We start from the raw sequence: 56,773 nt of genomic DNA, 5'->3' as shown, positions 1-56,773 counted from the left end.
CTCCACCGTTCCATCCCTATCTATTAAACTCCACCGTTCCATCCCTATCTATTAAACTCCACCGTTCCATCCCTATCTATTAAACTCCACCGTTCCATCCCTATCTATTAAACTCCACCGTTCCATCCCTATCTATTAAACTCCACCTTTCCATCCCTATCTATTAAACTCCACCGTTCCATCCCTATCTATTAAACTCCACGGTTCCATCCCTATCTATTAAACTCCACCGTTCCATCCCTATCTATTAAACTCCACCTTTCCATCCCTATCTATTAAACTCCACCGTTCCATCCCTATCTATTAAACTCCACTTTTCCATCCCTATTTATTAAACTCCACCTTTCCATCCCTACCTATCAAACTCGCCCCATCATTCCCCATCAATCAATCTTCAAATATCAGTCTCCATCTTTCGATCTCAGTCTGTTAACATAAATATAAAACATGCACATGTTGTATTGAAAGCGATATTCGCCTAGTACCCGATGCATACTCCGATGCATCTAGCATCTCACACTCAGTCGACCCGTATCCAGATTGCAGCCACCTTATCAAAAGTCAGTAATGAGTTATACTCAAGCAAAATATATATTTATGGAAAGAGCCCTTTGCATTTTTGTAATTTTTAGAAGAAATATTTCTCATTGATTTATATTCACTATATAATTATGAGGACTTATGCAACTATTTTCGTTAGTTAGTAATCACGGTACTTTCTATTCTAGTCACGTGATTCTATTTCAAGTCGCGAGAACTATTGTGTGGTACAGAGAATGGATCGGGAGCAGCATGTACATAAGGTGATTGTTTTATCCCGTTCAGTTGTGACACAATCATATATAGTGATATTGGTATTTTTTAGTGGGACATCCCCTTGTTTTCTTAAAATTATTACATTTGTTATCAAGATGATTAAGACCGCATCTGTGGTCTAGCAGTAGAGCCTCTGCCCGGAGAGCGGAATGTCCGGGTTTGATCCCCGGCCGCGTTATACCAACAGACGTTAAAAGCTGGTACTTGTTGTTACCCTGTCTGGCGCTCGGCATTAAGGGGCTAAAACAAGGACTGGTCGGCTCGGAGTCAGTATACTGTGTCTGAGTGGGGTATTCATGTTACACTGCGGCATGGTATCTCAGTGTGCTGGCACTATAAAAATGGCATTAGTCCGGACTAGTACCAGCAGCCACACACACACACACACACACACACACACACACACACACACACACACACACGTATGTGCATGCACGTCGCTATATAAGTGCAGTAATCTTGGACTCGACGTTAAGCTTCATATCAACTCACCGCCTCACAAACAAGTTGATTTGCGAAAACGTAATTCTGTGTGACGTTACGTCCAATCTATGGCCCTTAAATAGCTGGAATATTGCTGTTTGTGGCGTTAAACAACAAACAAACGTCCAACCTCTGAGTATTGATAAATTGCTTCCTTTAATAACGGCATGCATTAGATCCACAACACTAGAACCCCTCACCATCCACCCTTACCCCACCCTCCCCCAACCACACCCTTCACCCCAAAACCCACTCCCGCACACAAGAGTTTTTATGTTTTCAGCAATTAAGTAACTTCCGCATTATAGGAGGAAAACACATGAGTTCTGAAACAGGCAAATCGTTATCAGAGTGTTATCTTCAACACTTTTCCTCCTCCTGTGCATTTGTGTACTGTTATATTTCCGACGATCACACCTCAGTATCTATAACACTGTTTAATGTATGATGCCCATCAACCATCCGGGCGAAGTAAAGGCGCATTTAATATGTGAGGTGAAATGGGATTTAACGTCATGTCCACGATTACTATTCACCTATATAGCGACGTGCATGTGTTAGGCTGCTTGTACAGTTCAGACTAATGCTGATTTTATAATGCTAGCCCACTGGTATACCATGCTGCAGTGTAAGATGCATACCTGAGATTCTGAGCCGACCAGTCATTGTTGTAACCCCTTAATGCCGACCAGTCCTTGTTGTAACCCCTTAATGCCGACCAGTCCTTGTTGTAACCCCTTAATGCCGACCAGTCCTTGTTGTAACCCCTTAATGCCGACCAGTCCTTGTTGTAACCCCTTAATGCCGACCAGTCATTGTTGTAACCCCTTAATACCGACCAGTCCTTGTTGTAACCCCTTAATGCCGACCAGTCATTGTTGTAACCCCTTAATGCCGACCAGTCCTTGTTGTAACCCCTTAATGCCGACCAGTCCTTGTTGTAACCCCTTAATGCCGACCAGTCCTTGTTGTAACCCCTTAATGCCGACCAGTCCTTGTTGTAACCCCTTAATGCCGACCAGTCCTTGTTGTAACCCCTTAATGCCGACCAGTCATTGTTGTAACCCCTTAATACCGACCAGTCATTGTTGTAACCCCTTAATGCCGACCAGTCCTTGTTGTAACCCCTTAATGCCGAGCGCCAGGCAGGGTGACATCCTAAAACATCTGTTGGTATGACGTGGCCGGGGATCGAACCCCGGACCTTCCACTATCCAGGCGGATGCTCTACCATTAGACCTCGGAGGCGGTTCAATTAATATGCAACACGACGGGTATCCTTTGTCAAAACTATTCCATTACGATTCAATCATCAAACACTTAGGGGTTCTCTATGTTTTGTTCACAGGGATGTCACGGTATCGCAGCTCTGAATGTATTAATTGTATAGTCATACAATATTGCGTTTATGTTTACTTCACAACAGATATGAAACATCAACGCCAGAGTAACAAGTGTCATTTATCCGATGAAACGGCAAAAAGCAAAATATATGTTAAAAGTATGTGAATGAATCGCGGAAAACGAGTGATGACACCAGGTGTTCGTGTCAAGGGTAAACATGCCCCGCTCTGCTGGTACCACCGCCACTCACACAATTTGATTTTAAAAAGTATATGTGAGCTGCCTGATACTACCCAGCAGCTACAGCGGCATGTAACCAAACACGACAAAACAAGACACGAAAGGTTCACGACAATCATCAACATATTTATTAATGATAGACTAAAAAAAATTCTGCGTTTATATCTAGCTAATGTGACTCATTAATACATTTGTTCTGACCTGAATGATATATTTACCTTGAACATACGCTTCTTGTAATGCAGGACGCTAATGTAATGTAATATGATTATCGATTGACATCAAAACCTTGAAATGGAGAAAAATAACGTATGGTATCGAACGATGGAGGTTTCCTACAGCTGCACTATTACTTCCTTAGATCACTAGTATACTTGAGTGGTATGTCAATACATCATTTTCCATCAAACAATCTCCATTCATCATTCTTCATTTATTTATATTCATCGATCAGTTTCAAACAAATGATCTACCCCTATCAAAAAATATAAGCGACGAAACCCTTTCCCTATCCATAAGAATGAATCCAACCACATCATGACCGTGTGTGTGTGTGTGTGTGTGTGTGTGTGTGTGTGTGTGTGTGTGTGTGTGTGTGTGTGTGTGTGTGTGTGTGTGTGTGTGTGTGTGTGTGTGTGTGTGTGTGTGTGTGTGTGTGTGTGTGTGTATCACTATCAAATAGTTATGATACCAGGTTTTCGCGAAAAGATCCGAGCGTATCCTGCCACATCGGTGGCACCCGTCACAAACACATGCAAAGGCAAATCAGCTGTTCACCTGCAAAAAAGACACGGTAACATTGTACAAGTCAAAATAGGTAATCACTGCGTATATCATAGTGTCACCATTGCGTCAAATTTTGAAATGTCCTCCGCCTGCTTACCATAAAACGTTTTGGAAAGCTTTCCCGAGGCCTTGAATATTGTAACCTTGATAATTGTCTGAGCAAGAGTCGTATAACACTCGTTGAAATCTTGATAGAAAGAGCATGCTCGGTTGTACCTCAAAAGTTGTGAAAAGTAAACATCAACGGTTGGAGCTTCTGGGATATTGAGGGAAAGTTAAATTTCTTATCGGAAAGTTGAAGCCATCCCTCTTGCCACACTGTCTTGTGGAGTGTTTTTTCACTCTGAATATTTATGCATATGTGTACATGCGGCACAGTTGAGGCGGTCTCGCTGGTTCAGGTAGGTAAATCAGTGGATGATCTATTTGATTGTTATTGATCGATAACAGATCATCTATATACTTGAAGATACCTTGCCTTTCTTTGCCAATCCGAGCAGGAATTCCGATTAATCGCGTATAACAATCTCCATATATTCATCTTACCACCAATTCCAATCAATTCCATCTGTCAATCTTCAACTTCAAATTTCCACCTATCAATCTCAATCTGATTTATCGACTTTCAATTTCGATCTCGTAATCTCCATTCATCGCTTTTCAAACGTAATTCTCCGTCCATCAACCTCACTCCAAACATTTGGTCCGTAAATGCTGCTCCTGGAGTTTGCAAAATAACATTGCAAAACTGGTCCAATCAGTATCAAGAAATAATATGTGAGCATCAAGCACGGCGCTATATACACTGTATATTACATGAAGCTTAGACTGTTTCACATAGTTAACCTATCTGAACATTGCGTACATCAATGGTCCTGAAATCTCCTAATTGTGAAATTATATTGGTTTTTTTATTCGATGTCTTCAGTAGAATCAAATGTGGCGGTGATGTATTCGTCTGTGTCTTTCAGGACACCTGTAATGACAAGTTATTCCACAGATTATATTAATGTAACATTACTTGCAAATATTTTAACTTTCCTTTCCTAACCCTTGACACGTTATTTAACTATTTTTTATTTCCAATTTTAAAATGACTGAGGTGACTATACATATGTGACATAAGATTTTGAATGAAATGCAGTTACCACCTACAACATTATATGTGACAGTGGTGATACACATTACAAGTTACATTTCCAGTGTTTGTGCCTACCATGACAAACTGCTAGACATATAACATACAAATGTTATAAGTGTTCAAAAACATAATCAGCCCTACTGCTTTCAGATTTCTGTTAATGTTGTCACATGATACAACTGCCCCCAAGGGGATGTACAGTGACTGTATTCGTATAATTATGTGTTAAATAGACAAGCTGGGCTCTCTTACATACCGTCAGTGACGACACAGCCGGGTACTGGTTCTGTGTACGGGTTGGCTTCGGTAATCCCATCTGCACTGGTATATTCGTTCTTCACATCTGACCCATTGGCTTCAGTTATCACATCTGTGATGGTATATACGACACAGCCGGGTACTGGTTCTGTGTACGGGTTGGCTTCGGTAATCCCATCTGCACTGGTATATTCGTTCTTCACATCTGACCCAGTGGCGTCGGTTATCACATCTGTGATGGTATATACGACACAGCCGGGTACTGGTTCTGTGTACGGGTTGGCTTCGGTAATCCCATCTGTACTGGTATATTCGTTCTTCACATCTGACCCAGTGTCTTCGGTGATTCCATTTGCACTGGTATATTCATTCTGCACATCTGACCCAGTGGCTTCGGTTATCCCATGTGTACTTGTATATTCGTTCTTCACATCTGACCCAGTGGTTTCGGCGATTCCATCTGTACTGGTATATTCTTTCTTCACATCTGACACAGTGGCTTCGATGATCACATCTGTACTGGTATATTCATTCTCCACATCTGACCCAGTGTCTTCGGTGATTCCATTTGCACTGGTATATTCATTCTCCACATCTGACCCAGTGTCTTCGGTGATTCCATTTGCACTGGTATATTCATTCTTCACATCTGACCCAGTGACTTCGGTGATCCCATGTGTACTGGTATATCCGTTCTTCACATCCGACCCAGTGGTTTCGGTGATCACATCTGTACTTGTATATTCGTTCTTCACATCTGACCCAGTGGTTTCGGCGATTCCATCTGTACTGGTATATTCTTTCTTCACATCTGACACAGTGGCTTCGATGATCACATCTGTACTGGTATATTCATTCTCCACATCTGACCCAGTGTCTTCGGTGATTCCATTTGCACTGGTATATTCATTCTGCACATCTGACCCAGTGGCTTCGCCGATCAAATCGATTGTGGTATATCCGTTCTTCACATCTGGCCATGGGATTTCGGTGACCATATCGATAGTCGTATATTCGTTCTTCACATCCGATCCAGTGGTTTCTGTGATCACATCTGTACTGGTATATTCGTTGTTCACATGTGACCCCCTGTTCTTGGGAATCAAACCTGAAGCATACAATAACAATAGCACAACGTTGTCTCAAAGTCGTACGACTGGTTACTGAAACGTTCTGAGCTATGTTGGACTGCCTTGATGCAGCGGCCTTTAGGACTGTTAATAAATTGCGCATACTTGATAAAAGAGACCCCAAAATGGTTCTGGTATCAACGTTACTCCATAAAAAGGAAGCACTCATTGCGAGAATTGCTGGAAACCAACCCGATGTATTTAGCTACGCTGTCTCATGAGCATATGACTGGCTTTCATCAAACTCTTAAGCAAATATTATTCAGGGTCAGTCAAGGGGGAAATCGGATTCTTTAGAACAGAGTGCCAAAAATACATCAATTGAAGTGTAGTTATCTTAAAACAATAGGCACGTGGTATCGAGGCATGTCGAAGGAATAACGTGACTGCCTTTGAAACAAGATGCCATGTGTGTTTTTGCGTGTGTGTGTGCGCACTTTCCCGTGAGTGTGTGTGTTTGTGTGTGTGTGTATGTGCGCGCTTTCACGTGAGTGTGTGTGTATGTGTGCGCGTGCCCGTGAGTGTGTGTGTTTGTGTGTGTGTGTATGTGCGCGCGTTCCTGTGAGTGTGTGTGTTTGTGTGTGTATGTGCGCGCTTTCCCGTGAGTGTATGTGTTTGTGTGTGTGTGTATGTGCGCACTTTCCAGTGAGTGTGTGTGTTTGTGTGTGTGTATGTGCGCACTTTACAGTGAGTGTGTGTGTTTGTGTGTGTGTGTATGTGCACGCGTGCCCGTGAGTGTGTGTTTGTGTGTGTGTGTGTGTGCGCGTGCCCGTGAGTGTGTGTGTTTAAGTGTGTGTATGTGCGCGCTTTCACGTGAGTGTGTGTGTTTGTGTGTGTGTATGTGCGCGCGTTCCCATGAGTGTGTGTGTTTGTGTGTGTGTGTACATGTATGTGCGCGCTTTCCCGTGAGTGTGTGTGTTTGTGTGTGTGTGTGTGTATGTGCGCGCCTTCCCGTGAGTGTGTGTTTGAGTGTGTGTGTGTATGTGCACGCGTTCCCGTGAGTGTGTGTGTTTGTGTGTGTATGTGCGCGCTTTCAAGTGAGTGTGTGTGTTTGTATATGTGACTGTGTGCGCGCGCTTTCCCGTGAGTGATTGTGTTTGTGTTGTTTTGCGCGCGTGCCCGTGATTGTGTGTGTTTGTGTATGTGCGCGCCTTCCTGTGAGTGTGTGTTTGAGTGTGTGTGTGTGTGCGCGCGTTCCCGTGAGTGTGTGCGTTTGTGTGTGTATGTGCGCGCTTTCCCGTGAGTGTGTGTGTTTGTGTATGTGAGTGTGTGCGCACGCTTTCCCCTGAGTGTGTGCGTTTGTGTTGTTTTGCACGCGTGCCCGTGAGTGTGTGTGTTTGTGTGTGTGTGTGTGTATGTATGTGCGCGCTTTCCCGTGACTTTCCCTTGAGTGTGTGTGTTTGTGTGTGTGTGTGTGCGCGCGTGTGCCCGTGCCCGTGAGTGTGTGTGTGTGTGTTTGTGTGTGTATATGTGCGCGCTTTCCCGTGCGTGTGTGTGTTTGTGTGTGTGTGTGTGTGTGCGCGTTCCAGTGAATGTGTGTGCTTGTGTGTGTCTGTGTTTGTGTGTGAGTGCGCGCGTGGCCGTGAGTTTGTGTTTGTGTATGTGCGCGCTTTCCCTTGAGTGTGTTTGTTTGTGTGTGTGTGTGTATGTGCGCGCGTTCCCGTGAGTGTGTGTGTTTGTGTGTGTGTTTGTATGTGTACGTGTTCCAATGAGTGTGTGTTTGTGTGTGTATGTGTGCACGTTCCCGTGAGTGTGTGTGTTTGTGTATGTGAGTGTGTGTGCGCGCTTTCCCGTGATTGTGTGTGTTTGTGTTGTTTTGCGCGCGTGCCCGTGAGTGTGTGTGTTTGTGTGTGTGTGCCCGCGTGACCGTGAGTGTGTGCGTTTGTGTGTGTGTGCGTTTGTGTGTGCGTGTTTGTGTGTGCGTGTGTGTGTGTGTATGTGTGCGCGTTCCCGTGAGTGTGTGTGTTTGTGTGTGTGTGTATGTGCGCTCGTTCCTGTGAATGTGTGTTTGTGTGTGTGTGTCTGTGTGTGTGTGCGCGCGCGTGGCTGTGAGTTTGTGTTTGTGTGTGTATGTGCGCGCGTTCCCGTGAGTGTGTGTGTTTGTGTGTGTGTGTTTGTGTGTGTGTGTTTGTGTGTGTGTCTGTGTGTGTCTGTGTGTGTGTGTGTGTGTGTGTGTGTGTGTGTGTGTGTGTGTGTGTGTGTGTGTGTGTGTGTGTGTGTGTGTGTGTGTGTGTGTGTGTGTGTGTGTGTGTGTCTGTGTGTGTCTGTGTGTGTCTGTGTGTGTGTGTGTGTGTCTGTGTGTGTCTGTGTGTTTGGTTGAATGGCGCTTTAAATAGTATATTGAGCATTGAGCAGAAGTGTCTTTTGTTAATAGCATATAATTTTTAGGACAAATTATTCAACACAAAATCATAATCTTCTACATCTCATCCTTCACTACTCCTGATGATCCTACCATGCCAATCTTAAAGCTGCACCTGCCCTTGAAGGATAATGTTACTACCTGATACACTGCCTAGTTGTGCTGCCCTCTCTGAAGTTGTGTTACTTTCATCCACTTCAAGGCCAACATATCCAGCGTTGTCGATCATCGCTGAAGGAAACAAGCATTTGCAATTAACACCAAGCATTTATCTCAAAGACTATCTATAAGCATGGGGCAAATGTATTTTTTGTATGCTCGAAGCGTAATATGCTTAATGTGATGAAGCATGACATAAGTTATAGAGGTTTGACTTGCTTTTACAATTTACAATTACTCAAAAGTGAGCAGCCTGTGATTTTATGAAAATAAATCCAATAAATACCAATGTGGTTTCCAGTTTCTTCAGTTTTATTATGACCTTTCACTCTGCAATAAAGGAAAGATATAAATTAATAAGAGGAAATAATACTGTAAAAGGATGATTAGTCGTCAGCATATATATATATCTTCTATAACAAATATGTGTACTCACAACCCTGTGTCTTTATTTCTGCCCACTGAAACAAATCATGAGATATGTTTCACTAAACATTTACCAGTGAACAAACAAACGCCAGTGAAAGTTACAATACTATGTGTATATCTCTTCAGGCAAGGATAACCTGCATTATACGCTAGGAAGGGTACCGTATCTAAGATATTGGCTCAACATAACTTTTCAAATATGTTTCGGACTTGAAGTAAACCTTCTATTCAACTACGTTATCTGGTGTTCATGTAACTTGCCTTCTTCAAGCTCAAAAGCAGATACTGTTTAAAGAATGTAATGAAAGGAAAATCATTGTGCCCCTTCAATGGAATCCCAAGGTGTCACGTGAATCAGAGAATCACCTATTCATGAATCATTTAAGGGGCAAATTTAACCTAGTAGTTCAACATGTCAAACACACACTAAGAAATGTATAGTTATCTTAAAAGTGTATATCAATGCATGTAGAACAAACAACGTGACTGCCTAAATGTAATTGGTTTTGAAGCAGAATGACCGGTGTCTGTCACTCCAAATTATAAAAACTTTTGCAAACTTGGAATATAATGACTGAAAGTATTTGGTTTAATGGTGCTTTACACAATAATGAAAATATTAGACTGCAAATTTAGAGAATGTTGTGTTCAACCGCGTTTTAAGGACTATGTGTATACTATAGTGGTGTGTCAGTTTCTTCAGTCAGTCAGAGGAAATCCAAAATAAATGCAGATCTTAGACGTTAATTCCTTCCGAGTGAGTGAGTGAGCAGTGAGTGAGTTAAGATTTAACGTCACATGGGCAGTATTTCAGCCATATCGTGACGAGAACTTCATTAATAAGACATATATTGAAACGAAATATAAACCTATCAACGATGGACAAAACAATAACTAGTATATCACAGATTTTATTTAAAACTAGTTGAGAATATTAAAAGTTAGTAAGTAGTAGAGGACAACACAAATGGGCTAGAGATCGTCAGTCACTGAAGGGTGATCACCATACTAGGGACCATGGGGACTTAATTCCTTCCGAGAAGCCAACAAATACAGGCATGGTGTTGTCAAAGAAATACATATATATATTCGGAGCGAACTGTGGCATGCCTAATGGGCGCAAATCTGCATAGTGAATTGTTTCATCTTAGACTGGGACCCCCGTTTCTGATGCCATGTTGTTATTATCATTTCTGCAATACGTCATCAATTCATACACTTTCGAAGTATTCCACTTACCTGCAATATGTTTAAAACAGACAACAGCAACTACGACGAGGACCATTACGATGACTATACCTCCACTGGACCCAGCTATAACGTAGACATTTGAGATACCAGAAGATGATTTATCTGAAACATGCAGAATTCGAAGCACCAGTTGTGAAACATGAACATGAAGCAAACGTACTCCGCAATATAATATTTCTCAATGTTTCAATTGAATGTCTAAATATTTGAAATATAAACTATTTAACGTCATTTAAGAATTGTAATGGAAAATGCTTGAGTCATTAAAAAGGGTTATTCAAATATAAATTTGACAAACATGGACACCTATTAAAGTAGAGCCATGGCGTGCAGCAGTGGTGACCAACGTGTTTTCAGGTGTTTGTCCATTCGCAGATGTTGCAACTGAAAATACAACGTGCGATAATCTCCAGTGATAATCGTCAATGATAATCTTTAGGCATCTGCTACGGTTACAACACCACGTTACGCTGTATTAGTACTGTGTCCAATATATTCAGTATTGAAATACTGAGCAGTTTAGAATATATAAGTAGAACATTGTGATGTCATCAGCTACAACGATGTCACAATCAAATGACATCACTAACTGCCGTGAAACTGAAGCTGGTTAGCTATACTTTTTACACCAAGGGCGCTGGTGTTTACTGTTTACAAAGTGAAACAGTTGGAATTATAAGTTTTAATGATAAATGAAATATGTATTTTTGACATCAAATATACTCTTGAAAAGGTAATGGGTGCTCAGACATAACTTAAAGTGTCCTAACGTTAAGACATATAAGTTTATAGTAATTATATAATGATAATGAACGAATTGGAAACACATTACAACCGGTCGTAATGTATGGCGGTAGATGGTATGACTGCCAACGATCTTGAAGGGTAATAGGGGCAAGATTGGAAACTTCGAAGTTGATGTTTTTCGAACGGAAGTTCGTAGTTCCGTCAAGGTTTGTTAAACAGTCATTCTGCCACGACGAGGCATGCAGCTTATGGGTCTCCCCGTGCCGACTTGAGGGATTCTGCCCCACTCCTCCAGCGTTCGTTCAGCCAACGTGGTCGGCGACCTATGACGTTGACACACACGTCTCCCAGTCATGTCTCTGACGTGTTCAATGGGGGAAAAAGTCAGGGCTCATTGCTGGCCATGGTATTCTATAGCTGTTGTGCTGCTGGAGGTGAGCATTGGCAATTCGTGCACAGCGATACTTATGAACAGTTATAGTTCATGATTCCCTACTTGTGTTAAGAGTATATTTCAACTGTCGTCGATCAACGTTAATAACTCGTATAGCATCGGTGTATTAAACTTGTATCGTTGTGTGTCAAAAGACACTGCGTATATACAACTTGACACTACACGTGAATCTTCTTTTTATGTAGGGAACGGGGCTATTGCTGGAGATAATTACCACCTTTTCATATCGCCAACATGATATTGTTTCTGAGATTAATGTGTATTACTATGTCCGCTGTTGTTATCCGAGGGTCAGTTCGTCTAATTCATAGAAGGGTCATTTATATCTTGGGCAGGGCTCCAACACACAATGATTTACATTCTACTTAAGTGTAAAGTCACTCCGTTGTACATACCTGTTGTGGGTATGAAGACTTCAACAGTCAGGTTGTTGCTGCAGTAGACGTCCACGCCACATCTCCACACAGACCCGTCATCCAGGCTAGCGTTAATCTGTAGCATCACCGTGTGTGTTTTTTTGTTGGTGGTCACACTGATACGTCCTGAGACTTCATCATATTCCGTGGTGTTTGTGGTATTTATACTTCCCTGAAGTGTTTGAAACAGCGACTCTGTGTTTCTATACCATATTACCGCTAGTAACGGTGCGAGATCGGTTGTTCTGCTGCATGAAAGTGTTAGCAAGCCTCCCTCTGCTACAGGAATAGGATCTCCAGTCAGGTTAAGGTCAGTTGAGGTCTCTGGGAGAAACAAACCTAAATTGAATGTCAGTATATATATACAACATTAACATAGTAACAATACATAGTTTACGTTGTATTAGTAGCTAAATAAAGGCAAGGAGTTCGTTCCAGCACCCGTTCAGCATTCATTGTTAACACTATTCCTCATCACATACAACAATATCTTTTAATGTAATATTTTACAACCAACCTGATAGGATCAGTACATGGCACAAAGTAAACCATGTTGCCACGTTACGACACACAGTCATGGTCTTGATTCTGTGGAATACTTCACTTCATCCCATTGCTCTGTCACAAGCTGTATTCTAAGGAAAAAAGTGATCCTTGTCCTGTCCTAAAAGGGAACACTGAAATCTTAGAAATGACGACTAGACATATCCATAGAATGCACAACACTATTGTCTTAGGGTATGATTAACATAAGCAGATCTCCATAATATGGGTTATGAAAAGCATATATATATTGCACGATTTATCCAGCTTACCTGCCTGCTCAGAGCACGGTTTGTGTTGATATCACGGAGATAAATTATGATATAACATCCTAAGTCAAGTCAATGGCTGAGGAAAAAGAAGCAATTTTCAATGTTATCATTTACTTCCGAGGTAGATGAGTGCACTTGTGAATCATCACATTATGTAGGAATGTATATGTCCTGTTCTGTTCGCTGCATAACAAGAATATACTCAAATCTATTTACGTTGTATATCAGTTGTATATAAGTAACTATTTATCAGGGCAACTAAAGCCGTGATAAAACCATGCTCTCTCACTCACCCACTACTCAGTGTTAGGAAAAGTAATGTCACGAATTTGTGTCTGCAGTGTGTTTGTCAGTTTTTGACGCATTGCTAACATTAAACATATTTCTATACAGTTGATTTCTAATCGCTAACAGTGTGCTCGGCGAACACGTGACGTATCACCGTTAACATGGCGACGCTTCCAGTCGGACGCCAGTAGTGTCTAGAGCGTAGAAATTGGGGAAATCGCTGATGATTTCCTGTAATCTTTTTGGAAAGTCGTTGATGAATCTGAAAGCGTCCAAAGATACATCATGCGAACGCCACGTGACAGATTTCGGGTTGGGTCTGTAATGACCTTTACCACATACAGTATGTTTTGGACATGATCGATAGACGTATACGCCGACGGCAAAGGCCACCCACTACGTTAGCCAACTGGGCAGCTGCTACAAGAGGAGTGGACAAGAATCCCTAAAAATGCAAGATTGATTCACACCATGCCATGCCATGTATGTATGACCGATCGTGGAAGCATGACTTCCATTAATAATCTCAAACGTTAAATTCTGGACTACACGGCATGTTATTTTTCGTGGTTGTTAGTCTTGCTTGCCTTTCGTGCCTTTGTCTTCTAAAATAAGTCTTCCATCGTTTTTATTTTTGAGAACAGTAATAACCAGAGTTTTAAGTGTAAACAGTACAGTTTGCTGGATCCCGAGCCATATGAGATGATGATGTAATTTCAAAGTGACATCGTGATATCGCATGGCGTCACAATGGTCTGCAAAGCGTTATCATGCTATTTCGCTGAAGCAATGTCGGTAACTAGCGTTATATTATTAACATCCTGTTTAACTAATAAAACACCAGCTGCCCCCGGCTCTATTCTACACAATAAATCATGTCAGTGATTAGAATTCTGAGTAATCAACTGAAGAAGTAGTATAGGTAATGGGGGTTCTGGACCACTTCCACTGGAGCGGGATTCATATACTTATACCACCACTACAGGAGGAATTTTTTATGCCAAAATGACTATGCGATTCAACGATAGTCATGAGATTAAACTAAATTGACCACCACCTGGAGTCTATGATATCAATTTTTATAGGTAATAGGGGTTCTGGACCACTTCCACTGGAGCTGGATTCATATACCTATACTGCTACTACAGGGGGAATTTTTTATGCCAAAATGATTATGCGATTCAACGATAGTCATAACTCCAGCTCACCAATACCTGGGTCCAATCATTGCTTTAGATGAGTCTAAATGGTAATAAAAATATTCTTCATTATTTTTATCGATAAAGCGATATTCAACATTTTTATTAAGTTCTTCCTTCATTTTACTACGAGACCAGACTATATAACTACACTCTTTTTGTAAATTGATAAGAAACAATTGATTACCGTATTTGGTTGGTTTGACATCACTGATATAATAAAAACCTTGTGGTAATTCTCTCCATTTAATAGTTTTTTCCATTATTATATATTTATGTAAGCATTTGTCTAAATGTAATCACACGATATTTTTAATCTCCAACCAGTTCTTTGGTTTTGGCACGGAATAATTGATACGCTTGTTGCCTCCCTTGTTCTGTAAACTTTTTGTTATCGTCTTCGCTAATACCATTGGTCTTACGAGAATTTGATCGAATCTCCTGCTTCATTTCATTGTATTTGGTGAGTTCCGACAGCACTAAACGAAACTCCTCCTCGGATATCTTACAATCGGCCACTGCTGTCGAAATATGATCCTCGATGCTGTTCAACTTTGCATCGGCGAGTATCCGAATACTATCGTGTTTTAATGCTTTCTTTTGCAACCTAATAGAAATGAATTTTATCGCTATTCCTGCCAGTCCCGAGGCTCCAGCCGCTATTTCCATGCCGAGCACGATAGGCACGGCGATTATAGTTGATAGTAAACCGACACCGGCTACACCGAGTCCCATGCCAGCCACTACAAGAGCGGTGTCAACTCCGTCCAGAGCATTCACGGCTCTGCGATACTTTTTATACAATCCAAGTCTCAACTCCCTATCCTTTTCTATTCGATGTTTTATGTCGTTTATTTGATGTAATCGAAATCCATCAACAGTTTCCATCATTTCATCGAGCGCTGGATATAAACTCATAGTGTATATTACGAATATATAATAGTCTTTAATTGGTCTTGCTTAAATGTTTTGAGAGTATACATCAAGCTTATCAAATGTATATTATACGGCAAGAATATCTTAGAAAGAGAAATACTACCACTTTTAATAATTTGAACCCCCTCGAGGGATGTAACGGGTGATGCACCGACATGAATAATACTGCAACGTTGACGCTCGTGTTTCTTGAGCCATTTAATCGATAGACCTGGTAATATTTCGAAGGCATCTACCGGTGCATCTCCGAACAAGACTTCAATAATAAGCGTAGAAATATTAGGTATTGCACTCAAGTTCTGTTTAATATCATCGAATTCTGTAACCAAATTTAAACTAACATTTTGGATTGCCGGACGACTATATAACATATGACCTGGTTTTTCTGGCAGGGGAGTGACTAACACACTTTTTCGTTTTGACGGGATATAGGCCGCGAGTACGATACCACTATTTATTATCTTAGTTAAATTATGTCCCTTACCCATCATCGCATAAGGTGGGGTAATGACGATATTCAGTAGCCACTTGATGTTTGCCTCGACCATAGTCCATTTATTCTCACTGTTGTAAATAATATTGTACGGAGTGGTTTTAAGGAGTCTACTAACGTCGACATCGCTTAAATCTTCCAGATTACCTGTGAATGTGACTTCTTTCCGCTTGTATACATTATCGTGTAAGTGTAAAGCGTATAACTTACCATTGGTACCGGGTTTACCGAATCCTTCCGTGTCTCCGAGATCGGAAAGCGCAATTGTATTACATTGTCTGAGCGTTCCAGGGCCTGATGCATCAACCATTATTTATAATATGGAGTGTTACACTTAAGTATCCTATATGTACAGGTTGGTGTTTTACATCTAATACAGAAATTTTGAGGTCTGAAATAATACCACGCTTTAATTTTTTATATTGTAATGACGAGAAAGATTCCGTTCTACTGCTATTGTATTTTTCATTTTTCACTGGAACACTTCTGAGTAGAGTTGAAGGGCTTTCTTGTTGAATATTATCCGTTGTACTGATTTGATCAAGATGGATGAACAACTCTTTATAGGGAACTAAATCGGGTAATTTACCCCCCTGATCTGATGCCTCGATTACTGTTACTTGTCCTCTCCATCCAAGTGTAAATCCTAAGTACATTGAAATCATTACACCCTTTTTTCCAGCGCTTAATTTTATTTTCCCATTCGCCTCATTTTGTGTGAGACTAGCTCCATTAGGCTTAAAAAATTCATCATTGAGTGAGCATACACTGTAATACCCATCAGGTATAGTAATGGATTTGTCAACAACATTGTCGTCGTTTTCATCTAATATAAACATCTCATTATTTCTTCTCGTAGCATTTATATTGGTCCACCGCGGGTAATACGTTACATCGCATAGAGCTACTTCGAGTTGTCCATTCGAGTTATCGATAGTATGAAGCAGTTCAATAGACTGACCATTTGTTATTCCAGGTAGTGTAACATACATATTAAATATACAATGATACTATATCATAACTTAAATATGAAATCAACTTACATTACTAATCAATCGATTATAGTAACTGCCTCTGGTGCTGAATTTTTAGTTAAATTCCCCGATATCTTTGAAAAATACAGGGTCACGGCAACTAGCGATAAAATGGTGCACGATTGGTTTCACAATCCGATGCAATTTTGGCAGAATCAGTTAAACTTTGCCATATGGTGTGCCACAACGGGATGTGGCGTATCTCTTTACGCTCCAGGATTTGAACTGAATAAGTCTGTTATGTCATTTCACGTGTACTATCAGATTAGACGTATACTTAAAGAAATTAGTGCTCCATTACCGCAGGATCGAGCGTGGAATTCCACAAATAATAATTATGATAGGTCCGCGTATGAGCGTATTTGTCAGGAATTTAATGTTTCTACGAGTAAAGATTGGCGTATTAAAGGAGCAAACCATGGTCTAGGTGTTCCTTACACAGAGGAAAATAAATCCGTCAAAGAAGAAAGCGATTATGTATATAGAGAACTTAATAAACCTCCAGTTAATTTTGGTAAGTTGTATAGTACCAGCAAACTTTACGCAAGAATATATGATCATTGGCATAAAACCGGTGATTGGTATAAAGGCTTGGATTTTTATAGTAACGATTGGAGAGGGGATATTATGAGTTTTAAGAGTGGGTTAATTTATATTGTTAAAAAATTTATACAAATGAACGATACCGCAGGCGCTTGGAATGAATTTCTTAATGATAAAACGGAAAACAATTTTACTAATCCAGGATTTGTAAGAGTTAATGAATCGATAAGAACTTATGTATGGGCAATTCTCGGTGCGCAATCTCAAACACGAACGTCCATTATCGGTTCTGGGACGGCGCTCGATGCGCAAAAACAGTTTGTCTCAAACGTGGAGGACGCCATTAATTCGCCAGTTGACATACCATCGTCTATAAAGCGTTTTCAAGATGCATTACAGTACGCTCAATCCAAAGTGGACTTCGTTTATGCGCCGGGACTATACATGTCTCCGAGTAATATGGAACTTAAGATCGGTCAAGTGATCGGTTATAATAATAAAATTGTTATCGCTACCGATCAACAAAAACCAGGTATAAATTCAGATATGAACGTCGAATTAATAACGCAAACGATCACGGGTGAAAAGGGAATAGTCAAGCCGCAAACATCTTTTAATGCACAACCATCTACTGATGCACAAGTGTCACCGCATATTGCGGCTAAAAATCAACAACATATCGATGAAAAAACAGCGCTTGTAGTGGGTGGAGTCTCGGTTGGCTTACTCATGATTTGGTTAAATAGTTCTTAGCGAATACGTACAACAACCCTGCAATTGCTACGATCAACCCCCACAAGTTTTGACTAAGCCAAGTGGTGGTCTTAGCTAATAAATTCAATAGCCAGGAAACAACACTCCCTATTATACCGGGAAGTGCAGCCGCGGCTTTCTCGGCTAGCTTTCCCAGTGCTGAACCTAATGCTTTTAAATGCTTTTTTATCCACTCTCTTATACCGTTTTTATCGTTAGGCGGTGATCCGCCTCCACCACCTGTTAACGAGAGAGTCAAAGTCGATATGATAAATCCCAACGTGGTTAAAATACTGACAATTGTTATTCCCTGTTCTCTGAACAATGTTTTAATTTTATCGGCCAGTGTAGTATCATCGTTGAGGACTTGATCGATAGTTTCTCGAATACGACTGATTTGCGAACGAAGTGCCTTTCTATTACTGGAAGCCGCTTCGAGGCGGGCCAATCTTTCCTCTTCTAGGTTACGCAATCTTTCAGCAACGCGACGTCTACTGAATTCATCGCCCGCCTGTTCGAGTTTTGTTTTCTCTTGAGCTATGTGCTTGTCGATTTCGGATAGCTTGGCTGTATTATTGATGAGTTCTCCCCGCATAGTTTGCATTGCCTTGTCAAGACCTCGTAATTCCCTAATACTGAACTCTGAATATGGTGGTACCTGTAACGTGGAATTATCGTAATAGGTATCTAAGATTTCTCCGAGTCCGTTCGAGGCCACCATCGAGGCTGCTTCCAAATCATCTGTATTAACGAGTTCTTTCCTCATAGTCTGAAGAGCCTTAGTAGTCTTCGCGGGAAGTCGTCCGTATTCTACAAAACCTAATTTATCACGAACAAACTGGCGGCTATATCTGCCGGCTATAGTAGACAAGGCTAGGGGCTTACGAGTATTATAATGCATAAGATCAATATGCGGAGAGTCACGTACTCGCAATGTTCCTTTACTATCTAGCATAAACTTTGAATAGTCACGACCTATTGGGATAACATAATTTTTATCATCTTTTAATGCATCGTAATAATCATCAACGGCTGATTGTAAAAGTTCATCATTTACGGTTGGGATCATAAAGCTTGTTTCATCAGTACCCTCTTCGATGGTACTAGTATCAGTTATGTTATCTAGATCAAAGTCATTATGTTCAAAATTAGTCATTTTTATATTAAACATAGGGTACATGTTTTCAATATAACAATGTCTTCGCAATACGGACGCAAGTTAAACCCACAACGTAGACTTCGAGATCCATTAGGGGTCAAAGCAATTCGTCAGTCTGTAACTATAACTAATAACCCTATTACCATCGATCAGAATCAAACGCTTCTGGTTCGCTTTCCTAATCTCGGCGCACACGATGTGTTAGTTCCGGGAACTGTCCGACTATCATTTACGATTGTTTTGAATTCTACCGACGTTAACAGGGAGCCGGTTCAGAACTTAGGTCGTGCTATCGTTAAGAAAATCGCTATTAAAATTAGCGGTAATGAGGTTTTGAGTATCGACGATAGCGATGTATACTATTGTTACATAGATCTCTGGAGAACGGATAAAGAGCGGGAAAACTTACAGTACCAAGGTATTTGTAATAAGAACACATTGAGACTGCGCGTAGATGCTTCTAGTGGTGATGGTACCATCGTAAAAGATCAGGCCGTTGCCGACGCATTAGGTAACAGATTCTATATTCCCCTAGACTTTGAATTACTAGATTCCCACATGCCATTTTATCAAGCATCCCTAGGCGATAGGTTAGAATATGAACTCACTTTTAACGACTACGGTAGAGTAATCAGATCCGCTAATGTAGATGCTAGCTATTCCATTGACAATATCTCGCTCGAGTACGATATGATAACGGATCCCGAATTAGCCAGACAAATTCGTAACCAGTATTCGGGAAGTTTAGCCATTTTGTACGATCGCGTGCTGCGACATCGAAAGATCACGAGGGACAAAAAAGATACGTTGTGGAATATCAATCTAAACGTTCCCACGAGGTCGTTGAAGGGTATTTTAATGTTGTTCGAGGACCCCTCCGATGCGTTTAAAAGAAATACCGAGAAGTTCTACAATCCCAAGATTACGAAAGTAGAATTGACTATCGAGGGCGTGCCTAATCAACTATGTAGCCAAGGAATGCTATCGCATCACCAGTGGGATGAGATTAAAAAACTTCCTTCTATAAAACGCTCTCCGGAAGTTAACGCGGTCGTGAAAGATCTGTCTCTCGGGAGTGTATCGATGGGTGAATACCTCACCTCGAAGTACGCGCTATGGCTCGACATGCGAACAACGGACGATGACCAATTACACGGCAGTGGGAGGAGAATAGAAAATGCTAGCGAGGGTGTCACCATACAGATATCGAAGCTCCTCGAAGCGGCTGGTAAATTAAACATATATTTGTACGTGATTATGGATGCGCAACTTAATATACAAAATGGGAGATTCGTGCAAGCGATCTATTGATAATCTTTTACCTAAAGATCCGCACTGCGCTATCATATGCGGGCAAACGGGCTGCGGAAAAACAGCCTTTATTCTAGATATTTTAGAAAGTCATTATCGGGACGTTTTCGATCATATTATTATTCTGTGCCCGACTATAAGCGTTAATAAAACATACTTATCGAGAGATTGGGTAATGAATGACGACGGAATACACAGAGTCGATCCGGGCGATCGTTTACAAGACTGTCTCCGAGTATGTCACGAAAAATACAAAGGAGAATCAACCCTTTTCGTAATAGATGACTGCAGCGCGAGTAAAGAATTAACAAAAAAGAAAGATATGCTTTCGTATTTAGCATTCTCCGGAAGGCATACTCAACATAGCGTTTGGGTACTTACTCAAAAATACAACTCTGTCCTGAAAGATCTCAGAGAGCAGACCAAATGGGAAGCGCTGTTTCATTGCAAAGATCGAGATTCATTCGAGGAATGTTTACGCGAAAATGACGTCATTTATACCAAGAATGAACGTGACAAAGTCAGAAAAGTGTTAGCTGCAACGAAGCACTGTAAACTCGTATTAAAAACCGATCAACCAGCTGCTTACGCAATTGCTTAGCAAAATGTAGCAAAATTATAGCAAATTATAGCAAAATTATAGCAAATATAGCAAAATTGTAGCAAAATGTAGCAAAATGTAGCAAATTGAACATTAGCGGTTAATATTACATAAAATGTGGTTCGAAATCATCATTCTTTCGCAACAGTTCATTATTACGGGATGTATTGGATACGTCATATTATATTATGTTAGACTTAAATATCTCCTTAGGTATTACATTATGGAATGCGACGAACTCATCGAACAAATGCTCAAAGAATCTGATCAAAATGTAGATACACATCAACATGCAGATAAACATAGAGAAAGACTCGCGGCTTTGGTAGCCGGTGGAAAATGTTCCCAATATTTGGGAGAAAATTATACCATCGAAAAAATTGATAACATGACCGACGAAGAGATTAAAAAACTGTACGCGCGTTACGAGTCTAGACTGGGAGCTACCATGACTAAAACGATAGGGTCTTCTATATTACAACTATACACAGTCGTAGCTAGTACGTTTCTCCCCATCCCGGCAGAACATCGCCCGTATTTATGCGAATCTCTAGAGAAAGACCCATTCATCGAACACGCTATAAGCTCAGTGAGCTGTGAGTTTTATCATAGATTCGGAATGTTCTTAGCTCCGTTCACCACAGCTTTAATAACGGCTAGGTATTGTCAATTTAAACATACGTGCCCACTTAATAATATAAAGAACGAAGTTCAAATAAATAATGGAGACACAACAGGTGACACCACAACAGATTGCGCAACCACAACAGATTGCGGAAACGCAACAACAGATTGCGGAACAAGTGAATGAGGATGTGAATGAGGAACCACCAGTGAATGAGAAAATACTAAAACCCAGAGTTACTAAGAACCCCCAAAAAATAGCTGCAGGAAGAAAGGGAGGGCTGGCGCGCAAAGCAAAATTAATAAATAATTCAAATCCGATTAAAACATGGGCACTAGTAGGAGTTGCTGGTATAGCGGCTGTATGGTTCTTTTATAAGACCAAAGAAGAGAAAACGTCACCCCCGCCGCAACAACAAGTTCAATTAGAGGTTAGTCCTCATATAATGCTATAAGAAGCATGACTACTCCAGTTACAGACGGTAAAATGTTGGTAAACGCGACGTATCATTCAGCGGTGGTCACCGGCTTGGCCATTGGCTATGCCCGTATGGCTAAAATGCTTACTAAAGCCACACCTCCCAAGCTAGATTTTAATGGATTTGATATAGGTATGATGGTTCTGGATATTGGATTAGCAATGGCAACGAAGGATATGCTCATCAAACAAGGACTTATCCCGGAAGACATAATGAAGTAATTAAACATTTGAATATTTTATATTATTGAACATTTGAATATTTTATATGGCATCAATTGCGATGATGGTCGGTGGAGCTGTTGTTAATGCTCTAGCTTTTTCGGGGAGTAATTATTTATTTTCCAGTATGAGGGAATCAAACGCTAAAGAAGTTGAAGAGGAGCGTAAACGACATAATAAAGCATTAGAACAATACCAAGCAGCTCAGTTACAATATACGCGGCAGAGAATGAAGAGATTAGACTTTATTCATGAAAAACTGATTAAGGAAGGACATTCAATTCAAACGTTTAAGGATGTCGAATCTGCCATGCACGAATACTACCTCGTTTATGGGAAAAAACTCGACCCAATACCGAGACCAACAATGAGTCAGTTTTATACACCGTCAGAGGCTCAGAAAGACCGAGAGGTTGCATTTGTTATTATTGGGTTATCCGCAGTATTGATTTTCAGCTATACACTAGTGTAGATGTGATTTGCATTTAGACAAATGATATGATAGATGTATATACCATGAATAACTGCAAGTTTACACTCATGGGGAAGACGACTCTATGTAACCGCCGCTGTGTTGATGTTTACTGCGGTATACACAATTATTACATCAAGCATGGACACATAAACTATAAGTGTTCTGAATGCGGGATAGGGGTCAAAGGTCGTTATTGTTTATGTAAGAAACATGGTGCTGATAGGGTCAGGAATCAGATTATTTATGCTAGGAAGAGAGATTACATCAATGAGAGGAATAGGTTGGGGAGGATACGTATTTAGATATATGAAAACAACCAATTAGACAAATGAATCATTTTGCATATACCATTCAACCACAATGGTTTTTGTCAGAGAGTTGAAGGCTATGGCAAAGCAACGTGGTCTACGTGGATATTCTCGTATGAGAAAAGCTGAATTGATTACCTTACTCGGTTTGGAACCACCCCAGACTGTTAGAGAACTCAGAGTTCGAGCGAGAAACAGTGGGCTGAGAGGTTATTCTCGAATGAGAAGAGCTAAATTGATTGCTTTACTAGATAATAATCAACAAGACGAGGATGATATTCAACATAATAATGATGATAATCAACAACAACAAGAATTAATATTTGTACCCACATCCGCCGGCGTTGGTAAATATCTAAGAGGTTGGAAGATGGATATTAATTCCAACATGGATGTTAACGATATTAAGCCCATCATATCGAGTAAAATTAACGAGGAATTAGATGATTTACAAAGTATAAAATACCAGCTGACGATTAAAATGACATTGAGTAAAAGTAACGCAGACGATAGCGTTGAATATACCGAACCATATTTCCGTAGCAATCAAGAAGTTATAACCGAATGCGATACTATAAACGCATCATTAGATACATCAATTCAGAGGATACAGGAAACTTTAGAACGCTGGACTAATAGAGGTTCGGGTTGGGGTGTGGATAAAATCGATAGTTTATATTTAGATATAGCGAATTATATGCCTTTCAAAGGTGGATCTTATATAGATTTACCCCCGTATTATAAGAAGAAAAAAGCCATAATTAACGTAAATAATAAATCCGATGATTGTTTAAGAATGATGATAAGATCTGCATTGTTCCCCGTAGACAAGCATCCGGATAGACCTTCTAGCTATCCCCAAAACGATGGACTCAACTTCGATGGTATAGACGAACCTACACCAATATCGCAAATTGATAAGGTGGAAAAGCAAAATAATTTAGCTATAAATGTTTTCGGACATTCTAAAGGAATTGTTGTACACAGAATAAGCTCCGCTCCGGAACATATTCCCAGAATCAATTCATTTCTGATCGAAAAAGATGGTAAATATCATCATACGTGGATAAAGAGTTTAAACAGGGTGCTATACGATCAAACAAAACATAAGGGAAAGAAATATTTCTGCGAAAGATGCCTGCATGGGTACAGCAGACAAGATCTATTAGAATCGCATAAAGAAGACTGTAGAGGTGTTGGACAGACAGCTATCAGGATCGATATGCCTAAAGAGGGAAAAAATATATTAAAATTTGAACATTATTGTAATCAAATGCCAGTACCGTACGTAATTTATGCCGACTTCGAAGCGCTTATCAAGCCCATAGAAAATACCAACCATAATAATCAAGAGAGTAGTTTTACGTACAAAACTCAAGAACATATTCCTTGTGGGTTTGGATATATAGTTGTAAGGTATGATGGGAAAACAAACACTCCCGTGATTTACAGAGGTCCCGATGCAGCTGGAAAGTTCCTAGAATATCTACAAAATGAAGAGAGAATAATAAGGGAAGAATTATCGTGTAAGAAACCCATGCGTATGTCGATAGATGATTGGAGGGCCCACAAGAAGTCAACGAGTTGTCACGTTTGTAATAAACCTCTGGATGGGGATTCCGTAAGAGATCATTGTCACGTCAAGGGTAATTATCGGGGAGCCGCTCATAACGAGTGTAACTTGAAACTAAAAATGAATGCTCAAACAATACCCATCCCCGTTGTGTTTCATAACCTTAGAGGATACGATTCACATCTCATTATGCAAGCTATCTCAAAGACCGACGGCGGTTTAACGTGCATTCCTAACAATATGGAAAAATACATATCGTTCTCGTTGACTAAACCTATACATTATAGGGACAAGGATGGGAAATCTAGAATAAAGCAAAGTAATGGGCTTAGATTCATAGACTCCGTACAGTTTCTGTTATCTTCCCTGGACAATTTAGCTAAAGCGAACAATCCCGATGACTTCGCTATAACAAATCAATATACCGATAAGATAACTCGTCATTTGCTGCTGAGAAAAGGTGTATATCCTTACGAATATATGGATGATTGGTCTAGATTCGAAGAAACTGAATTACCACCCCTCGAATCATTCTATAGTAACTTAACGGAATCTAAAATAACAGATGCCGATTATGAACACGCTCTGACGGTCTGGGATAAATTAGGTTGTAAGAATTTAGGCGATTATCACGATCTGTACTTAAAAACCGATGTACTGTTACTCGCCGATATATTCGAGATATTTAGAAAGACGTGTTTAAAACAATACGGCTTGGACCCGGCATGGTACTATTCCAGTCCCGGACTATCGTGGGATGCATTGTTGAAGAAGACCGGCGTAGAACTAAAACTACTCACAGATTACGATATGCACTTGTTTATCGAGAAAGGATTAAGAGGTGGTATATCGATGGCAGCGAAAAGGTATTCCAAGGCTAATAATAAATTAGTGGAAGGATACGATCCGAGTAAACCCGACACGCATATATTATATCTCGACGCTAACAATTTGTACGGATGGGCTATGAGTCAACCTTTACCCACGGGTGATTTTGAGTGGGTCAATGATATCAATAATAATGATGAGAATAAAGGGTACATACTAGAAGTTGACCTAGAATATCCGAGTTCGTTACATAAAGATCATAACAGTTACCCGCTAGCTCCCGAAAGATTAATGGTTAACAAAGACTGGATGTCGGAATATCAACGTTCATTGATGGGTAATAATAGGTTAGCTAACGTAGAAAAACTCGTACCAAATTTGATGGATAAGACAAAATATATAGTTCACTACAGAAATCTCCAGTTGTATCTATCGTTAGGTATGAAACTTAAGAAAATACACAGAGTTCTTAAGTTTGATCAAAGCCCTTGGATGGAGCCCTATATAAGGCTGAACACAGATTTAAGAAAGATAGCCACCAGCGATTTCGAAAAGAATCTATATAAGCTCATGAATAACTCGGTATTTGGTAAAACTATGGAGAATCTAAGGAAGCGTGTTGATGTTAAATTAGTCAGATCTAATGAGGAAGAAAGACTCAGGAAACTCATAGCCAGTCCGGCTTTTAACAGAAGCAAGATATTCGATAACGACTTAGCCGCGTTGCATATGCAGAAAAGTAATATAAAATTCAACAGACCGGTGTACGTCGGTATGAGTATTCTCGACTTGTCAAAACACTTAATGTATGACTTTTATTACAACGAACTTAAGAAGCAACACGGCGATAGATGCGAGGTGTTATATACCGACACAGATTCTTTGTTGATGGAAATACAAACCGAGGATGTGTATAAAGATATGGCAGAAAAAATAGATATGTATGACACGAGCGATTACCCTAAAGATAATCCACTGCACAGCGTAGTAAATAAAAAGGTATTAGGTAAGATGAAGGATGAATGTGCTGGGACTCCTATAGCGGAGTATGTAGGATTAAGACCTAAGATGTATTCTATAAAAAAGTCCGATAATGGAGAGATAAGAAAAGCCAAGGGTGTTAAGAAGTATGTTGTAAAAAAGCATATCAAACACGAACAGTATAAAGAATCATTATTCAATGGTAAAACGTTCAAACACGAGATGAACTCTTTAAGAAGTTACGATCATAGGATATATGGATTAAGAATGAACAAGACATCATTATCCCCCTTAGATACAAAGAGATGGATTGATAATGATGGTGTAACTACCTATGCTTATGGTTATGGTGGTAATACCGTACCGTCGGGAACTATGAACAATTCTTCTCGTACAAATGCCCTACACGGTCCATCTTGAAGATAATAAAGAATAGGCCCTCCTTCTTTCGTAACCAATCGACTAATGTTATACGTCTTAAGGGACCATATGGGATCGGTTGCGCGACGTAGGCCTCCTTCGAGTTCACCGGGCTGGTATAAATATCTTACCCTTACTCTATCCGGAAGTTTTTGTTCTTTGCCTCTCCTCGGTGCTGAAGATTCGGAAGTCACGGATTTCATTTTAATCGCATCGGATGGTTTCTTACCTATTAATCTCGTTACTTCATTATTCAGCGCTGATACAACGGCTGATAATCGTGTCACCCATTCGGTTGATCTCAATCGCTCGGATTTCATTTCGATCCCATACTGATAGCCAAACAAACGTTCCGCTAGAGTCCTGTTAAATCTTTCGACGATAGCTTGACTACGGTGGGCCTCTCTTTCACCACAGACGATTTTGACGTTGTGCTTTGTTAACAGTTTAGTTACCGATCCCATAAACTCTCGACCGGGATCTACTTGAAATAGCTTAGGCCATTTTAGTGGTCCGCGTTTATATATGCGACTCAGTGCATTAGCTACTTCTGTTGAATCTTTCGAGGTTAATGGCTCAGCCTCTTTGTATCGACTAGCCACATCCACTACTGTTAAAGCGTATTTATACGTTTTGCGTTTTACCTTATCGTGAGGAAGAAACAAGAGGTCAGCCTGATGAACTTCATTCGTCGTAGAAATATCAAACTTCTTCCTCGGTATATAACGCGGTGCCGGTAAATATATTTGCCCCATCGCTTGTTTCTTTAACCAATCCTTGGCCACATCTTTAGATACCTTAGCAGCGGTGGCTAATTTTTTTATTGCTCCTACACCTTTCCAATATCCTCGTGGGCTATAGTAAATTTTATTCATTATTAATTAATATTGATATTTCGTTTAATACAAATCATGACTATCGTTGAATCGCATAGTCATTTACACATAAAAAATTCCCCCTGTAGTAGCAGTATAGGTATATGAATCCAGCTCCAGTGGAAGTGGTCCAGAACCCCTATTACCTATAAAAATTTATATCATAGACTCCAGGTATTGGTGAGCTAGAGTCAATTTAGCTGAATCTCATGACTATCGTTGAATCGCATAATCATTTACACATAAAAAATGCTACCTGTAGTAGCAGTATAGGTATATGAATCCGGCTCCAGTGGAAGTGGTCCAGAACCCCCATTACCTATACTACTGAAGACTTCTTGAGTGTTGTTACTGACGTGATATAAGTTGTGGACACGGTAATCAAAATTAATGGACGAGCGACAGCAACAATATATTAACAAAGACACAGGCAGACCGGCCGTCGGTCCGATCGTTGAAATTGCTTAGCGTTTCCATCAGTGGCGGATTTGTTCGTTTCGGGGAAGGATTTTGCCTGTTGTTTTTTTCTCGTCTCTGTTTTTGCGCTATTTCTTTTTTTTAAAAATAATTTTGGTCAAACATTTGTGATTAAGTATGCCCTAAAATATTACAATCTGCCAAGTTTCTATGTTGACTTCACCTGAAACTTTAAGTTGTTTATTTGATTTTGCTGGGTCGATTCAATCAAGAACATTTGTAAACAAAGTAATTACATTGTACCATTAGTCCAGCCTTTGAATATCAATAAAAAAAACTTATTCTAAAACTGCATTTCACTGATCAACCACACCGTAAAACCTCTATCAAATCCAGTTGGCACCTGCCAATTGAAGATGCGAATTAGGCTCAAACTGACTATCACATCGAAAAGCCAGCTCATCTCGGTCATTTAACGTTATTCCCTCTGTCCAGTAATGATATGTTCATATGTATTGACTGAAGTTTCAAGTTCCTGTGAATATTGTTCTCTATGATTATGTCACTTCCTCATTATAGAAGGAAACCACATGAGTTCCGAAACACAACTATTGATGATATTGTTATCTTAAACACTTTTCCTACTTTTGCATTGTGTACAAAGCGGCTATTTCCGATGATTACATCACAGTTCATATACCTGTATGTGATACCTATGACATCAACGAAAACTCAACCCAAAAGGAAATCAATCCTGACGAATTGAAATGTTTATTACAACCGCACAAAATGAATGTGTGAAAAGGTGACACTATCTAAGGTTATAATATCATGTCAAAACAAATCCATTACATTTGATCAACACCAATAATTCGGGATTCTCTAAGGTTCACAATGGTGTCACGGTGCCTCCCCTCTGAATGTATTCATTTTATATTCATGAAAGAGTGCTCTATTGTGTAGGTAACATTTAACACAGTGATTTTCAACAGTCGTCAATAAAGTATTGTCTAATGATAGGCTGTCGAACTCTATTTCATACTTTTCCCAGCATAAAATAGTTGTTCACTTGGGACATGAGATGCAGGGCAGAAAGCTTATGTAAAAAAATATAATTGTCTACTGACACACAAAAACATTGAACTGTTCAAAACTAAAATATAATATCAAATGATGAGGGAATCTATAATCTATATTTGCACCATCACTTCACAAGACAAGTGAGAATTGAACTGAAGGCCAAAAGAACTTTACCACTTACAAAAACGAAATTGCCAAAAATTAAAAACACTTGATGAATGTTAAATGCAAAACAAATTGTCCAAACACAACAATCCTTTGTAATACACGTCCACGCCACGATGTTTTAATGGAGTTGTCACATTAAACATTTAAGCGAAAATAGGAGTAAAATCTCCCGCGCAAAAGTGGAAAATGGTGTTTTCAAAAACTGTTATTGATCCTTACAATCAACTTCCTTATTTTCTTTATTGATTCCTTTTATATATTCCCTTTAAGGAGGGGTTGGGTTTGGGGTGTTTGGTCGTGCAGTGTATTAACAAAAGGCGAATATAAACTGAAGGCCAAAAGAAATTTTACCACATTAAAAACGAAATTGGATTAATTCAAAAACACAAAGTCATACCAAATCAATGCAAAACACATCGTCCAAACACAGCAATGCTCTATGCAGAAAGTGACACATGTCAATGTCAAGATACATTTAATGAAAACGGGAGAAAGTGAATAACAAGTGCCGCTCGGTCAGGCGAAAGTACACGTGAAATAAGGGAATATACATGATATGTCAGACACTCCTAACATAACATCATTCTGATAACATAAATCACCACAGAAATGTCACGACTGAGACCCGATCACCACGAGCGGGCCCTTGGTACGCTACAGATAGGATGGGATCTTTTGGTTGCCCTCGTCTTGCTGTAACTAACCTGATGCAATGTTACAGACAGACCGGGTAAACATCTGACAGGTTAGGAACAGGCAGATTCAGGGAAACTTCGTCCAATGGTATTTGCTTTCTTTGGATCTCTGGAATCGATTCCTGACAGTGTCTCGGGATATATGGTTAGACGACAGACAATGGCCAGGCGACTGAGGTCTTAATAAACAGAGGACAGTTATTGACAACGCAACATCGTCGTCAGCGATTGAGATGGGCCCGGACTGTACGTCGTTGGCAGCGACGTGACTGGCAGAGCGTCGTCTTCACTGATGAAAGCCAGTTCTGTCTGTTAAGAGCAGATGGATGACAGCGTGGTTACCACCGAAGGGGAGAACGAACGGCGGCATGTTGCATTCAGATGGGCGTGTCGTTTGGTTGGGAGGGGGTAATGGTGTTGGGAGGAATTTGTTGGCCGTAGAGAGCACCACGTGTCATCGTTAACGGAAATTCGACAGCTCAGCGTTACATGGATGACATTCTTCGCGCTACTGTCTTACCATTTGTACAAGAGCTTGCACGTGGGGTCCTTTATCAGCATGACAACGCCAGACCAAATACAGCCCGTACTTCTAACGTCTTTGCAGCTAACAACGTCAACGTTATTCTGTAGCCTGTACGCTCCCAAACCATGTCCAGAAGACCTCTTGGATGTCATGGATCGTCGTGTTCAACGGCGGCCACACGATCACGCCAACCGACAAAAAATAATCAAGGCCCTTCAAGAAGAATGGCGATGTATCACTCGTGACGTCATCAGGCGACTGACTTTTCCTTTGCGCCGGAGAGTTTTTGCGTGACTTGTAGCAGGGGGTGTTCATATACGCTATTATTGTGATGTGTCAATGAACTTGAGCGATTGTCGATGTGTGTACCGTTTGGACAATACCTTGAAAGCTTGTTCTTGCTATCAACCCACAATTCGGACAACTGTCATGCCAATATCGGATGCTGCATGACTTTCTCTTTCAATGTTGATTTCGTTGAGATTTTCATCTTTTCAATACATTTTACCTCATGTAGCTATTTTTGGTGGTCTTAGCATTCTAGAACTACCAATGCCCATCTATCATTCTGCTTTTATCGATAGAAATCAATCACTCTCCAAATACCAATCTCAAGTGACAATCCTTTTCATCTGTCAATCTCTATTCACCAAAGTCTTTGATTCAGAGTTGACAATGATCCTGGACTACTTGTCACCGATAAGAAAGCACCAGTAATCTTATTGTTGTGGATCCATGAGAGTTCAGTTTAATGTTCACGGCGCTATATAGTATGCTGTAAGTTGAGTTAAGCTTGAACTATTTCAGTTCAGTTAATCTTCCTGAACATTAAGTCAGTGTTCCTGTACACGTCTCGTTTTGAAATTATATTACTGGTTGTTTATTCGATGTGTTTGGTGGAATCAAATGTTGCGGTGATGTATTGATCTGTATCTGTCAGACACCTGTAATGACAAGTTATAAAATGGAGTATATTTTTGTAACGTAAATTGGAACGATCTTAATTTTCCTTTTTCTTATGCCCTGACTGTTTACACACACACATATATAGTGTTTGACTGTTCATATATATATATATATAAACAATCAAACACTATCCCAGGTACGACATAGCCGAAAATGATAAATAAATACAGATTACGGAGGGACCACGTTTTTACTTCGAGACAACCACAAGTTCGACACATAAAAATATGCGTTGCTAAAAATGCTAGAAATTAGTTACAGGTGGTCATTGTCATTTAATGTGTTGATCACCTGCATTGCCTGTCCTCTTTCGATGGAACATCTGCAGTGGAATATTCGTTGTTCACATCTGACCTGTTGGTTCCGGTGATGACACTGCTATTACTGTACTGTTTGTTCACATCTGTCCCTGTGGCTTCACTGATTATCTCGATATTGCTATATTTGACGTTGACATCTGACCCGATGTCGTCGGGAATCAAACCCGAAGTGCCTGGATTAATTGTATTCATATCCTGCTCCCTTGAATCTGAAACAGGAACACGCAGTAAACAAAAGTTATCTCGAGTGGTTGTCCGAAAAGGTCTGAGCCTAACTATGATGGACTTCGTTGATGGAGCATAGTTATGGAGAGGAAAACACGTCAGTGTTGATGAGAATACCATTATTTGAAGACGTGTCTGCATTAAACGCAGGGTAGGGTACATGATGGTATCATATTAAAATAACTTTAATTCTTCAGACTGGGACACAACGTAGTCTAGTGTCTACGTCGTCTCATAAGCACATAGTTTGCTGTCATCAAACTCTAAAGTAGAGACCATTCAGTATCATTCAAAAGTGAATACATAATACCTAGGCATGAAGATGAAATAACGTTACTTCTCCAATGTATGTGGCGTTTTAAATACAAAACTAATATTATTAGAAGGCGCGGGTGGTTTAACGCCGTTTTAAACTGTTTTGTTCAGTAAAAGTAGTTTGATGTGAGAGGAAGGCCCGAGGTAATGCAAGTCTCAGACGTTTACCTCTTTGATGAAACCCACGAGTATTCTATGGTGCTTAAAAACGTAATAAGTGCGATAAGTCATCTGTTCATATTTTTTTACGTGTCCTGCTTACCAGCAATGTGTTTAATGCAGATGACTGCGAAAACAACGAGGAAACAAACGATGGCTGTCCCTGCACTAGACCCAACTATAGTGGAGACATTGGGGATACCAGAAGGTGATTTATCTGAAACACACAGAAGCACCAGTTGTGAAACTGAACATGACGCAAACTTGCTAAGCAAAATCATTGTTTTCAGTGTTTCAATTGGCTGGTTAAATATTTGACATATAAACTATTTAACGTCATTTAAGCATTGCAATGGAAAATGCTTGAGTCATTAAAAAGGGGTATTCATGTATAAAATTGACAAACATGGACACCTGTTGAAGTAGAGCCATGCCGTGCAGCAGTTGTGACCAACGTGTTTTCAGGTGTGTGTCCATTCCAAGGTGTTGAAACTGAAAATACAACGTGCGATGATCTCCAGTGATAATCGTCAATGATAATCTTTAGGCATCTGCTACGGTTACAACACCACGTTACGCTGTATTAGTACCGTCTCCAATATATTCAGTATACAAATACTGATCAGTTTAGAATATAAACTAAATAATTATTAACTAGTGCAATCTATCTTCCACCGCCAAATAGAACCATATTAGAACATTGTGATGTCATCCGTTACAATGATGTCACAATCAAATGACATCACTAACTGCCGTGAAACTGAAGCTGGTTAGCTATACTTTTCTACACCAAGGGAGCTGGTTATTACTGTTTACAAAGTGAAACAGTTGGAATTATAAGTTTTAATGATAAATGAAATATGTATTTTTGACATCAAATATACTCTTGAAAAGGTAATGGGTGCTCATGATCAGACATAACTTAAAGTGTCCTAACGTTAAGACATATACGTTTATAGTAACTGTATAATGATAATGAACGAATTAGAAACACATTACAACCGGTAGTAATGTATGGCGGTAGATGTGATGACCGCCAACGATCTTGAAGGGTGATAGGGGCAAGATTGGAAATTTCGGAGTTGACGTTTTTCGAACGGAAGTTCGTAGTTTAGGTTTGTTAAACAGTCATTCTGCAACGACGGGGCATGCAGCGTGTGGGTCTCCCCGTGCCGACTTGAGAGAATCTGTCCAACTCCTCTTGCAGCGTTCGTTCAGCCAACGTGGTCGGCGACCTGTGACGTTGACACACACGTCTCCCAATCATGTCCCTGACGTGTTCAATGGGGGAAACGGTTGGGCTCATTGCTGGCCATGGCTTTCAAAAGCTGTTGTGCTGCTGGAGGTGAACATTGGCAATTCGTACACAGCGATACTTATTAACAGTTATAGTTCATGATCCCCTACTTGTGTTAAGAGTATATTTCAACTGTAGTCGATCAACGTTAATAACTCCTCGTAGAGCATCAGTGTATTACATATCGTGTGTCAAAAGACACTGTGTATATACAACTTGACAAGACACGTGAATCTTCTTTTTATGCAGGGAACGGGGCTATTGCTGGAGATAATTACCACCTTTTCATATCGCCAACATGACATTGTTTCTTAGATTAATGTGTATAACTATGTCCGCTGTTGTTATCGTAGGGTTTGGTCGTCTAATTCATAAAAGGATCATTTATATATTGGGCAGGGCTCCAACACACAATGATTTACGTTTTACTTAAGTGTAAAGTCATTCTGCTGTACATACCTGTTGTTGTAGGAATCAGGACCTCAACAGTCAGGTTGTTACTGTAGTAGCCGTCCACGCCACATCTCCTCACAGACCCGTCATCCTGGCTGGCGTTAATCTGAAGCATCACCGTGTGTGTTTCTTTGTTGGCGGTCACGCTGATTCGTTCTGAGACTTCATCATATTCCGTGGTGTTTGTGGTAGTTATACTTCCCTGAAGTGTTTGAAACAACGACTCTGTGTTTCTATACCATTTCACCGCTAGTAAAGGCGCGATAATGGTTGTTCTGCTGCATGAAAATGTTAGCAAGCCTCCCTCTGCTACAGGAATAGGATCTCCAGCCAGGTCAAGGTCAGTTGAGGTCTCTGAGAGAAACAAACCTAAATTGAATGTCAGTATATATATACAACATTAACATAGTAACAATACATAGTTTACGTTGTATTTGTAGCTAAATAAAGGAAAGGAGTTCGTTCCAGCACCTGTTCAGGATTCATTGTTGACACTATTTCTCATCACATACAACAATACCTTTTAATGAAATATTTTACAACACACCTGATAGGATCATCACATGGCACAGAGTTAACCATGTTGCCACGTTAAGACACACAGTCATGGTCTTGATTCTGTAGAATACTTCACTTCATCCCATTACCATTGCTCTGTCACAAGCTGTATTCTAAGAAAAAAAGTGATCCTTGTCCTGTCCTAAAAGGGAACACTGAAATCTTAGAAATGATGACTAGACATATCCATATTATGCACAACACTATTGTCTTAGGGTATGAATAACATGAGCAGATCTCCATGATATAGGTTATGAATAGCACATATATATTGCACAATTTATCCAGCTTACCTGCCTGCTCAGAGCACGGTTTGTGTTGATATCACGGAGATACATTATGACAAAACACTTAAGTCAAGTCATTGGCTGAGGAAAAAGAAGTGATTTTCAATGTTATCGTTTACTTCCGTGATAGGTGAGAGCACTTGTGAAACATCTCATTATGCAGGAATGTATATGTCCTGTTCTGTTCGCTGCATAACAAGAAGATACTCAAATCTATTTCCGTTGTATATCAGTTGTATATAAGTAACTATTTATCAGGGCAACTAAAGCCGTGATAAAACCATGCTCTCTCACTCACCCACTACTCAGTGTTAGGAAAAGTAATGTCACGAATTGGTGTCTGCAGTGGGTTTGCCAGTTTTTGCCATGGGAACGCCACGTGCCAGATTTCGGGTTGGGTCTGTTATGACCTTTACCCCATACAGTATGTTTTGGACATGATCGGTAGACGTATACGCCGACGGCAAAGGCCACCCGCTACGGTAGCCCACTGGGAAATAATTCTTCCAACGTTTTTATTTTGAGAAGTAATAACCAGTGTTTTGAGTGTAAACAGTACAGTTCACTGGATTCCGAGCCATATGCGATGATGATGTCATTTCAAAGTGACATCGGGGTATAGCATGGCGTCACAATGGTCTGCAAGGTGTGATCATGCTATTTCACTGAAGCAATGTCGGTAACTAGCGTTATATTATTAACATCCTGTTTAAGTAATAAAGCACCAGCTGCCCCGGCTCTATTCTACACAATAAATCTTGTCAGTGATTAAACCCCTGAGTAAACAACTGAAGACATCCTGAGTGTTGTTACTGAGGCGACATAAGTTGTGAACACGGTAATCAAAATTAATGGACGAGCAACAGCAACAATATATTAACAAAGACACAGGCAGACCGGGCGGCGGTCCGATCGTCATGATCGTTGAAAATGCTCATTTTAAACTTTCAAAGACAGAGAACTTGTTTTAAGCCCAGTAACGGGATCCCCTCAGTGGCGGATTTGCTCGTTTCGGGGAACGACTTTGCCTGTCGTTTTTTTCTCGTCTCAGTTTTGCGCTATTTCTTTTTTCTAAAAATAATTTTGGTCAAGCATTTGTAATTAAGAATGCCCTAAACTTTAAGTTATTTATTTGATTTTGCTGGGTCGATTCAATCAAGAACTTTTGTAAACAAAGTAATTACATTGTGCCATTAGTCCAACCTTTTAAAAATAAAAACTTTATTCTAAAACTGCATGCACATGATCAACCGAACTGTAAAACATCTATCATATCCAGTTGGCACCTGCCAATTGTATATTCGAATTAGGCTCAAACTGACTATCACATCGAAAAGCCAGCTCATCTCGGTCATTTAACGTTATTCCCTCTGTCCAGTAATGTTATGTTCATATGTATTGACTGAAGTTTCAAGTTCCTGTGAATATTGTTCTCTATGATTATGTCACTTCCTTATTATAGAAGGAAATCACATGAGTTCCGAAACACATCTATTGATGATATTGTTATCTTAAACACTTTTCCTACTTTTGCATTGTGTACAAAGCGGCTATTTCCGATGATTACATCACAGTTTATATACCTGTATGTGATACCTATTACATCAACGAAAACTCAACCCAAAAGGAAATCAGTCCTGACGAATTGAAATGTTTATTACAACCGCATAAAATGAATGCGTGAAAAGGTGACACTATCTAAGGTTATAATATCATGTCAAAATAAATCCATTACATTTGATCAACACCAATAATTCGGGCTTCTCTAAGGTTCACAATGGTGTAACGGTGCCTCCCCTCTGAATGTATTCATTTTATATTCATGAAAGAGTGCTCTATTGTGTAGGTAACATTTAACACAGTGATTTTCAACAGTCGTCAATAAAGTATTGTCTAATGATAGGCTGTGGAACTCTATTTCATACTTTTCCCAGCATAAAATAGTGGTTCACTTGGGACATGAGATGCAGGGCAGAAAGCTTATGTAAAAAAATATAATTGTCTACTGACACACAAAAACATTGAACTGGTCAAAACTAAAATATAATATCAAATGATGAGGGAATCTATAATCTATAGTTGCACCATCACTTCACAAGACAAGTGAGAATTAAACTGAAGGCCAAAAGAACTTTACCACTTACAAAAACGAAATTGCCAAAAATTAAAAACACTTGATGAATGTTAAATGCAAAACAAATTGTCCAAACACAACAATCCTTTGTGATACACGTCCACGCCACGATGTTTTAATGGAGTTGTCACATTAAACATTTAAGCGAAAATAAAATAAAATCTCCCACGCAAAAATGGAAAATGGTGTTTTCAAAAACTGTTATTGATCCTTACAATCAACTTCCTTATTTTCTTTATTGATTCCTTTTATATATTCCCTTTAAGGAGGGGCTGGGTTTGGGGTGTTTGGTCGTGCAGTGTATTAACAAAAGGCGAATATAAACTGACGGCCAAAAGAAAGTTTACCACATTAAAAACGAAATTGGATTAATTCAAAAACACAAAGTCATACCAAATCAATGCAAAACACATCGCCCAAACACAGCAATGGTCAATGCAGAAAGTGATACATGTCAACGTCAAGATACATTTAATGAAAACGGGTGAAAGTGAATAACAAGTGCCGCTCGGTCAGGCGAAAGTAGACGTGAAATAAGGGAATATAAATGATATGTCAGATACTCCTAACATAACATCATTCTGATAACATAAATCACCACAGAAATGTCACGACTGAGACCCGATCACCACGAGCGGGCCCTTGGTACGCTACAGATAGGATGGGATCTTTTGCTTGCCCTCGTCTTGCTGTAACTAACCTGATGCAATGTTACAGACAGACCGGGTAAACATCTGACAGGTTAGGAACAGGCAGATTCAGGGAAACTTCGTCCAATGGTATTTGCTTTCTTTGGATCTCTGGAATCGATTCCTGACAGTGTCTCGGGATATATGGTTAGACGACAGACAATGGCCAGGCGACTGAGGTCTTAATAAACAGAGGACAATTATTGACAACGCAACATCGTCGTCAGCGATTGACATGGGCCCGAACTGTACGTCGTTGGCAGCGACGTGACTGGCAGAGCGTCGTCTTCACTGATGAAAGCCGGTTCTGTCTGTTAAGAGCAGATGGATGACAGCATGGTTATCACCGAAGGGGAGAACGAACGGCGGCATGTTGCATTCAGATGGGCGTGTCGTTTGGTTGGGAGGGGGTAATGGTGTTGGGAGGAATTTGTTGGCAGTAGAGAGCACCACGTGTCATCGTTAACGGAAATTCGACAGCTCAGCGTTACATGGAGGACATTCTTCGCGCTACTGTCTTACCATTTGTACAAGAGATTGCACGTGGGGTCCTTTATCAGCATGACAACGCCAGACTAAATACAGCCCGTACTTCTAACGTCTTTGCAGCTAACAACGTCAGCGTTATGCTGTAGCTTGTACGCTCCCAAACCATGTCAAGAAGACCTCTTGGATGTCATGGATCGTCGTGTTCAACGGCGGCCACACGATCACGCCAACCGACAAAAAATAATCAAGGCCCTTCAAGAAGAATGGCGATGTATCACTCGTGACGTCATCAGGCGACTGACTTTTCCTGTGTGCCGGAGAGTTTTTGCGTGTCTTGTAGCAGGGGGTGTTCATATACGCTATTATTGTGACGTGTCAATGAACTTGAGCGATTGTCGATGTGTGTACCGTTTGGTCAATACCTTGAAAGCTTGTTCTTGCTATCAAGCCACTATTCAGACAACTGCCATGCCAATATCGGATGCTGCATGACTTTCTCTTTCAATGTTGATTTCGTTGAGATTTTCATCTTTTCAATACATTTTACCTCATGTAGCTATTTTTGGTGGTCTTAGCATTCTAGAACTACCAATGCCCATCTATCATTCTGCTTTTATCGATAGAAATCAATCACTCTCCAAATACCAATCTCAACTGACAATCCTTTTCATCTGTCAATCTCTATTCACCAAAGTCTTTGATTCAGAGTTGACAATGATCCTGGACTACTTGTCACCGATAGGAAAGCACCAGTAATCTTATTGTTGTGGATCCATGAGAGTTCAGTTTAATGTTCACAGCGCTGTATAGTATGCTGTAAGTTTAGTTAAGCTTGAACTATTTCAGTTCAGTTAAACTTCCTGAACATTAAGTCAGTGTTCCTGTACACGTCTCGTTTTGAAATTATATTACTGGTTGTTTAATCGAGGTGTTCGGTGGAATCAAATGTTGCGGTGATGTATTGATCTGTATCTGTCAGACACCTGTAATGACAAGTTATAAAATGGAGTATATTTTTGTAACGTAAATTGGAACGATCTTAATTTTCCTTTTTCTTATGTCCTGACTGTTTACACACACATATATAGTGTTTGACTGTTCATATATATATATATATATATATATATATATATATATATATATATATATATATATATATATATATGAACAATCAAACACTATCCGAGGTACGACATAGCCGAAAATGATAAATAAATAAAGATTACGGAGGGACCACGTTTTTACTTCGAGACAACCATAAGTTCGACACATAAAACGATGCGTTGCTAAAAATGCTAGAATTAAGTTACAGGTGGTCATTGTCATTTAATGTGTTGATCACCTGCATTGCCTGTCCTCTTTCGATGGAACATCTGCAGTGGAATATACGTTGTTCACATCTGACCTGGTGGTTCCGGTGATGACACTGCTATTACTGTACTGGTTGTTCACATCTGACCTGGTGGTTCCGGTGATGACACTGCTATTACTGTGCTGGTTGTTCACATCTGACCTGGTGGTTCCGGTGATGACACTGCTATTACTGTACTGGTTGTTCACATCTGACCTGGTGGTTCCGGTGATGACACTGCTATTACTGTACTGGTTGTTCACACCTGACCTGGTGGTTCCGGTGATGACACTGCTATTACTGTACTGGTTGTTCACATCTGACCTGGTGGTTCCGGTGATGACACTGCTATTACTGTACTGGTTGTTCACATCTGACCTGGTGGTTCCGGTGATGACACTGCTATTACTGTACTGGTTGTTCACATCTGACCTGGTGGTTCCGGTGATGACACTGCTATTACTGTACTGGTTGTTCACATCTGACCTGGTGGTTCCGGTGATGACACTGCTATTACTGTACTGGTTGTTCACACCTGACCTGGTGGTTCCGGTGATGACACTGATATTACTGTACTGGTTGTTCACATCTGACCTGGTGGTTCCGGTGATGACACTGCTATTACTGTACTGGTTGTTCACATCTGACCTGGTGGTTCCGGTGATGACACTGCTATTACTGTACTGGTTGTTCACATCTGACCTGGTGGTTCCGGTGATGACACTGCTATTACTGTACTGGTTGTTCACACCTGACCTGGTGGTTCCGGTGATGACACTGCTATTACTGTACTGGTTGTTCACACCTGACCTGGTGGTTCCGGTGATGACACTGCAATTACTGTACTGGTTGTTCACATCTGTCCCTGTGGCTTCAGTGATTATCTCGATATTGCTATATTGGACGTTGACATCTGACCCGATGTCGTCGGGAATCAAACCCGAAGTGCCTGGATTGATTGTATTCATATCCTGCTCCTTTGAACCTGAAACAGGAACACGCAGTAAACAAAAGTTATCTCTGGTGGTTGTCCGAAACGGTCTGAGCCTAACTATGATGGACTTCGTTGATGGAGCATAGTTATGGAGAGGAAAAACGTCAGTGTTGATGAGAATACCATTATTTGAAGACGTGTCTGCATTAAACGCAGGATAGGGTACATGATGGTATCATATTAAAATTACTTTAATTCTTCAGACTCGGACACAACGTAGTCTAGTGTCTACGTCGTCTCATAAGCACATAGTTTGCTGTCATCAAACTCTAAAGTAGAGACCATTCAGTATCATTCAAAAGTGAATACATAATACCTAGGCATGAAGATGAAATAACGTTACTTCTCCAATGTATGTGGCGTTTTAAATACAAAACTAATATTATTAGAAGGCGCGGGTGGTTTAACGCCGTTTTAAACTGTTTTGTTCAGTAAAAGTAGTTTGATGGGAGAGGAAGGCCCGAGGTAATGCAAGTCTCAGACGTTTACCTCTTTGATGAAACCCACGAGTATTCTATGGTGCTTAAAAACGTATTAAGTGCGATAAGTCATCTGTTCATATTTTTTTACGTGTCCTGCTTACCAGCAATGTGTTTAATGCAGATGACTGCGAAAACAACGAGGAAACAAACGATGGCTGTCCCTGCACTAGACCCAACTATAGTGGAGACATTGGGGATACCAGAAGGTGATTTATCTGAAACACACAGAAGCACCAGTTGTGAAACTGAACATGACGCAAACTTGCTAAGCAAAATCATTGTTTTCAGTGTTTCAATTGGCTGGTTAAATATTTGACATATAAACTATTTAACGTCATTTAAGCATTGCAATGGAAAATGCTTGAGTCATTAAAAAGGGGTATTCATGTATAAAATTGACAAACATGGACACCTGTTGAAGTAGTGCCATGCCGTGCAGCAGTTGTGGCCAACGTGTTTTCAGGTGTGTGTCCATTCCAAGGTGTTGTAACTGAAAATACAACGTGCGATGATCTCCAGTGATAATCATCAATGATAATCTTTAGGCATTTGCTATGGTTACAACACCACGTTACGCTGTATTAGTACCGTGTCCAATATATTCAGTATCCAAATACTGATCAGTTTAGAATATAAACTAAATAATTATTGACTAGTGCAATCTATCTTCCACCGCCAAATAGAACCATATTAGAACATTGTGATGTCATCCGTTACAATGATGTCACAATCAAATGACATCACTGATCGCCGTGAAACTGAAGCTGGTTAGCTATACTTTTCTACACGAAGGGAGCTGGTTATTACTGTTTACAAAGTGAAACAGTTGGAATTATAAGTTTTAATGATAAATGAAATATGTATTTTTGACATCAAATATACTCTTGAAAAGGTAATGGGTGCTCAGACATAACTTAAAGTGTCCTAACGTTAAGACATATAAGTTTATAGTAACTGTATAATGATAATGAACGAATTAGAAACACATCACAACCGGTAGTAATGTATGGCGGTAGATGTGATGACCGCCAACGATCTTGAAGGGTGATAGGGGCAAGATTGGAAATTTCGGAGTTGATGTTTTTCGAACGGAAGTTCGTAGTTTAGCCAAGGTTTGTTAAACAGTCATTCTGCCACGACGGGGCATGCAGCGTGTGGGTCTCCCCGTGCCGACTTGAGAGAATCTGTCCAACTCCTCTTGCAGCGTTCGTTCAGCCAACGTGGTCGGCGACCTGTGACGTTGACACACACGTCTCCCAATCATGTCCCTGACGTGTTCAATGGGGGAAACGGTTGGGCTCATTGCTGGCCATGGCTTTCAAAAGCTGTTGTGCTGCTGGAGGTGAACATTGGCAATTCGTACACAGCGATACTTATTAACAGTTATAGTTCATGATTCCCTACTTGTGTTAAGAGTATATTTCAACTGTAGTCGATCAACGTTAATAACTCCTCGTAGAGCATCGGTGTATTACATATCGTGTGTCAAAAGACACTGTGTATATACAACTTGACAAGACACGTGAATCTTCTTGTTATGCAGGGAACGGGGCTATTGCTGGAGATAATTACCACCTTTTCATATCGCCAACATGACATTGTTTCTTAGATTAATGTGTATAACTATGTCCGCTGTTGTTATCGTAGGGTTTGGTCGTCTAATTCATAAAAGGATCATTTATATATTGGGCAGGGCTCCAACACACAATGATTTACATTTTACTCATGTGTAAAGTCATTCTGCTGTACATACCTGTTGTTGTAGGAATCAGGACCTCAACAGTCAGGTTGTTACTGTAGTAGCCGTCCACGCCACATCTCCACACAGACCCGTCATCCAGGCTAGCGTTAATCTGTAGCATCACCGTGTGTGTTTCTTTGTTGGCGGTCACACTGATACGTTCTGAGACTTCATCATATTCCGTGGTGTTTGTGGTAGTTATACTTCCCTGAAGTGTTTGAAACAGCGACTCTGTGTTTCTATACCATTTCACTGCTAGTAACGGCGCGAGTTTGGTTGTTCTGCTGCATGAAAGTGTTAGCAAGCCTCCCTCTGCTACTGGAATAGGATCTCCAGTCAGGTTAAGGTCAGTTGAGGTCTCTGGGAGAAACAAACCTAAATTTAATGTCAGTATATATACAACATTAACATAGTAAAATATACATAGTTTACGTTGTATTTGTAGCTAAATAAAGGCAAGGAGTTCGTTCCAGCACCTGTTCAGGATTCATTGTTGACACTATTCCTTATCACATACAACAATACCTTTTAATGAAATATTTTACAACCAACCTGACAGGACCAGCACATGGCACAGAGTTAACCATGTTGCCACGTTAAGACACACAGTCATGGTCTTGATTCTGTGGAATATTTCACTTCATCCCATTACCATTGTCCTGTCACAAGCTGTATTCTAAGTAAAAAAGTGATCCTTGTCCTGTCCTATAAGGGAACACTGAAATCTTAGAAATGACGACTAGACATATCCATAGTATGCACAACGCTATTGTCATAGGGTATGAGTAACATAAGCAGATCTCCGTAATATGGGCTATGAAAAGCACCTATATATTGCACAATTTATCCAGCTTACCTGCCTGCTCAGAGCACGGTTTGTGTTGATATCACGGAGATATATTATGACAAAACACCATAAGTCAAGTCATTGGCTGAGGAAAAAGAAGTGCTTTTCAATATTATCATTTACTTCCGAGGTAGATATATGCACTTGTGAAACATCGCAGTTATATTCCCATCATGTAGGAATGTATGAGTATACTGTTATTCAGTAACAATTAATCAGGGTTATGAAAGCCGTGATAAAACCATGCTCTCTCCCTTACCCACTTCTCAGGGTTAGGAAAAGTAATGTCACGAATTGGTGTCTGCAGCGGGTGTGTCAGTTTCAGAGTGTGACGTATTGATAACAATGTACATATTTCTATGCAGTTGAATTCTAATCGCTAATTTGTATGCTCGTCGAACACATGATTTACCGCCGATAACATGTCGACGCTTTCAGTCAAACGCAAACGATGTTTAGAGCGTAGAAACGGGGGTAATCGATGATGATTTCCTGTCATCATGTCCGGCGAGACCAAATTCACTCTGGACTTTTAGGAAAGGCGTTGACGTGTCTGGAAGCGTCCAAAGTCATGCGAACCTCAACGTAAGGCCATGTGTCAGATTTCGGGTTGGGTCTCTAATGACCTTTACCCCATACAGTATGTTTCGGACATGATCAGGAGACGTATACGCCGACGGCAAAGGCCAGTCGCTACGTTAGCCAACTGGCCAGCTGCTGCAAGAGGAGTGGACAAGAATCCCTGGGAGATTGATTTGGACCATGCCACGCCGTGTTTGTGTGACCGATCACGGAGGCATGTCTCATATTAATAATCTCAAACGTTTAATTCTTGACTACACGCCATGTTATCCTTCGTGGTTGTTAGACTTTCCTTTTCCAAATCAACCTTGGGCACGCCAGAAACCTATGATTGTGGGTTCGAATCCCGGTTCACCCTGATTATGTTTCTTGGTTTGTTAGCACCATACCCGTGCTCATGGATTTCACCAAAGTGGTAAACGTCCGAGACCTGCATCATTTCGTGTTTCGGAGAGTGTATTTACCAGGTAGCATAATGAGTTCAGGAAGTCGTTGCGATTTTATCTTAACAGCTTGTTTGCCTTTCGTGTGTAATAAGATCTGATTTGGTGAATAATAGAGACTGGTTTCTCTTTGACATTGGCGTTTAATACTTAGATATAATATGAAATCTAAACTTTGTTCTTTTGATATTAACGTCAAAAGAGCTTAATAATTCAATGCGTAACTTGTATGTTGAAATATTTGATATCAAAAGTCAAGAGTGTGAGTTTATGTTTGTCATCTAAAATGATCTTTCCAACGCTGAATTGGTTGATGCATGTCATCGTATCCCAATTGCGTGGATCGATGCTCATGATATCAATCACTGGATTGTCTGGTCCAGACTCGATTATTTACAGACCGCCGTCATAAAGCTGGAATATTGCTGAGTGCCTCGTTAAACCACAAACCAACCAACCAACCTTCGAACGTTTTTAATTTTTGAACATTTATTCCTAGTGTCTTGAGTGTAAACACTACAGTTCGCTGGTTTCCGAGCCATATGCAATAATGATGTCATATAAATCATAGTAGCCCATGACGTCACAATGGTCTGCAAAGCGTTATTATGCAATTTCAGTGAAGCAATGTTGCATAAGAGGTATCATTTGCCACAAAGCAGTACAACCGGAAACAACATACCAATTTTCAGAAATTGACACATTCCCTGTTTTTCTATCTTTAGTAGAGTACTCACTTTGTAGACAACAACTTCTTCGATGTGTTTGTAATCAGGCCCCATCATGCGCAGAGATGTCAACGTCTGTGAGTATTTCATTACCTATTCAATCATTCGCTGCATGAAGTAGGACGTTATCGCGCATTAAGGATATGCATATAAAGGACAAATGTAATTCATCTTTAGCTGTAAAGGTTCTTAAGCTGTGAACCATATATAGACGAAACAACTTTTCATTTGTGTTTTGAACATTATAAAAGGATTGGTCCTAAAAATGAAATGATGTGTTGGTAATATTCTCAAGTAGGTATTCGTATTATACACATGTTTGTGACGTGCACCAAAAAGAGTCGAAAGCAGAATGTTTGTACCAAAGTAGTCTGGGTGGGAAGGATCTGTCATGTTTACGTGAGAAAAAGGAGATAAACGTTTTATTGTAGCTGACTTAGATTAACTCGTCAAATGTCCTCCTAAAGATTTAATTTCAAACTATTGATATCTTGAACTTAGAAAGGTTATCAAGGGACTCGTAAACACTTGACAGTAAAAAAACCCAGTTCCCGATATCATGTGACCTGACATCATAGAATAAGATACGTACAGCAGGGATTGGCTTTGTGACTGCATCGGAGGACAATGGAACAGTAAGGTGTTTTTTTAGGACAGTTTGGTTCACGTAGCTCTCCGCTTCATTGGCTATTTCCCTGAAGTTTTTCATCATTTACCTAATGCAAATGACCATATTGGTTGTAAGAATGTGACATTTCTTTGAAGTATTGTCACTTTCTTAAGCAGCTCTCACACTTTGCCGAGGTGGTTGCCGAGCTCTCCCGAGCCTAAGTCGGGTAGGAGTCGGGAAGAGACTGCATATGCTGAACCGCAAAAGAATCGTCACCCCAAGTAACATTACAAGAGGACCCATTCTGACACCACGTCATCGCCGGGACCGTCTTCAGTGGGCAACACAGAACCAGCATTGGCGCCACAAGCTGTGGAGAAGATTCCTCTTCTCAGACGAGAGCCGTTACTGTATCTCAACAGCAGATGGCAGAGAGAGAGAGAGAGAGAGAGAGAGAGAGAGAGAGAGAGAGAGAGAGAGAGAGAGAGAGAGTCTGGCGACGCCGTGGGAATCGTTATTCGGATGCTTTTGTTGTTGAGACAGACTAGTGGGGTGGTCCGAGCATCATGGTGTGTGGTGGAATTGGTCTTGCACAGAGGGTCGGCCCTGTGGTCCTCCAGAACATCGGTCCAGGGAGAGGCAATGGTGTCGCAGCAGCTCGGTACATTGATCAAGTCTTGAGACCACACGCCATACCTCTTTTGGCACGATGCCGCAACCACGAGTTTCCGCATACTAACACCCGTTTGACACTTTAATTTCGACCTTGATGATCAGTTTTGCCAAGTGTCATCTTTTTAAGTATGTTTATAGTGTTTGGACAAATAAGGTTTCTCATATATCTATCCATGGTGACGTTTCTTTTGCGGTTCAGTATATAAACGAGTATCATACGAGTACGTTACGAGTGTGTTACGAGCCCCATAGGAGTCCAATAGAGTCCAATAGGGGTCTAATAGGAGTCTATTGAGAGTTGCCTACGAGCACAACGATCTCGATACGAGCTGTACGACTTTGGTACGACTTCAGTACGAGGTGGCTACGGGCTGCTAAATAATTCGGTGTGAATTTGTCACATGATTTAACATGGAAGCTCGTATAGCTCGTATTAGACTCGGTCGACTCAGTCAACTCGGCAATACATTTTGAAGACGATCCTCATACGAGTTCTGTACGAACACCACGAGGTCGCCACGAGGGTACTACCAGCAGGACGTGTTTGTAAGGAGTTGGCTGGCGGACCGATTGTTTTGAGCAGTTCCAAAACTCTTGTAGATCAGTACAAGGTATCCCGAGTTACCCTGAGTTTAGTACGACCTCGATACGAGCTACATACGAGTACCCCGATGCAGCTCAGGTCCATACCCAACACGCAACTCGGAAAAGTGTGAGAGCCCCTTGAGTCTACCAGTTCAATGTAGAGATAAACATATTGCTTTTCCGTGTGGACTTACACGTAGACTTAACGACGATAAATTGAGTTTTCCACCGAACGCACACGGTGAGGTTTTAAAAGGTAAATTGACCCGACATCAATGTTTGAAAATGCTCGCTTTGGGTGATATATCATACTTATTGACATGACATAATTGTTACGGTATTTTCCAGACTGAAAGTTAACGTTTTATTTAGATACGTGATCATGTGACTTTTCTTCAAACTCTAAAGCAGGAGCTATTAAAAAAGGACTCAGAAAGTAACTTAATGCGTTCTTACAGTGCAATCCCTAGATTTCACAGTGTAGATCAGCACACACACACACACATTGATGTTGGGTTTTCTTATAACAGTGTACATATTATACCGTGGAATGTAGATTGAATAACGTGAATTGTTGGATACAAGATGACCAGAGTGTGTTACTCCTAAAGTACCTGTCGTAAATGGTAGAAATGTTTTTCCTTATTAAAACAGAAAACATGTTTCACAGTAACTTCCGATATACCTCCCTCTGGTTTGAAGTATTTCTGTCACAAGGAGTCCAATCGACAATTTTATTCGAGCAAAAACTGCAAGTTCAGATAAATTCTGAATATAAGTCCAATATTCGTTGGAATAGGCCCGTATAAAGCCTCAGACGTATCCCGGCCAACAAACCTGATCTTGTCCTATTTGATAAATCGATCAATATCATTTGCATAATTATATTCTGTGTCCCGTTTGACACCAATTTCATTGACAAGATTCGGGAAAAACATGGCAAACATGCGGACCTGTCCGCATACATCCCAAGCACCAATTGCAAGTTGTCAGACTCCCCATTGTTCTCGGTGCCTTAGGTTTGATACTTCCCAATCTGTTGACTGATATTGGGAAACTACCCGGGTTTGCTACCAGGAATACAGCCCTTCTGACAATCTGGGTAATTCAGAAGGCGGCAGCGTTGGGGAGTCTTCACATTCTGCGAAACGTTCTCGGTGGGTTTGACTAGGCAGCGCTTCCTGGGAGAAGTCCCATTCGCTGTCTGGGCTGCATGTAGAGGGAGCAAGGGTCCAGAGCTCATGAAGAGCCTAAGCAGCCTGACTGTGCCCGGATCACCCAAACCCTCTACATGGACAATTTATTGTTGTTCCCACTGACAAGGCGTCAAATAGCCTAACCATTATATTGAAACATCACTACATGATCGGAATGATCTGATCAAAGAACTTGGTCAGTGTATTATGTCCACTGAAGCTGACTGGGAAAACGATGGTTGAAATGTTGGACTTCCTTGTTAATAGCATCCATGCCAAATTTGGGGTAAGACAATAAATTGAGAAATAGGCATTCCATGCCAGTAGGCACCAATTGTGTTCCCCTTCTTGCTCATCTGTTTCATTATGCATACGAATATGAATTTCTGCTAAAACGAGATCATTGGCCAAGTAATTTAACTTAAGCTTCAGATATATCGATGATCTGACATTGTTCAAAAACCATCAAAGAGCCAATTCCCTTCCACTGATTTACCCACCTGTACTGGAATACAAGATATCAGTGGCACCCCTCGTCTGTTTCATATTTAGATCTATGAATAAAGATTCAGAAAAAGAAAACAAACAACTTTATGGATAACAACTTCTGGTTTATTGCATGTAGCACAAAATACAGCCAAATATGCATATTGAAATTGAACAAGCTGATAAGATACTAATTAAACTCTCTTAATTAGCTATTCATTGGCAGGGATGTAAACAGCTTAACAGTTAATCTTATAGATAATTCCTTTGCTTGTTCTGTGAGGTGAGGTGACGTGAGGTGATATTGGGTTTAACGTCTCGTCCAAGATTATTGCACTTGCATGTGCGTGTGCGTGTGTGTGTGTGTATGTGTGTGTGCGTATGCGTGTGTGTGTGTGTGTGTGTGTGTGCTTGTACTAGCCCGAACCGATGTCGATATATAGTGCTCACTCCCTGAGATGCCATGCCGAAAGGATGTGCTTTTGATGACTGCCATTGTTGGGAAAGGATACGCTCACCTTTCCGCGAACACCTGATATCATCACTATTCGATTGTGATTGGTGTATACATATTCTTATTTCAACTGGAAATAGGGATTGGTGAACAAGTCTTATTTAATACCCCTCCCTATGTAAAGTAACAAGAGACAGTTAGATGTATACAATTACATAACATATCCGTTGGTGGTCAATCATAACAGTGTCCGGTGATTGCTTTGTCATTCACAGGAAATAAAACGGGAAAAGTATGTAGGAAAGTGTCATTCACTCAGCAGTTTAAGATCCTGTTTATGTTTGTGATATTTTCACCAACAGAAAACAAGATAAGAAATATTGCATACTATATTACAACATGTATTAACCAAATATACGTTGGCACGCCAAGTTACCGAGCCTAACAACCGAATCCAGTTAATTACCTGATACGACGAGCATAGATGGATTAAGACGATTTCTAACTCAGACATGAGAAGGCTTAACGACTACAACTATTCCAGTAGGGAATCTGAAGGGTTCAGATCACTTAGTCTATAATTTTCTCCTGTTATGCACAGTTTCTTATTCCAAGGACCCAACCTTCTTCTTTATTCTGTCTCCAGGGTTCTAGAACATCTAGGTACCCCCAGCTTGAAAGCTGACACAGAGTGCTTCTAAGTGGTCGCTTGTAGGAACGGCATATGTATGTTTCCTCTCGAATGCACATCTCAGAACATTCTTTTGTAGTGTTAGCTTTTCCTAGTCTAGTATTGAAGCCTTTGAAAGACATGCCATCGTATGTCATAAATCCGTTACCATACGTTAGGCAATCTGGAAAATATATTATCTCACAATTAAAATACGCAAGGAAGTAGAATGTACATAAATCGAATAGAACATTTGACTGGTGATTTATTGATCGGACAAAGTTAACATTGTAATGTGTACTGCTGGTAGGGTCCTTCTTTCTCAATGTAGTTTCGTTAGAATCGCCACCACAAAAAGGCTTCTTAAGCTTGTCCGTTAAAAAAAGACTTACGTCGTACACAGTTGTTGTTGGCAGGGTTGAAGCTGTACCCTGGTACACACTTGCAGGTCCTGGTGAAGCACACGAAGTTCCTGGCTGTTGGACAGTCAGAGTCAGTTATGCATCTCGCTTCCAGGGTGCTGCTGGCAGTATGACCTGTGCATGTTATCGGTTATTTCAGGCTGATGGTAATAATTCATAAATGACATTATGTCGTAAATGAGAGAAAAGTGCAAATGATCACAACTCATATTTAGAATGGAGTGTGCATCTAGAGCATCACGTCTGGCATACAACAACAACAAGAACAACAACAACAACAAGTGGCATATCAAATCGACCCAGAGTCAGTTTTCTGAGGAGAGGCTATCTGAAAGACCACTGCATTGATCTATGAATAGTGTGTTGTGAAGCTCAGCAACCCTGCAGAGTCCTTCGCTTGGATGAAATCGGCTGGCCTGAAAAGTGAAACAGAAGGCTTTCTGTTTGCTTCTCAGGACCAGTCACCTCCCAGTCGAAACCGTCAATGTGTGACTTTGCATCAAAATGCAATATGAAATGTAGAATATGCAATGAATTGAATGAGGCTGTCCAACACATTGTCAGTGGGTGCCCAGCATTTGTACACACACAGTATCTTAAGCGACATGGTGAAGTGGTTTGAACCTTTTATTACCGTCTTCGCCATTCTTGTGTTTTTTTACACAGAGGTCCATCCATGGTGTGACCCAGAATATGTAGAGGGCGTCATTGAAAATGATAGACCCGGCCCGTGAAGAGCCTCATACCCCTCCAGGCCAACAAACCTGATCTTGTCCTCTTTGATAAATGGAATGAAATCATTTATATCATCGAATTCTCTGCTCCTTTTGATATTAATGTGATTTGCACAAGATTCAGGAGGAACATGGCAAATATGCCGTCCTCGCTTTCAAAATGTCACATGATTGTTCTCGGTGCCTTAGGTTTGGTGACAGTTAGAGAGTCCCTGGGCTTGCTCCCAGGAATGCAGCCCTTCTGACAATATCGGTAATGCAGAAGGCTCTAGTGTTGGGGAGTCTTTACAGTCTGTCTAGGCTGCGTATAAGGACCCTGAACAGTGTGCATCTAGAAGCCTAACCAGCCTGCCTGTGCCAACATCACCTAAACCCTATTTGCTGCATTTATATTTTTATTTATTTACTCCATAAACTAGGTGAATGCTCACGGTGCTCTATTTTATTAAAAGGTCTCAAATGGAATGCCTTGAGACGGGACGGAAATATTTCTGGTTCTAGAGGGAGATGGTTCGATGGAACAGCAGCATTGACAAAACCCAACCTGGTCAATTTTGTCTATGTTATACAAAGAAGAGGTGTATCAACAGATCGGGAAGACACCTAGGTGGTTGATACACCTCTAAAAGGTCATATAAGTAAAACGGTACTGACTGTTTGTAGCTAGGGTACGTTAAGGTCAGGATATTGTACTGAACTCGAGCTTCTACTGGGAGCCAGTACAGATCGATAAGGACAAGTGTTATGTGACTTTTTGTTTTGGTTCTGAACACAATACTGGCTGCCGTGTAGTTCGGTTTTGATGTTTTGATGGCTAATAGAATCAACAATTACGTTACATTATGAATTTCTGCCACAGATATCCAAGTTGTCATTTGAAGCCATTTTCAGTTAATGGAAACACAGTGTCATCTTTCGGGAAATCCTATTATCTTCAAATGTTTAGAGATTCAGATCTATCAGTAAAAAACTAAACGTTCCTGACGAAACCGTGTTGAATTGGGAACCTGAATTAGCTGCAAACTGTCTTCCGGGCTCTATTATTGTTTTTGTCAATGACATGATAGTGACAATGTCTGCTGCTTCAAGTGATTCAATGCTTGTAAATGTACATGTGAAATGTCATGACAAAAAGTAAGAGAACTTACCTTCATAACTGAAAACTGAATGAAAAGAAATAATATGGTAAGATAAAGACAACATTTGAGTTCCTGGTTATCCAAGGCGACAATGCTATATGGTCATTAAGAATAGTCGTCATACATGACTTGATCATTGATTCGAAAGTCTAAATTACCATTCACTCTTATGTGAATTTTGAGTTACAGTCTACATTCGGGCATAAAGCATTATGAGATACTGCATATTATGTCTTAAAACTCTAATAATGAAATATTATATAGCAAAACATATGTTAATGTCGCTATGGCTTAGTCACAAAAGCAGTCTTACCCTCAACACATACTGCACCACCACGCCGTCTCTCCACGCAGCGAGTGTTTGGTTTACAGTCCACGAGGGAGCACGCACCTGCTAAAGACTAAGACGAACATATTCTCAAACCACTTCAAGTAATGCTGGTGTCCATGATGTGAGGTAAAGGAAGGTGAAGAACAGGCTTGCTACTATATTATCTGCTCATTTAGTGACTGGGTGAGTGAGTTGGGTTTAACGCTGCTTTTAACAGTATTACAGTTATATCACGGCGTGTCAGCTTAATGTGGGAGGAAAGCCCGAAGTGATGCAGGTCTCAGACGTTTACCACTTCGGTGAAACCATCTGGCGTGCCCAAGGGACGCAACTCTGCGCAGCGAATCGCCGCGCCTTAGACGACTTGGCCACCCGTGCCCCCATCTGCTCATTGAATGCCCCCCACTGTTATGAAGGGGTACTTGTATACCATACCTTGAACACACATATTATGGCAGGAGAAAAGCTGAAACAGGTCTTCTCACACACTTGTTAATGTAACGTGTACTGATATTGCTGAATGCCATGCCTTGGCTGGGCTTACGTTCCATATAATAATCAAATGCGTCCCTTATCAAACTACATGATGAAGTAAAACGAATAGCTCTGTCCAATGTGGTGTGTTGGATGTTGGAGGACAGCATGACCTCAATATGTAATATTCCTTCCCATTTTCATGACAATCAATTTGACAATTAACATGCAGGAGTAAAGTCGATTTTGAGGACATGAAAAAACACTTACCTGGTCTTTGTTCTTTGGATACCTTGCATCCCTGTGGGAAAGATAGCACGCTAGTCTCCCAATGTTGTATGCAAATCTCACACAGGAGCCTCTGTGAATACATTTGAGATTGCATAGCTTGATTCCAATACCATTTAATACTTCCTCTTCTGCCGATTGTCCATGGGGGAGGTACAAGTAAGGGAGTAGCAGAACTAGTAGTAACATCCTCTCAACAATTCTAGGTGGAAGTATGTTACAGTCTCAAAATGTAATGTTTTGGACGACTTGAATCAGTTAGAACACGATGTTGCCCTCGATGTCTCACAACACAGCTGAAGTACCTTCTCAGAATATATCATAGCCCCTGGGCGGTTCAAGACCAGCCCTAATGGGTCTTTCCATCTATACGTATTACGTTAAATCATTAGACAAGACACCACTCTGCAAGTTGACATTAATATGTATCCACTGAAACATAACTCTTTGTATATATATCATGTCATGATGGCATTATCCAGAAGCGTAGATGTTCGTGGTTAATGAAGTGTATTTCCAATACAAGTTGGAATATCTATTTTCCTATAGTTGATCTATACAGTACAACCTTGACAGTGATATCTCAATCAATCAAACTCCAGTATCTCGGCGGAGAAAGTGAGCCTAATTGGCTGTGGTAATATGAATATGGTTCGTTTAGAAAGGGTCGAGCTGATCTATAAAGTCGCTTGCTTACTGTATTGTCAAATGTGTCTTGTAAAATGTATTTTGCGTGTGCAACCATGATTATGCGACTAAAATGTTGAAAACATTGGATCGAACTTGCAGTTCAATATGTAGAGACCATTGTTTGTTATTCACACAAATAACACATATCTAGTTTTGTGCTCATCTCCCAAACGGACAGTGGCAGAGGATCGAGCATATATTGTATTTTTACTACCAACTGTCATCAGAAGAATGTATTGTTTGTTGTTCAAAGCACGGGTGGCCCAGTCGCCTAAGGCGCCGCGATTCGCTGTGCAGATTTGGGTCCCTTGGGCAAAAAAACGTATGATTGTGGGTTCGAATCCCTGTTGACCCCGATTATGTTTCTGGGTTTGTCAGCAACATACCCATGTTCGTGGGTTTCAACGAAGTGGTAAACGTCTGAGACCTGCATCACCTCGGGCTTTCCTCCTACATTAAGCTGACACGCCGTGATATAACTGGAATACTGTTAAAAGCGGCGTTAAACCCAACTCACTCACTAAAAGTCACAGTCAGCTGTCTGCTAGCTATGAGACTGTGATCTGTACATAATCGATCAGATGGACTTTACGATCCACTGTTTGACATTCATGACCAATAATCTGTGCAATTGCAATACCTTGAGATGTTTTCACAAGGTCAGCAAGCCTGACCATCCGTTTCCGTGAGTCCTCTCTCGGTACAAGCATTCATTGCTGAATAAAAATTGCAAAACGGAAAATGCATAGCCAGTTATAACCCATCGATGTAAGAAATGATTCATTACTTAGTTAGCTTATCTGTTGAAGTACAAGGCTTGAGTGAAAGTAGGCAAAATGTGGTAAGAGCATACAGCACTTATATCCATCCATATCGTCACTACAGTGTGGTCGACGATGGTGTGTAGGTTGTGACATGATACAAACTGTACAGGCATACATAATAACGAGAAACACAGAAATATTCATTATTTTAAGAAGGGGGTTAAGATATCCCGTTTTCAAGCCAACAATATGCAGCAAACGATTCGACAAGAGTGGCGTTAAAAAACAATGCTATTTTATTTCATGCTATTCCATGGGTGTTGCAAATTTATGTCCAAATAATTTATACTTCAAAAGTATTATCCTTAATCAGGCCACATGAATATGAAGGAGAAATCTACTTCATCAATAGTTGTAAACGTTTATAAGCTGTTTCGCACATGAAGACGAAAAAAAATCATTTGTGTTTTAATCAGCTTATTACTTATATGAAGTTTTTCAAATGTCACAAAAGATCAGCTCATTAAACCAAAATGTGAGTTCGGCATTATACATTATATATGCCTTTGTGATGGCATCGGAAGACAGTGAAACATTATGTTTGACGTTTACATGGATTCCCGCTGCATTGGCTATTTTTTTCAGAAGCTATTAATCGTTTACCTAATGTACATCACCAAAGGGAAAGATGTAAGAAGTAACGATCCCTGGAAGTAACCATCATCTGTCAGCCTAACAGTTTATTGTATACATCAACGTACCGTTTTTCAATGTGGAGCTAAGTTACATGTAGAAACATCAACGCTAAATTGAATCCGGAATCGAATGTACAGTGTGTGGTTTCAAATGGTAAATATATCCAACATTCATCTTTTGAAATGCATGCTCATGGTGATCGAACTGAAACTCCAACCTACTAATCATACTTTCGTTAGGATTGTGAAAGAGCTATCATGGTGGAGTCTTGCCATTATTGCTCTTTGAATAGCATACAATACATTGAGTGTTACATTTTGCAGTTTTTGCAGTGATTAAGAAGATCACGAGAATTGTTTTTATTAACATTTATTTCACAATTCAAGGTAATACAAAAACAGGTGTTACAGAGATGACATTCATGTATGACATGTATTTATTATAATATTGTGTACCTATGTTGCATTTCAGTTTAAAGGGACTGCATCCGTGGTCTAGTGGTAGAGCGTCCGCCCGGAGACGGGAGGTCCGGGGTTCGATCCCCAGCCGCGTCATACCAAAATACGTTAAAAGACTTGCTGTTACCCTGTCTGGCGCTCGGCATTAAGGGGCTCAAACAAGGGCTGGTCGGCTTGGAGTCAGTTTACTGTGTCTGAGTGGGGTATTCATGTTAAACATGGT

The 56,773-nt window shown here is 40.4% G+C and overlaps 1 pseudogene; it reads right to left on the bottom strand.

Moving 5' to 3' along the window:
- Positions 1 to 4,543: 4,543 nt before the first annotated feature.
- LOC139457867 (serine-rich adhesin for platelets-like) lies at positions 4,544 to 43,933 on the bottom strand (annotated as a pseudogene).
- Between the last annotated feature and the right edge of the window lie 12,840 nt (positions 43,934 to 56,773).

This window comes from Haliotis cracherodii, unplaced genomic scaffold (genome assembly GCF_022045235.1).
Source record: "Haliotis cracherodii isolate W230 unplaced genomic scaffold, xgHalCrac1.p SCAF_12, whole genome shotgun sequence".
NCBI classification, from domain to species: Eukaryota; Metazoa; Mollusca; class Gastropoda; order Lepetellida; family Haliotidae; genus Haliotis; species Haliotis cracherodii.
The sequence above is the reverse complement of the archived record's forward strand: the minus strand, read 5'-3'. Positions and strand labels throughout refer to the sequence as shown.